The sequence below is a fragment of the Balaenoptera borealis genome (genome assembly GCF_965194805.1).
Source record: "Balaenoptera borealis genome assembly, contig: HAP1_SCAFFOLD_663, whole genome shotgun sequence".
In the NCBI taxonomy this organism is placed as follows: Eukaryota; Metazoa; Chordata; class Mammalia; order Artiodactyla; family Balaenopteridae; genus Balaenoptera; species Balaenoptera borealis.
The window spans coordinates 378254-443222 of record NW_028123536.1 but is presented as its reverse complement, the minus strand read 5'-3'; the positions used below and the strand labels follow the sequence as shown (position 1 = coordinate 443222).

The 64969-nt window shown below is 39.3% G+C and overlaps 2 long non-coding RNA genes across 2 annotated transcripts; both read right to left on the bottom strand.

The window, feature by feature from the left end:
* Positions 1-10078: 10078 nt before the first annotated feature.
* Positions 10079-27034, bottom strand: LOC309621555. Its single transcript, XR_014240085.1, has 3 exons — positions 26561-27034; positions 19855-20119; positions 10079-10203 (listed from the first exon to the last, which is right to left on the bottom strand). It is a non-coding gene; the product is annotated as an uncharacterized lncRNA (long non-coding RNA).
* Positions 20586-25536, bottom strand: LOC309621556. Its single transcript, XR_014240086.1, has 2 exons — positions 24963-25536; positions 20586-21742 (listed from the first exon to the last, which is right to left on the bottom strand). It is a non-coding gene; the product is annotated as an uncharacterized lncRNA (long non-coding RNA).
* Positions 27035-64969: the final 37935 nt, after the last annotated feature.

Genomic DNA, 64969 nt, shown 5'->3' with positions numbered 1-64969 from the left:
TGACACATACTTTAAGAGAACACTTTGAAGAACTAACGGGTAATCACAGCTTGAAAAATAAAAAGGACATGGCTTCAAGCTCAATTTCAACGGATTATGAGGCACGTGCGAATTCAACCACAAAGAGGTTTCAGATCACACTTGTCAGAATAACCATCAGCAAGAAAACTACAAACAATAAATGCTGAAGGTGTTGTAGAGAAATACATACCCTCAACTTCAAGGGGGACGTAAGTTGGAATGGGCCATGAACTAGAGCAGAATGGAGGTGCCTTAGAAAGGTAAACATTGAGCTAACATATGATCCAGCAGGCCCACTCCTCGACCTATAATCTAAGAAGAGAGAATTGGAAAGACACAGACAGGCAAATCTGCATTGCACAGTATTACAATAGCCAAGATATGGAAGGAACCAAAAAGTCCACCAACAGATGGGTGGACACAGAAGAACTCCTCCATGTACAGATGGAATATTCGCTAGTGAAAAAAATGAAACAATGCCATTTGCAGCACCATAGATGAGTCTAGACGTAATCACGCCACCTGTAGTCAGTGAGAAAGCAAAAGACACATATCCTATCATATCACTTTTTGGAGTTACTTAACAATTGATACCAATGAAGATATTTCCACAGAGAAAGGCAATCACAGATTCATTAAAAAAACTTATGGTTCACCAAATAGAAAGGGATGAGGATTGGTTACATTACCATATTGGGGTTAACAAAGATATACAAACCATGTGAAATATATAACCACCAAAGACGTACGGAAGACCAGGAGAGAGACTGCTCAACATTGTGCCATCACCTACATGGGAAAAGGATGCGAGGAAGAATAGATACACGTATATGTGTGAAAGAACCACATCTTGCACACCTAGAGCAAACAAACCATTGTAATCAAATTTGCTGGGATAAAAAATAAAAAGTAAATTACAAATATGAACAAGAAGTAATGAGACATAAACTTAAAGGGCTTTTTCCTGGCATATTCCATTCTAATATACAACCTAGAACACCACTTCCATTAAGGCTCTGTTTCCCTAGTAAACGAAATTGGTAAAGGAGAAATGCTGCCACCTTGTGGCCGTTTCCTGCAAGAGCAGCTTTAAACTCACAGCTAATGGTCACTTAACATTCACAAGGACTCAGGGCTGTAAAGGACACTTGCCCTAAAAATTGGTGCTGAAGTAGGGAATGGACAAACAAATTCAAAACAGGCAAATGTTTCAAGAAGAGATTATGAAGAGTTAAGTTTTACTCACACTCTTTAAAAAAAAAAGGAAAATGGATAAAAGCTCAACCTCAGGGAGTGTTAGACGCATGCAATCTAATCTACAAAAAGTTTCAACTTACACCAGTCGACTGACCATCAGCAAAAAGTCTACAAACAATAAATGCTGAAGGGGTTTTACAGAACTGTGTACCCTCTACCTGCTGGTGAGACGTAAAGGGGTAACAGCCAATAATTAGAACAGAAAGGAGCTGTGTTGAAAAGTAAAAATGGAGGTACCATTCAATCCAGCCGGCGCACCATTGGACGGCTCACCGGAGAAGAAAAGAATCGAGAAGACACAGGCCGCAAAAGCTGCAGTGCAGCCTTATTCACAATAGCCAAGACAGTGAAGCAATCAAAATGTCCAACAACAGGTGAATGGATAAAGAAGAAGTGGTCCATGTACACAATGGAATATTAGCCATGGAAGACAACGAAGCATTGCTCTCTGAGGCACCACAATTGAGTCTGGAAATAATCACGAAACGTGAGGTAAGTCGGAAAGCAAAAGACCTATATTCTATGATATCACTTATAGGCGTTATCTAATAACTGACACAAATGAACATATTTCCTCAGAGAAAGACACTCACAGACTTAGAAAACAAACTATGCTCATCTAAAAGGAAAGGAGGGGGGAATGGATAAATTAAGATTAGTGTTACTATATGTATACAAACACATATTTTATACATATCTCAAAAAGACCGACCATATAGCAAGGGAGGTCTGCGGAACCCTCTGTAACATTTTACATGGGAAGAGGATCTGTACTTGAATAGACATATATAATGTACAAATGAACCAGATTGTGTACACCTAGGACAAACAATATTCTAAGCTTTACCCCAATTAAAAAGTTTTTAAAACCAAGAAGAAGTAATGAGACATAAACTAATGGGGGTTTCTCCATGCATATTCCAGTGTAATTTACAACCTAGGAACACGACTTCCAGAAAGGCTCTGCTGCCCTAGTACCCAGATTTGGGAATGGAGAAATGCTGCCTGCTTGAGGCCACTTCCCACAACATCACCTTTAAACCCATTGCTAAAGGTCACTAAATATTCACCAAACTTGCAGTTCGGGAAATGACACCTGCTCTCTAAAAAACTTCTGGGGTGGAAAATTGACCAAAAAATTAAACAGAGGGCAACCTTCCAAGAAGACAATTTCAAGAGTTATATTGTACTACCAATTGTTTCCTTTTTTTAACAGAAAAGAAAACGGCGGAGAAATATGATGAGTTTTACGAATTTTTAGAGACATGCAAACCGAAATTATAAAAACCTAGCAGCTCACAGCAGCCAGAAGGGCCATTAGCATAAATGCTGCAAACAATAAATGCTGAAGCGATTATGGAGAAATGTGTACCCTCGATTCTAAAGGGGACGTGGTAAGAGTCACTAATGAAAACAAAAAGAAGGTGCTTTGAAAAGGGAAACACGGTGCTACCAGTCAATCAATCACACCCAGTGCTGGGCCTATCACCTGAGAAAATGAGAATCAAAAAGTCACAGGCTGGCAATCCTGCACTCCAACAATATTTACCATAGCCAACACTTGGAAGCATTGAAAATGTCCATCAACTGAGGAATGCACAAAGTAGAAGTGGTCCACGTACACAGTGGAAAATTACTCCAATAAAAATTAAAAATTAAATTTAAAATCCAACAAATGTAAAGAGACATCAGCTTGTGTGGGTTTGTCCAGGCACACTCCACTCTAATTTATAAACGAGAAACACCACAGGCCGCAAGGGCTTTCCCCTAGTTACAAGGGTGGGGAACATAGAAAGGCTGCCACCCTATGGCAGTTACCTGCAAAACCAGCTTTAAAGCCTGTGCTAATGGTCATTTCATAGGAAGAAGTAATGCAGGACTGTAAATGAAACCTGCCCTCAAAATGTCTTGAGGGAGGTCATGGCCAAAACATTTCAAAATGTGACACATACTTTAAGAGAACACTTTGAAGAACTAAGGGGTAATCACAGCTTGAAAAATAAAAAGGACTTGCCTTCAAGCTCAATTTCAATGGATTATGAGGCACGTGCGAATTCAACCACAAAGAGGTATCAGATCACACTTGTCAGAATAACCATCAGCAAGAAAACTACAAACAATAAATGCTGAAGGTGTTGTAGAGAAATGCATACCCTCAACTTCAAGGGGGACGTAACTTGGAAAGGGCCACGAAATAGAACAGAATGGAGGTGCATTAAAAAGGTCAACATTGAGCTACCATATGATCCAGCAGGCCCACTCCTCGACCTATAATCTAAGAAGAGAGAATTGGAAAGACACAGGCAGGCAAATCTGCATTGCACAGTATTACAACAGCCAAGATATGGAGGTAACCAAAAAGTCCACCAACAGATGGGTGGACACAGAAGAACTCCTCCATGTACAGATGGAATATTCGCTAGTGAAAAAAATGAAACAATGCCATTTGCAGCACCATAGATGAGTCTAGACGTAATCACGCCACCTGTAGTCAGTGAGAAAGCAAAAGACACATATCCTATCATATCACTTTTTGGAGTTACTTAAAAATTGATACCAATGAAGATATTTCCACAGAGAAAGGCAATCACAGATTCATTAAAAAAACTTATGGTTCACCAAATAGAAAGGGATGAGGATTGGTTACATTACCATATTGGGGTTAACAAAGATATACAAACCATGTGAAATATATAACCACCAAAGACGTACGGAAGACCAGGAGAGAGACTGCTCAACATTGTGCCATCACCTACATGGGAAAAGGATGCGAGGAAGAATAGATACACGTATATGTGTGAAAGAACCACATCCTGCACACCTAGAGCAAACAAACCATTGTAAACAAATTTGCTGGGATAAAAAATAAAAAGTAAATTACAAATATGAACAAGAAGTAATGAGACATAAAATTAAAGGGCTTTTTCCTGGCATATTCCATTCTAATATACAACCTAGAACACCACTTCCATTAAGGCTCTGCTTCCCTAGTAAACAAAATTGGTAAAGGAGAAATGCTGCCACCTTGTGGCCGTTTCCTGCAAGAGCAGCTTTAAACTCTCAGCTAATGGTCACTTAACATTCACGAGGACTCAGGGCTGTAAAGGACACTTGCCGTAAAAATTGGTGCTGAAGTAGGGAATGGACAAACAAATTCAAAACAGGCAAATGTTTCAAGAAGAGATTATGAAGAGTTAAGTTTTACTCACACTCTTTTTAAAAAAAAGGAAAATGGATAAAAGCTCAACCTCAGGGAGTGTTAGACGCATGCAATCTAATCTACAAAAAGTTTCAACTTACACCAGTCGACTGACCATCAGCAAAAAGTCTACAAACAATAAATGCTGAAGGGGTTTTACAGAACTGTGTACCCTCTACCTGCTGGTGAGACGTAAAGGGGTAACAGCCAATAATTAGAACAGAAAGGAGCTGTGTTGAAAAGTAAAAATGGAGGTACCATTCAATCCAGCCGGCGCACCATTGGACGACTCACCGGAGAAGAAAAGAATCGAGAAGACACAGGCCGCAAAAGCTGCAGTGCAGCCTTATTCACAATAGCCAAGACAGTGAAGCAATCAAAATGTCCAACAACAGGTGAATGGATAAAGAACAAGTGGTCCATGTACACAATGGAATATTAGCCATGGAAGACAATGAAGCATTGCTCTCTGAGGCACCACAAATGAGTCTGGAAATAATCACGAAACATGAGATAAGTCAGAAAGCAAAAGACCTATATTCTATGATATAACTTATAGGCGTTATCTAATAACTGACACAAATGAACATATTTCCTCAGAGAAAGACACTCACAGACTTAGAAAACAAACTATGCTCATCTAAAAGGAAAGGAGGGGGGAATGGATAAATTAAGATTAGTGTTACTATATGTATACAAACACATATTTTATACATATCTCAAAAAGACCGACCATATAGCAAGGGAGGTCTGCGGAACCCTCTGTAACAGTTTACATGGGAAGAGGATCTGTACTTGAATAGACATATATAATGTACAAATGAACCAGATTGTGTACACCTAGGACAAACAATATTCTAAGCTTTACCCCAATTAAAAAGTTTTTAAAACCAAGAAGAAGTAATGAGACATAAACTAATGGGGGTTTCTCCATGCATATTCCAGTGTAATTTACAACCTAGGAACACGACTTCCAGAAAGGCTCTGCTGCCCTAGTACCCAGATTTGGGAATGGAGAAATGCTGCCTGCTTGAGGCCACTTCCCACAACATCACCTTTAAACCCATTGCTAAAGGTCACTAAATATTCACCAAACTTGCAGTTCGGGAAATGACACCTGCTCTCTAAAAAAATTCTGGGGTGGAAAATTGACCAAAAAATTAAAGAGGGCAACCTTCCAAGAAGACAATTTCAACAGTTATACTGTACTACCAATTGTTTCCTTTTTTTAACAGAAAAGAAAACGACGGAGAAATATGATGAGTTTTACGAATTTTTAGAGACATGCAAACCGAAATTATAAAAACATAGCAGCTCACAGCAGCCAGAAGGGCCATTAGCATAAATGCTGCAAACAATAAATGCTGAAGCGATTATGGAGAAATGTGTACCCTCGATTCTAAAGGGGACGTGGTAAGAGCCACTAATGAAAACAAAAAGAAGGCGCTTTGAAAAGGGAAAAACGGTGCTACCAGTCAATCAATCACACCCAGTGCTGGGCCTATCACCTGAGAAAATGAGAATCAAAAAGTCACAGGCTGGCAATCCTGCACTCCAACAATATTTACCATAGCCAACACTTGGAAGCATTGAAAATGTCCATCAACTGAGGAATGCACAAAGTAGAAGTGGTCCACGTACACAGTGGAAAATTACTCCAATAAAAAATAAAAATTAAATTTAAAAATCCAACAAATGTAAAGAGACATCAGCTTGTGTGGGTTTGTCCAGGCACACTCCACTCTAATTTATAAACGAGAAACACCACAGGCCGCAAGGGCTTTCCCCTAGTTACAAGGGTGGGGAACATAGAAAGGCTGCCACCCTATGGCAGTTACCTGCAAAACCAGCTTTAAAGCCTGTGCTAATGGTCATTTCATAGGAAGAAGTAATGCAGGACTGTAAATGAAACCTGCCCTCAAAATGTCTTGAGGGAGGTCATGGCCAAAACATTTCAAAATGTGACACATACTTTAAGAGAACACTTTGAAGAACTAAGGGGTAATCACAGCTTGAAAAATAAAAAGGACTTGCCTTCAAGCTCAATTTCAATGGATTATGAGGCACGTGCGAATTCAACCACAAAGAGGTATCAGATCACACTTGTCAGAATAACCATCAGCAAGAAAACTACAAACAATAAATGCTGAAGGTGTTGTAGAGAAATGCATACCCTCAACTTCAAGGGGGACGTAACTTGGAAAGGGCCACGAAATAGAACAGAATGGAGGTGCATTAAAAAGGTCAACATTGAGCTACCATATGATCCAGCAGGCCCACTCCTCGACCTATAATCTAAGAAGAGAGAATTGGAAAGACACAGGCAGGCAAATCTGCATTGCACAGTATTACAATAGCCAAGATATGGAGGTAACCAAAAAGTCCACCAACAGATGGGTGGACACAGAAGAACTCCTCCATGTACAGATGGAATATTCGCTAGTGAAAAAAATGAAACAATGCCATTTGCAGCACCATAGATGAGTCTAGACGTAATCACGCCACCTGTAGTCAGTGAGAAAGCAAAAGACACATATCCTATCATATCACTTTTTGGAGTTACTTAAAAATTGATACCAATGAAGATATTTCCACAGAGAAAGGCAATCACAGATTCATTAAAAAAACTTATGGTTCACCAAATAGAAAGGGATGAGGATTGGTTACATTACCATATTGGGGTTAACAAAGATATACAAACCATGTGAAATATATAACCACCAAAGACGTACGGAAGACCAGGAGAGAGACTGCTCAACATTGTGCCATCACCTACATGGGAAAAGGATGCGAGGAAGAATAGATACACGTATATGTGTGAAAGAACCACATCCTGCACACCTAGAGCAAACAAACCATTGTAATCAAATTTGCTGGGATAAAAAATAAAAAGTAAATTACAAATATGAACAAGAAATAATGAGACATAAACGTAAAGGGCTTTTTCCTGGCATATTCCATTCTAATATACAACCTAGAACACCACTTCCATTAAGGCTCTGTTTCCCTAGTAAACAAAATTGGTAAAGGAGAAATGCTGCCACCTTGTGGCCGTTTCCTGCAAGAGCAGCTTTAAACTCACAGCTAATGGTCACTTAACATTCACGAGGACTCAGGGCTGTAAAGGACACTTGCCCTAAAAATTGGTGCTGAAGTAGGGAATGGACAAACAAATTCAAAACAGGCAAATGTTTCAAGAAGAGATTATGAAGAGTTAAGTTTTACTCACACTCTTTTTAAAAAAAAGGAAAATGGATAAAAGCTCAACCTCAGGGAGTGTTAGACGCATGCAATCTAATCTACAAAAAGTTTCAACTTACACCAGTCGACTGACCATCAGCAAAAAGTCTACAAACAATAAATGCTGAAGGGGTTTTACAGAACTGTGTACCCTCTACCTGCTGGTGAGACGTAAAGGGGTAACAGCCAATAATTAGAACAGAAAGGAGCTGTGTTGAAAAGTAAAAATGGAGGTACCATTCAATCCAGCCGGCGCACCATTGGACGTCTCACCGGAGAAGAAAAGAATCGAGAAGACACAGGCCGCAAAAGCTGCAGTGCAGCCTTATTCACAATAGCCAAGACAGTGAAGCAATCAAAATGTCCAACAACAGGTGAATGGATAAAGAAGAAGTGGTCCATGTACACAATGGAATATTAGCCATGGAAGACAATGAAGCATTGCTCTCTGAGGCACCACAAATGAGTCTGGAAAAAATCACGAAACATGAGGTAAGTCAGAAAGCAAAAGACCTATATTCTATGATATCACTTATAGGCGTTATCTAATAACTGACACAAATGAACATATTTCCTCAGAGAAAGACACTCACAGACTTAGAAAACAAACTATGCTCATCTAAAAGGAAAGGAGGGGGGAATGGATAAATTAAGATTAGTGTTACTATATGTATACAAACACATATTATATACATATCTCAAAAAGACCGACAATATAGCAAGGGAGGTCTGCGGAACCCTCTGTAACATTTTACATGGGAAGAGGATCTGTACTTGAATAGACATATATAATGTACAAATGAACCAGATTGTGTACACCTAGGACAAACAATATTCTAAGCTTTACCCCAATTAAAAAGTTTTTAAAACCAAGAAGAAGTAATGAGACATAAACTAATGGGGGTTTCTCCATGCATATTCCAGTGTAATTTACAACCTAGGAACACGACTTCCAGAAAGGCTCTGCTGCCCTAGTACCCAGATTTGGGAATGGAGAAATGCTGCCTGCTTGAGGCCACTTCCCACAACATCACCTTTAAACCCATTGCTAAAGGTCACTAAATATTCACCAAACTTGCAGTTCGGGAAATGACACCTGCTCTCTAAAAAACTTCTGGGGTGGAAAATTGATCAAAAAATTAAACAGAGGGCAACCTTCCAAGAAGACAATTTCAAGAGTTATATTGTACTACCAATTGTTTCCTTTTTTTAACAGAAAAGAAAACGGCGGAGAAATATGATGAGTTTTACGAATTTTCAGAGACATGCAAACCCAAATCTTAAAAACCTATCAGCTCACAGCAGCCAGAAGGGCCATTAGCATAAATGCTGCAAACAATAAATGCTGAAGCGATTGTGGAGAAATGTGTACCCTCGATTCTAAAGGGGACGTGGTAAGAGCCACTAATGAAAACAAAAAGAAGGTGCTTTGAAAAGGGAAAAACGGTGCTACCAGTCAGTCAATCACACCCAGTGCTGGGCTTATCACCTGAGAAAATGAGAATCAAAAAGTCACAGGCTGGCAATCATGCACTCCAACAATATTTACCATAGCCAACATTTGGAAGCAATGAAAATGTCCATCAACCGAGGAATGCACAAAGTCGAAGTGGTCCACGTACACAGTGGAAAATTACTCCAATAAAAAATAAAAATTAAATTTAAAAATCCAACAAATGTAAAGAGACATCAGCTTGTGTGGGTTTGTCCAGGCACACTCCACTCTAATTTATAACTGAGAAACACCACAGGCCGCAAGGGCTTTCCCCTAGTTACAAGTGTGGGGAACATAGAAAGGCTGCCACCCTATGGCAGTTACCTGCAAAACCAGCTTTAAAGCCTGTGCTAATGGTCATTTCATAGGAAGAAGTAATGCAGGACTGTAAATGAAACCTGCCCTCAAAATGTCTTGAGGGAGGTAATGGCCAAAACATTTCAAAATGTGACACATACTTTAAGAGAACACTTTAAAGAACTAAGGGGTAATCACAGCTTGAAAAATAAAAAGGACTTGCCTTCAAGCTCAATTACAACGGATAATGAGGCACGTGTGAATTCAACCACAAAGAGGTATCAGATCACACTTGTCAGAATAACCATCAGCAAGAAAACTACAAACAATAAATGCTGAAGGTGTTGTAGAGAAATGCATACCCTCAACTTCAAGGGGGACGTAACTTGGAAAGGGCCACGAAATAGAACAGAATGGAGGTGCATTAAAAAGGTCAACATTGAGCTACCATATGATCCAGCAGGCCCACTCCTCGACCTATAATCTAAGAAGAGAGAATTGGAAAGACACAGGCAGGCAAATCTGCATGGCACAGTATTACAATAGCCAAGATATGGAGGTAACCAAAAAGTCCACCAACAGATGGGTGGACACAGAAGAACTCCTCCATGTACAGATGGAATATTCGCTAGTGAAAAAAATGAAACAATGCCATTTGCAGCACCATAGATGAGTCTAGACGTAATCACGCCACCTGTAGTCAGTGAGAAAGCAAAAGACACATATCCTATCATATCACTTTTTGGAGTTACTTAAAAATTGATACCAATGAAGATATTTCCACAGAGAAAGGCAATCACAGATTCATTAAAAAAACTTATGGTTCACCGAATAGAAAGGGATGAGGATTGGTTACATTACCATATTGGGGTTAACAAAGATATACAAACTATGTGAAATATATAACCACCAAAGACGTACGGAAGACCAGGAGAGAGACTGCTCAACATTGTGCCATAACCTACATGGGAAAAGGATGCGAGGAAGAATAGATACACGTATATGTGTGAAAGAACCACATCTTGCACACCTAGAGCAAACAAACCATTGTAATCAAATTTGCTGGGATAAAAAATAAAAAGTAAATTACAAATATGAACAAGAAGTAATGAGACATAAACTTAAAGGGCTTTTTCCTGGCATATTCCATTCTAATATACAACCTAGAACACCACTTCCATTAAGGCTCTGTTTCCCTAGTAAACAAAATTGGTAAAGGAGAAATGCTGCCACCTTGTGGCCGTTTCCTGCAAGAGCAGCTTTAAACTCACAGCTAATGGTCACTTAACATTCACAAGGACTCAGGGCTGTAAAGGACACTTGCCCTAAAAATTGGTGCTGAAGTAGGGAATGGACAAACAAATTCAAAACAGGCAAATGTTTCAAGAAGAGATTATGAAGAGTTAAGTTTTACTCACACTCTTTAAAAAAAAAAGGAAAATGGATAAAAGCTCAACCTCAGGGAGTGTTAGACGCATGCAATCTAATCTACAAAAAGTTTCAACTTACACCAGTCGACTGACCATCAGCAAAAAGTCTACAAACAATAAATGCTGAAGGGGTTTTACAGAACTGTGTACCCTCTACCTGCTGGTGAGACGTAAAGGGGTAACAGCCAGTAATTAAACAGAAAGGAGCTGTGTTTAAAAGTAAAAATGGAGGTACCATTCAATCCAGCCGGCGCACCATTGGACGTCTCACCTGAGAAGACAAGAATCGAGAAGACACAGGACTCAAAAGCTGCAGTGCAGCCTTATTCACAATAGCCAAGACAGTGAAGCAATCAAAATGTCCAACAACAGGTGAATGGATAAAGAAGAAGTGGTCCATGTACACAATGGAATATTAGCCATGGAAGACAATGAAGCGTTGCTCTCTGGGGCACCACAAATGAGTCTGGAAATAATCACGAAACATGAGGTAAGTCGGAAATCAAAAGACCTATATTCTATGATATCACTTATAGGCGTTATCTAATAACTGACACAAATGAACATATTTCCTCAGAGAAAGACACTCACAGACTTAGAAAATAAACTATGCTCATCTAAAAGGAAAGGAGGGGGGAATGGATAAATTAAGATTAGTGTTACTATATGTATACAAACACATATTTTATACATATCTCCAAAAGACCGACCATATAGCAAGGGAGGTCTGCGGAACCCTCTGTAACATTTTACATGGGAAGAGGATCTGTACTTGAATAGACATATATAATGTACAAATGAACCAGATTGTGTACACCTAGGACAAACAACATTCTAAGCTTTACCCCAATTAAAAAGTTTTTAAAACCAAGAAGAAGTAATGAGACATAAACTAATGGGGGTTTCTCCATGCATATTCCAGTGTAATTTACAACCTAGGAACACGACTTCCAGAAAGGCTCTGCTGCCCTAGTACCCAGATTTGGGAATGGAGAAATGCTGCCTGCTTGAGGCCACTTCCCACAACATCACCTTTAAACCCATTGCTAAAGGTCACTAAATATTCACCAAACTTGCAGTTCGGGAAATGACACCTGCTCTCTAAAAAAATTCTGGGGTGGAAAATTGACCAAAAAATTAAAGAGGGCAACCTTCCAAGAAGACAATTTCAACAGTTATATTGTACTACCAATTGTTTCCTTTTTTTTAACAGAAAAGAAAACGGCGGAGAAATATGATGAGTTTTACGAATTTTTAGAGACATGCAAACCGGAATTATAAAAACCTAGCAGCTCACAGCAGCCAGAAGGGCCATTAGCATAAATGCTGCAAACAATAAATGCTGAAGCGATTGTGGAGAAATGTGTACCCTCGATTCTAAAGGGGACGTGGTAAGTGCCACTAATGAAAACAAAAAGAAGGTGCTTTGAAAAGGGAAAAACGGTGCTACCAGTCAGTCAATCACACCCAGTGCTGGGCCTATCACCTGAGAAAATGAGAATCAAAAAGTCACAGGCTGGCAATCCTGCACTCCAACAATATTTACCATAGCCAACACTTGGAAGCATTGAAAATGTCCATCAACTGAGGAATGCACAAAGTAGAAGTGGTCCACGTACACAGTGGAAAATTACTCCAATAAAAAATAAAAATTACATTTAAAAATCCAAAAAAAGTAAGGAGACATCAGCTTGTGTGGGTTTGTCCAGGCACAGTTCACTCTAATTTATAACTGAGAAACACCACAGACCGCAAGGGCTTTTCCCTAGTTACCAGGGTGGGGAATATACAAAGGCTGCCGCCCTATGGCAGTTACCTGCAAAACCAGCTTTAAAGCCTGTGCTAATGGTCATTTCATAGGAACACGTACTGCAGAACTGTAAATGAAACCTGCCCTCAAAATGTCTTGAGGGAGGTAATGGCCAAAACATTTCAAAATGTGACACATACTTTAAGAGAACACTTTGAAGAACTAAGGGGTAATCACAGCTTGAAAAATAAAAAGGACATGGCTTCAAGCTCAATTTCAACGGATTATGAGGCACGTGCGAATTCAACCACAAAGAGGTTTCAGATCACACTTGTCAGAATAACCATCAGCAAGAAAACTACAAACAATAAATGCTGAAGGTGTTGTAGAGAAATACATACCCTCAACTTCAAGGGGGACGTAAGTTGGAATGGGCCATGAACTAGAGCAGAATGGAGGTGCCTTAGAAAGGTTAACATTGAGCTAAAATATGATCCAGCAGGCCCACTCCTCGACCTATAATCTAAGAAGAGAGAATTGGAAAGACACAGGCAGGCAAATCTGCATGGCACAGTATTACAATAGCCAAGATATGGAGGTAACCAAAAAGTCCACCAACAGATGGGTGGACACAGAAGAACTCCTCCATGTACAGATGGAATATTCGCTAGTGAAAAAAATGAAACAATGCCATTTGCAGCACCATAGATGAGTCTAGACGTAATCACACCACCTGTAGTAAGTGAGAAAGCAAAAGACATATATCCTATCATATCACTTTTTGGAGTTACTTAAAAATTGATACCAATGAAGATATTTCCACAGAGAAAGGCAATCACAGATTCATTAAAAAACTTATGGTTCACCAAATAGAAAGGGATGAGGATTGGATACATTACCAAATTGGGGTTAAGAGAGATATACAAACCATGTGAAATATATAATCACCAAAGACATACGGAAGACCAGGAGAAGACTACTCAACATTGTGCCATAACCTACATGGGAAAAGAATGTGAGGAAGAATAGATACACGTATATGTGTGAATGAACCACATTTGCACACCAAAACAAACAAACCATTGTAATGAAATTTGCTTGGATAAAAAATAAAAAGTAAATTATAAATATGAACAAGAAGTAATGAGACATAAACTTAAAGGGCTTTTTCCTGGCATATTCCATTCTAATATACAACCTAGAACACCACTTCCATTAAGGCTCTGTTTCCCTAGTAAACAAAATTGGTAAAGGAGAAATGCTGCAACCTTGTGGCCGTTTCCTGCAAGAGCAGCTTTAAACTCACAGCTAATGGTCACTTAACATTCACAAGGACTCAGGGCTGTAAAGGACACTTGCCCTAAAAATTGGTGCTGAAGCAGGGAATGGACAAAAAAATTCAAAACAGGCAAATGTTTCAAGAAGAGATTATGAAGAGTTAAGTTTTACTCACACTCTTTTGTAAAAAAGGAAAATGGATAAAAGCTCAACCTCAGGGAGTGTTAGACGCATGCAATCTAATCTACAAAAAGTTTCAACTTACACCAGTCGACTGACCATCAGCAAAAAGTCTACAAACAATAAATGCTGAAGGGGTTTTACAGAACTGTGTACCCTCTACCTGCTGGTGAGACGTAAAGGGGTAACAGCCAGTAATTAAACAGAAAGGAGCTGTGTTTAAAAGTAAAAATGGAGGTACCATTCAATCCAGCCGGCGCACCATTGGACGTCTCACCTGAGAAGACAAGAATCGAGAAGACACAGGACCCAAAAGCTGCAGTGCAGCCTTATTCACAATAGCCAAGACAGTGAAGCAATCAAAATGTCCAACAACAGGTGAATGGATAAAGAAGAAGTGGTCCATGTACACAATGGAATATTAGCCATGGAAGACAATGAAGCGTTGCTCTCTGGGGCACCACAAATGAGTCTGGAAATAATCACGAAACATGAGGTAAGTCGGAAATCAAAAGACCTATATTCTATGATATCACTTATAGGCGTTATCTAATAACTGACACAAATGAACATATTTCCTCAGAGAAAGACACTCACAGACTTAGAAAACAAACTATGCTCATCTAAAAGGAAAGGAGGGGGGAATGGATAAATTAAGATTAGTGTTACTATATGTATACAAACACATATTTTATACATATCTCCAAAAGACCGACCATATAGCAAGGGAGGTCTGCGGAACCCTCTGTAACATTTTACATGGGAAGAGGATCTGTACTCGAATAGACATATATAATGTACAAATGAACCAGATTGTGTACACCTAGGACAAACAACATTCTAAGCTTTACCCCAATTAAAAAGTTTTTAAAACCAAGAAGAAGTAATGAGACATAAACTAATGGGGGTTTCTCCATGCATATTCCAGTGTAATTTACAACCTAGGAACACGACTTCCAGAAAGGCTCTGCTGCCCTAGTACCCAGATTTGGGAATGGAGAAATGCTGCCTGCTTGAGGCCACTTCCCACAACATCACCTTTAAACCCATTGCTAAAGGTCACTAAATATTCACCAAACTTGCAGTTCGGGAAATGACACCTGCTCTCTAAAAAAATTCTGGGGTGGAAAATTGACCAAAAAATTAAAGAGGGCAACCTTCCAAGAAGACAATTTCAACAGTTATATTGTACTACCAATTGTTTCCTTTTTTTTAACAGAAAAGAAAACGGCGGAGAAATATGATGAGTTTTACGAATTTTTAGAGACATGCAAACCGGAATTATAAAAACCTAGCAGCTCACAGCAGCCAGAAGGGCCATTAGCATAAATGCTGCAAACAATAAATGCTGAAGCGATTGTGGAGAAATGTGTACCCTCGATTCTAAAGGGGACGTGGTAAGTGCCACTAATGAAAACAAAAAGAAGGTGCTTTGAAAAGGGAAAAACGGTGCTACCAGTCAGTCAATCACACCCAGTGCTGGGCCTATCACCTGAGAAAATGAGAATCAAAAAGTCACAGGCTGGCAATCCTGCACTCCAACAATATTTACCATAGCCAACACTTGGAAGCATTGAAAACGTCCATCAACTGAGGAATGCACAAAGTAGAAGTCGTCCACGTACACAGTGGAAAATTACTCCAATAAAAAATAAAAATTACATTTAAAAATCCAAAAAAAGTAAGGAGACATCAGCTTGTGTGGGTTTGTCCAGGCACAGTCCACTCTAATTTATAACTGAGAAACACCACAGACCGCAAGGGCTTTTCCCTAGTTACCAGGGTGGGGAATATAGAAAGGCTGCCGCCCTCTGGCAGTTACCTGCAAAAGCAGCTTTAAAGCCTGTGCTAATGGTCATTTCATAGGAACACGTACTGCAGAACTGTAAATGAAACCTGCCCTCAAAATGTCTTGAGGGAGGTAATGGCCAAAACATTTCAAAATGTGACACATACTTTAAGAGAACACTTTGAAGAACTAAGGGGTAATCACAGCTTGAAAAATAAAAAGGACATGGCTTCAAGCTCAATTTCAACGGATTATGAGGCACGTGCGAATTCAACCACAAAGAGGTTTCAGATCACACTTGTCAGAATAACCATCAGCAAGAAAACTACAAACAATAAATGCTGAAGGTGTTGTAGAGAAATACATACCCTCAACTTCAAGGGGGATGTAAGTTGGAATGGGCCATGAACTAGAGCAGAATGGAGGTGCCTTAGAAAGGTTAACATTGAGCTAACATATGATCCAGCAGGCCCACTCCTCGACCTATAATCTAAGAAGAGAGAATTGGAAAGACACAGGCAGGCAAATCTGCATGGCACAGTATTACAATAGCCAAGATATGGAGGTAACCAAAAAGTCCACCAACAGATGGGTGGACACAGAAGAACTCCTCCATGTACAGATGGAATATTCGCTAGTGAAAAAAATGAAACAATGCCATTTGCAGCACCATAGATGAGTCTAGACGTAATCACACCACCTGTAGTAAGTGAGAAAGCAAAAGACATATATCCTATCATATCACTTTTTGGAGTTACTTAAAAATTGATACCAATGAAGATATTTCCACAGAGAAAGGCAATCACAGATTCATTAAAAAACTTATGGTTCACCAAATAGAAAGGGATGAGGATTGGATACATTACCAAATTGGGGTTAAGAGAGATATACAAACCATGTGAAATATATAATCACCAAAGACATACGGAAGACCAGGAGAAGACTACTCAACATTGTGCCATAACCTACATGGGAAAAGAATGTGAGGAAGAATAGATACACGTATATGTGTGAATGAACCACATTTGCACACCAAAACAAACAAACCATTGTAATGAAATTTGCTTGGATAAAAAATAAAAAGTAAATTATAAATATGAACAAGAAGTAATGAGACATAAACTTAAAGGGCTTTTTCCTGGCATATTCCATTCTAATATACAACCTAGAACACCACTTCCATTAAGGCTCTGTTTCCCTAGTAAACAAAATTGGTAAAGGAGAAATGCTGCCACCTTGTGGCCGTTTCCTGCAAGAGCGGCTTTAAACTCACAGCTAATGGTCACTTAACATTCAAAAGGACTCAGGGCTGTAAAGGACACTTGCCCTAAAAATTGGTGCTGAAGTAGGGAATGGACAAAAAATTTCAAAACAGGCAAATGTTTCAAGAAGAGATTATGAGGAGTTAAGTTTTACTCACACTCTTTTTAAAAAAAAGGAAAATGGCTAAAAGCTCAACCCCAGGGAGTGTTAGACGCATGCAATCTAATCTACAAAAAGTTTCAACTTACACCAGTCGACTGACCATCAGCAAAAAGTCTACAAACAATAAATGCTGAAGGGGTTTTACAGAACCTTGTACCCTCTACCTGCTGGTGAGACTTAAAGGGGTAACAGCCAATAATTAGAACAGAAAGGAGCTGTGTTTAAAAGTAAAAATGGATGTACCATTCAATCCAGCCGGTGCACCATTGGACGTCTCACCTGAGAAGAAAAGAATCGAGAAGACACAGGCCGCAAAAGCTGCAGTGCAGCCTTATTCACAATAGCCAAGACAGTGAAGCAATCAAAATGTCCAACAACAGGTGAATGGATAAAGAAGAAGTGGTCCATGTACACAATGGAATATTAGCCATGGAAGACAATGAAGCATTGCTCTCTGAGGCACCACAAATGAGTCTGGAAATAATCACGAAACATGAGGTAAGTCAGAAAGCAAAATACCTATATTCTATGATATCACTTATAGGCGTTATCTAATAACTGACACAAATGAACATATTTCCTCAGAGAAAGACACTCACAGACTTAGAAAACAAACTATGCTCATCTAAAAGGAAAGGTGGGGGGAATGGATAAATTAAGATTAGTGTTACTATATGTATACAAACACATATTTTATACATATCTCAAAAAGACCGACCATATAGCAAGGGAGGTCTGCGGAACCTTCTGTAACATTTTTCATGGGAAGAGGATCTGTACTCGAATAGACATATATAATGTACAAATGAACCAGATTGTGTACACCTAGGACAAACAATATTCTAAGCTTTACACCAATTAAAAAGTTTTTAAAACCAAGAAGAAATAATGAGACATAAACTAATGGGGGTTTCTCCATGCATATTCCAGTGTAACTTACAACCTAGGAACACGACTTCCAGAAAGGCTCTGCTGCCCTAGTACCCAGATTTGGGAATGGAGAAATGCTGCCTGCTTGAGGCCACTTCCCACAACATCACCTTTAAACCCAATGCTAAAGGTCACTAAATATTCACCAAACTTGCAGTTCGGGAAATGACACCTGCTCTCTAAAAAACTTCTGGGGTGGAAAATTGACCAAAAAATTAAACAGAGGGCAACCTTCCAAGAAGACAATTTCAACAGTTATATTGTACTACCAATTGTTTCCTTTTTTTAACAGAAAAGAAAACGGCGGAGAAATATGATGAGTTTTACGAATTTTCAGAGACATGCAAACCCAAATTATAAAAACCTATCAGCTCACAGCAGCCAGAAGGGCCATTAGCATAAATGCTGCAAACAATAAATGCTGAAGCGATTGTCGAGAAATGTGTACACTCGATTCTAAAGGGGACGTGGTAAGTGCCACTAATGAAAACAAAAAGAAGGTGCTTTGAAAAGGGAAAAACGGTGCTACCAGTCAGTCAATCACACCCAGTGCTGGGCCTATCACCTGAGAAAATGAGAATCAAAAAGTCACAGGCTGGCAATCCTGCACTCCAACAATATTTACCATAGCCAACACTTGGAAGCATTGAAAATGTCCATCAACTGAGGAATGCACAAAGTAGAAGTGGTCCACGTACACAGTGGAAAATTACTCCAATAAAAAATAAAAATTAAATTTAAAAATCCAACAAATGTAAAGAGACATCAGCTTGTGTGGGTTTGTCCAGGCACGCTCCAATCTAATTTATAACCGAGAAACACCACAGGCGGCAAGGGCTTTCCCCTAGTTAAAAACGGTGGGGAACATAGAAAGGCTGCTACCCTATGGCAGTTACCTGCAAAACCAGCTTTAAAGCCTGTGCTAATGGTCATTTCATAGGAACAAGTACTGGAGAACTGTAAATGAAACCTGCCCTCAAAATGTCTTGAGGGAGGTAATGGCCAAAACATATCAACATGTGACACATACTTTAAGAGAACACTTTGAAGAATTAAGGGGTAATCACAGCTTGAAAAATAAAAAGGACATGGCTTCAAGCTCAATTTCAACGGATTATGAGGCACGTGCGAATTCAACCACAAAGAGGTTTCAGATCACACTTGTCAGAATAACCATCAGCAAGAAAACTACAAACAATAAATGCTGAAGGTGTTGTAGAGAAATGCATACCCTCAACTTCAAGGGGGACGTAAGTTGGAATGGGCCACGAACTAGAGCAGAATGGAGGTGCCTTAAAAAGGTAAACATTGAGCTACCATATGTTCCAGCAGGCCCACTCCTCGACCTATAATCTAAGAAGAGAGAATTGGAAAGACACAGGCAGGCAAATCTGCATGGCACAGTATTACAATAGCCAAGATATGGAGGTAACCAAAAAGTCCACCAAAAGATGGGTGGACACAGAAGAACTCCTCCATGTACAGATGGAATATTCGCTAGTGAAAAAAATGAAACAGTGCCATTTGCAGCACCATAGATGAGTCTAGACGTAATCACACCACCTGTAGTAAGTGAGAAAGCAAAAGACACATATCCTATCATATCACTTTTTGGAGTTACTTAAAAATGGATACCAATGAAGATATTTCCACAGGGAAAGGCAATCACAGATTCATTAAAAAACTTATGGTTCACCAAATAGAAAGGGATGAGGATTGGATACATTACCATATTGGGGTTAACAGAGATATACAAACCATGTGAAATATATAATCACCAAAGACATAAGGAAGACCAGGAGAAGACTACTCAACATCGTGCCATAACCTACATGGGAAAAGAATGCGAGGAAGAATAGATACACGTATATGTGTGAAAGAACCACATTTGCACACCAGAACAAACAAACCATTGTAATCAAATTTGCTTGGATAAAAAATAAAAAGTAAATTATAAATATGAACAAGAAGTAATGAGACATAAACATAAAGGGCTTTTTCCTGGCACATTCCATTCTAATTTACAACCTAGAACACCACCTCCATTAAGGCTCTGTTTCCCCAGTTACCAAATTTGGTAAAGGAGAAATGATGCCACCTTGTGGCCGTTTCCTGCAAGAGCAGCTTTAAAATCACAGCTAATGGTCACTTAACATTCACAAGGACTCAGGGCTGTAAAGGACACCTGCCCTAAAAAATTGTGCTGAAGTAGGGAATGGACAAAAAAATTCAAAACAGGCAAATGTTTCAAGAAGAGCGTATGAAGAGTTACGTTTTACTCACGCTCTTTTGAAAAAAAAAGGAAAATGGATAAAAGCTCAAACTCAGGGAGTGTTAGACCCATGCAATCTAATCTACAAAAAGTTTCAACTTACACCAGTCGACTGACCATCAGCAAAAAGTCTACAAACAATAAATGCTGAAGGGGTTTTACAGAACTGTGTACCCTCTACCTGCTGGTGAGACGTAAAGGGGTAACAGCCAATAATTAGAACAGAAAGGAGCTGTGTTGAAAAGTAAAAATGGAGGTACCATTCAATCCAGCCGGCGCACCATTGGACGTCTCACCTGAGACGACAAGAATCGAGAAGACACAGGCCGCAAAAGCTGCAGTGCAGCCTTATTCACAATAGCCAAGACAGTGAAGCAATCAAAATGTCCAACAACAGGTGAATGGATAAAGAAGAAGTGGTCCATGTACACAATGGAATATTAGCCATGGAAAACAATGAAGCGTTGCTCTCTGAGGCACCACAAATGAGTCTGGAAATAATCACGAAACATGAGGTAAGTCGGAAAGCAAAAGACCTATATTCTATCATATCACTTATAGGCGTTATCTAATAACTGACACAAATGAACATATTTCCACAGAGAAAGACACTCACAGACTTAGAAAACAAACTATGCTCATCTAAAAGGAAAGGTGGGGGGAATGGATGAATTAAGATTAGTGTTACTATATGTATACAAACACATATTTTATACATATCTCAAAAAGACCGACCATATAGCAAGGGAGGTCTACGGAACCCTCTGTAACATTTTACATAGGAAGAGGATCTGTACTTGAATAGACATATATAATGTACAAATGAACCTGATTGTGTACACCTAGGACAAACAATATTCTAAGATTTACCTCTATTAAAAAAAATTTTAAAACCAAGAAGAAATAATAAGACATAATCTTATGGGGGTTTCTCCATGCACATTCCAATGTAATTTACAACCTAGGAACACGACTTCCAGAAAGGCTCTGCTGCCCTAGTACCCAGATTTGGGAATGGAGAAATGCTGCCTGCTTGAGGCCACTTCACACAACATCACCTTTAAACCCATTGCTAAAGGTCACTAAATATTCACCAAACTTGCAGTTCGGGAAATGACACCTGCTCTCTAAAAAAAGTCTGAGGTGGAAAATCGACCAAAAAATTCAAAAGAGGGCAACCTTCCAAGAAGACAATAGCAAGAGTTATATTATACTCCCATTTGTTTCCTTTTTTTAACAGAAAAGAAAACGGCGGAGAAAAATGATGAGTTTTACGAATTTTCAAAGACATGCAAACCCAAATTACAAAACCCTATCAGCTCACAGCAGCCAGAAGGGCCATTAGCATAAATGCTGCAAACAATAAATGCTGAAGCGATTGTGGAGAAATGTGTACCCTCAATTCTAAAGGGGACGTGGTAAGTGCCACTAATGAAAACAAAAAGAAGGTGCTTTGAAAAGGGAAAAACGGTGCTACCAGTCAGTCAATCACACCCAGTGCTGGGCCTATCACCTGAGAAAATGAGAATCAAAAAGTCACAGGCTGGCAATCCTGCACTCCAACAATATTTACCATAGCCAACACTTGGAAGCAATGAAAATGTCCATCAACTGAGGAATGCACAAAGTAGAAGTGGTCCACGTACACAGTGGAAAATTACTCCAATAAAAAATAAAAATTACATTTAAAAATCCAAAAAAAGTAAGGAGACATCAGCTTGTGTGGGTTTGTCCAGGCACAGTCCACTCTAATTTATAACCAAGAAACACCACAGGCCGCAAGGGCTTGTCCCTAGTTACCAGGGTGGGGAACATAGAAAGGATGCTGCCCTCTGGCAGTTACCTGCAAAAGCAGCTTTAAAGCCTGTGGTAATGGTCATTTCATAGGAAGAAGTAATGCAAGACTGTAAATGAAACCTGCCCTCAAAATGTCTTGAGGGAGGTAATGGCCAAAACATATCAAAATGTGACACATACTTTAAGAGAACACTTTGAAGAACTAAGGGGTAATCACAGCTTGAAAAATAAAAGGGACATGGCTTCAAGCTCAATTTCAACGGATTATGAGGCACGTGCGAATTCAACCACAAAGAGGTTTCAGATCACACTTGTCAGAATAACCATCAGCAAGAAAACTACAAACAATAAATGCTGAAGGTGTTGTAGAGAAATACATACCCTCAACTTCAAGGGGGACGTAAGTTGGAATGGGCCATGAACTAGAGCAGAATGGAGGTGCCTTAGAAAGGTAAACATTGAGCTAACATATGATCCAGCAGGCCAACTCCTCGACCTATAATCTAAGAAGAGAGAATTGGAAAGACACAGGCAGGCAAATCTGCATTGCACAGTATTACAATAGCCAAGATATGGAAGGAACCAAAAAGTCCACCAACAGATGGGTGGACACAGAAGAACTCCTCCATGTACAGATGGAATATTCGCTAGTGAAAAAAATGAAACAATGCCATTTGCAGCACCATAGATGAGTCTAGACGTAATCACGCCACCTGTAGTCAGTGAGAAAGCAAAAGACACATATCCTATCATATCACTTTTTGGAGTTACTTAAAAATTGATACCAATGAAGATATTTCCACAGAGAAAGGCAATCACAGATTCATTAAAAAAAACTTATGGTTCACCAAATAGAAAGGGATGGGGATTGGTTACATTACCATATTGGGGTTAACAAAGATATACAAACCATGTGAAATATATAACCACCAAAGACGTACGGAAGACCAGGAGAGAGACTACTCAACATTGTGCCATAACCTACATGGGAAAAGGATGCAAGGAAGAATAGATACACGTATATGTGTGAAAGAACCACATCTTGCACACCTAGAGCAAACAAACCATTTTAATCAAATTTGCTTGGATAAAATATAAAAAGTAAATTACAAATATGAACAAGAAGTACTGAGACATAAAATAAAGGGCTTTTTCCTGGCATATTCCATTCTAATATACAACCTAGAACACCACTTCCATTAAGGCTCTGTTTCCCTAGTAAACAAATTTGGTAAAGGAGAAACCTGCCACCTTGTGGCCGTTTCCTGCAAGAGCAGCTTTAAACTCACAGCTAATGGTCACTTAACATTCACAAGGACTCAGGGCTGTAAAGGACACTTGCCCTAAAAATTGGTGCTGAAGTAGGGAATGGACAAACAAATTCAAAACAGGCAAATGTTTCAAGAAGAGATTATGAAGAGTTAAGTTTTACTCACACTCTTTTTTAAAAAAAGGAAAATGGATAAAAGCTCAACCTCAGGGAGTGTTAGACGCATGCAATCTAATCTACAAAAAGTTTCAACTTACACCAGTCGACTGACCATCAGCAAAAAGTCTACAAACAATAAATGCTGAAGGGGTTTCAGAGAACTGTGTACCCTCTACCTGCTGGTGAGACGTAAAGGGGTAACAGCCAATAATGAGAAAAGAGAGAAGCTGTGTTTAAAAGTAAAAATGGAGGCACCATTCAATCCAGCAGGCGCATCATTGGACGTCTCACCTGAGAAGACAAGAATCGAGAAGACACAGGCCGCAAAAGCTGCAGTGCAGCCTTATTCACAATAGCCAAGACAGTGAAGCAATCAAAATGTCCAACAACAGGTGAATGGATAAAGAAGAAGTGGTCCATGTACACAATGGAATATTAGCCATGGAAGACAATGAAGCATTGCTCTCTGAGGCACCACAAATGAGTCTGGAAAAAATCACGAAACATGAGGTAAGTCAGAAAGCAAAAGACCTATATTCTATGATATCACTTATAGGCGTTATCTAATAACTGACACAAATGAACATATTTCCTCAGAGAAAGACACTCACAGACTTAGAAAACAAACTATGCTCATCTAAAAGGAAAGGAGGGGGGAATGGATAAATTAAGATTAGTGTTACTATATGTATACAAACACATATTATATACATATCTCAAAAAGACCGACAATATAGCAAGGGAGGTCTGCGGAACCCTCTGTAACATTTTACATGGGAAGAGGATCTGTACTTGAATAGACATATATAATGTACAAATGAACCAGATTGTGTACACCTAGGACAAACAATATTCTAAGCTTTACCCCAATTAAAAAGTTTTTAAAACCAAGAAGAAGTAATGAGACATAAACTAATGGGGGTTTCTCCATGCATATTCCAGTGTAATTTACAACCTAGGAACACGACTTCCAGAAAGGCTCTGCTGCCCTAGTACCCAGATTTGGGAATGGAGAAATGCTGCCTGCTTGAGGCCACTTCCCACAACATCACCTTTAAACCCATTGCTAAAGGTCACTAAATATTCACCAAACTTGCAGTTCGGGAAATGACACCTGCTCTCTAAAAAACTTCTGGGGTGGAAAATTGATCAAAAAATTAAACAGAGGGCAACCTTCCAAGAAGACAATTTCAAGAGTTATATTGTACTACCAATTGTTTCCTTTTTTTAACAGAAAAGAAAACGGCGGAGAAATATGATGAGTTTTACGAATTTTCAGAGACATGCAAACCCAAATCTTAAAAACCTATCAGCTCACAGCAGCCAGAAGGGCCATTAGCATAAATGCTGCAAACAATAAATGCTGAAGCGATTGTGGAGAAATGTGTACCCTCGATTCTAAAGGGGACGTGGTAAGAGCCACTAATGAAAACAAAAAGAAGGTGCTTTGAAAAGGGAAAAACGGTGCTACCAGTCAGTCAATCACACCCAGTGCTGGGCTTATCACCTGAGAAAATGAGAATCAAAAAGTCACAGGCTGGCAATCATGCACTCCAACAATATTTACCATAGCCAACATTTGGAAGCAATGAAAATGTCCATCAACCGAGGAATGCACAAAGTCGAAGTGGTCCACGTACACAGTGGAAAATTACTCCAATAAAAAATAAAAATTAAATTTAAAAATCCAACAAATGTAAAGAGACATCAGCTTGTGTGGGTTTGTCCAGGCACACTCCACTCTAATTTATAACTGAGAAACACCACAGGCCGCAAGGGCTTTCCCCTAGTTACAAGTGTGGGGAACATAGAAAGGCTGCCACCCTATGGCAGTTACCTGCAAAACCAGCTTTAAAGCCTGTGCTAATGGTCATTTCATAGGAAGAAGTAATGCAGGACTGTAAATGAAACCTGCCCTCAAAATGTCTTGAGGGAGGTAATGGCCAAAACATTTCAAAATGTGACACATACTTTAAGAGAACACTTTAAAGAACTAAGGGGTAATCACAGCTTGAAAAATAAAAAGGACTTGCCTTCAAGCTCAATTACAACGGATAATGAGGCACGTGTGAATTCAACCACAAAGAGGTATCAGATCACACTTGTCAGAATAACCATCAGCAAGAAAACTACAAACAATAAATGCTGAAGGTGTTGTAGAGAAATGCATACCCTCAACTTCAAGGGGGACGTAACTTGGAAAGGGCCACGAAATAGAACAGAATGGAGGTGCATTAAAAAGGTCAACATTGAGCTACCATATGATCCAGCAGGCCCACTCCTCGACCTATAATCTAAGAAGAGAGAATTGGAAAGACACAGGCAGGCAAATCTGCATGGCACAGTATTACAATAGCCAAGATATGGAGGTAACCAAAAAGTCCACCAACAGATGGGTGGACACAGAAGAACTCCTCCATGTACAGATGGAATATTCGCTAGTGAAAAAAATGAAACAATGCCATTTGCAGCACCATAGATGAGTCTAGACGTAATCACGCCACCTGTAGTCAGTGAGAAAGCAAAAGACACATATCCTATCATATCACTTTTTGGAGTTACTTAAAAATTGATACCAATGAAGATATTTCCACAGAGAAAGGCAATCACAGATTCATTAAAAAAACTTATGGTTCACCGAATAGAAAGGGATGAGGATTGGTTACATTACCATATTGGGGTTAACAAAGATATACAAACTATGTGAAATATATAACCACCAAAGACGTACGGAAGACCAGGAGAGAGACTGCTCAACATTGTGCCATAACCTACATGGGAAAAGGATGCGAGGAAGAATAGATACACGTATATGTGTGAAAGAACCACATCTTGCACACCTAGAGCAAACAAACCATTGTAATCAAATTTGCTGGGATAAAAAATAAAAAGTAAATTACAAATATGAACAAGAAGTAATGAGACATAAACTTAAAGGGCTTTTTCCTGGCATATTCCATTCTAATATACAACCTAGAACACCACTTCCATTAAGGCTCTGTTTCCCTAGTAAACAAAATTGGTAAAGGAGAAATGCTGCCACCTTGTGGCCGTTTCCTGCAAGAGCAGCTTTAAACTCACAGCTAATGGTCACTTAACATTCACAAGGACTCAGGGCTGTAAAGGACACTTGCCCTAAAAATTGGTGCTGAAGTAGGGAATGGACAAACAAATTCAAAACAGGCAAATGTTTCAAGAAGAGATTATGAAGAGTTAAGTTTTACTCACACTCTTTAAAAAAAAAAGGAAAATGGATAAAAGCTCAACCTCAGGGAGTGTTAGACGCATGCAATCTAATCTACAAAAAGTTTCAACTTACACCAGTCGACTGACCATCAGCAAAAAGTCTACAAACAATAAATGCTGAAGGGGTTTTACAGAACTGTGTACCCTCTACCTGCTGGTGAGACGTAAAGGGGTAACAGCCAGTAATTAAACAGAAAGGAGCTGTGTTTAAAAGTAAAAATGGAGGTACCATTCAATCCAGCCGGCGCACCATTGGACGTCTCACCTGAGAAGACAAGAATCGAGAAGACACAGGACTCAAAAGCTGCAGTGCAGCCTTATTCACAATAGCCAAGACAGTGAAGCAATCAAAATGTCCAACAACAGGTGAATGGATAAAGAAGAAGTGGTCCATGTACACAATGGAATATTAGCCATGGAAGACAATGAAGCGTTGCTCTCTGGGGCACCACAAATGAGTCTGGAAATAATCACGAAACATGAGGTAAGTCGGAAATCAAAAGACCTATATTCTATGATATCACTTATAGGCGTTATCTAATAACTGACACAAATGAACATATTTCCTCAGAGAAAGACACTCACAGACTTAGAAAATAAACTATGCTCATCTAAAAGGAAAGGAGGGGGGAATGGATAAATTAAGATTAGTGTTACTATATGTATACAAACACATATTTTATACATATCTCCAAAAGACCGACCATATAGCAAGGGAGGTCTGCGGAACCCTCTGTAACATTTTACATGGGAAGAGGATCTGTACTTGAATAGACATATATAATGTACAAATGAACCAGATTGTGTACACCTAGGACAAACAACATTCTAAGCTTTACCCCAATTAAAAAGTTTTTAAAACCAAGAAGAAGTAATGAGACATAAACTAATGGGGGTTTCTCCATGCATATTCCAGTGTAATTTACAACCTAGGAACACGACTTCCAGAAAGGCTCTGCTGCCCTAGTACCCAGATTTGGGAATGGAGAAATGCTGCCTGCTTGAGGCCACTTCCCACAACATCACCTTTAAACCCATTGCTAAAGGTCACTAAATATTCACCAAACTTGCAGTTCGGGAAATGACACCTGCTCTCTAAAAAAATTCTGGGGTGGAAAATTGACCAAAAAATTAAAGAGGGCAACCTTCCAAGAAGACAATTTCAACAGTTATATTGTACTACCAATTGTTTCCTTTTTTTTAACAGAAAAGAAAACGGCGGAGAAATATGATGAGTTTTACGAATTTTTAGAGACATGCAAACCGGAATTATAAAAACCTAGCAGCTCACAGCAGCCAGAAGGGCCATTAGCATAAATGCTGCAAACAATAAATGCTGAAGCGATTGTGGAGAAATGTGTACCCTCGATTCTAAAGGGGACGTGGTAAGTGCCACTAATGAAAACAAAAAGAAGGTGCTTTGAAAAGGGAAAAACGGTGCTACCAGTCAGTCAATCACACCCAGTGCTGGGCCTATCACCTGAGAAAATGAGAATCAAAAAGTCACAGGCTGGCAATCCTGCACTCCAACAATATTTACCATAGCCAACACTTGGAAGCATTGAAAATGTCCATCAACTGAGGAATGCACAAAGTAGAAGTGGTCCACGTACACAGTGGAAAATTACTCCAATAAAAAATAAAAATTACATTTAAAAATCCAAAAAAAGTAAGGAGACATCAGCTTGTGTGGGTTTGTCCAGGCACAGTTCACTCTAATTTATAACTGAGAAACACCACAGACCGCAAGGGCTTTTCCCTAGTTACCAGGGTGGGGAATATACAAAGGCTGCCGCCCTATGGCAGTTACCTGCAAAACCAGCTTTAAAGCCTGTGCTAATGGTCATTTCATAGGAACACGTACTGCAGAACTGTAAATGAAACCTGCCCTCAAAATGTCTTGAGGGAGGTAATGGCCAAAACATTTCAAAATGTGACACATACTTTAAGAGAACACTTTGAAGAACTAAGGGGTAATCACAGCTTGAAAAATAAAAAGGACATGGCTTCAAGCTCAATTTCAACGGATTATGAGGCACGTGCGAATTCAACCACAAAGAGGTTTCAGATCACACTTGTCAGAATAACCATCAGCAAGAAAACTACAAACAATAAATGCTGAAGGTGTTGTAGAGAAATACATACCCTCAACTTCAAGGGGGACGTAAGTTGGAATGGGCCATGAACTAGAGCAGAATGGAGGTGCCTTAGAAAGGTTAACATTGAGCTAAAATATGATCCAGCAGGCCCACTCCTCGACCTATAATCTAAGAAGAGAGAATTGGAAAGACACAGGCAGGCAAATCTGCATGGCACAGTATTACAATAGCCAAGATATGGAGGTAACCAAAAAGTCCACCAACAGATGGGTGGACACAGAAGAACTCCTCCATGTACAGATGGAATATTCGCTAGTGAAAAAAATGAAACAATGCCATTTGCAGCACCATAGATGAGTCTAGACGTAATCACACCACCTGTAGTAAGTGAGAAAGCAAAAGACATATATCCTATCATATCACTTTTTGGAGTTACTTAAAAATTGATACCAATGAAGATATTTCCACAGAGAAAGGCAATCACAGATTCATTAAAAAACTTATGGTTCACCAAATAGAAAGGGATGAGGATTGGATACATTACCAAATTGGGGTTAAGAGAGATATACAAACCATGTGAAATATATAATCACCAAAGACATACGGAAGACCAGGAGAAGACTACTCAACATTGTGCCATAACCTACATGGGAAAAGAATGTGAGGAAGAATAGATACACGTATATGTGTGAATGAACCACATTTGCACACCAAAACAAACAAACCATTGTAATGAAATTTGCTTGGATAAAAAATAAAAAGTAAATTATAAATATGAACAAGAAGTAATGAGACATAAACTTAAAGGGCTTTTTCCTGGCATATTCCATTCTAATATACAACCTAGAACACCACTTCCATTAAGGCTCTGTTTCCCTAGTAAACAAAATTGGTAAAGGAGAAATGCTGCAACCTTGTGGCCGTTTCCTGCAAGAGCAGCTTTAAACTCACAGCTAATGGTCACTTAACATTCACAAGGACTCAGGGCTGTAAAGGACACTTGCCCTAAAAATTGGTGCTGAAGCAGGGAATGGACAAAAAAATTCAAAACAGGCAAATGTTTCAAGAAGAGATTATGAAGAGTTAAGTTTTACTCACACTCTTTTGTAAAAAAGGAAAATGGATAAAAGCTCAACCTCAGGGAGTGTTAGACGCATGCAATCTAATCTACAAAAAGTTTCAACTTACACCAGTCGACTGACCATCAGCAAAAAGTCTACAAACAATAAATGCTGAAGGGGTTTTACAGAACTGTGTACCCTCTACCTGCTGGTGAGACGTAAAGGGGTAACAGCCAGTAATTAAACAGAAAGGAGCTGTGTTTAAAAGTAAAAATGGAGGTACCATTCAATCCAGCCGGCGCACCATTGGACGTCTCACCTGAGAAGACAAGAATCGAGAAGACACAGGACCCAAAAGCTGCAGTGCAGCCTTATTCACAATAGCCAAGACAGTGAAGCAATCAAAATGTCCAACAACAGGTGAATGGATAAAGAAGAAGTGGTCCATGTACACAATGGAATATTAGCCATGGAAGACAATGAAGCGTTGCTCTCTGGGGCACCACAAATGAGTCTGGAAATAATCACGAAACATGAGGTAAGTCGGAAATCAAAAGACCTATATTCTATGATATCACTTATAGGCGTTATCTAATAACTGACACAAATGAACATATTTCCTCAGAGAAAGACACTCACAGACTTAGAAAACAAACTATGCTCATCTAAAAGGAAAGGAGGGGGGAATGGATAAATTAAGATTAGTGTTACTATATGTATACAAACACATATTTTATACATATCTCCAAAAGACCGACCATATAGCAAGGGAGGTCTGCGGAACCCTCTGTAACATTTTACATGGGAAGAGGATCTGTACTCGAATAGACATATATAATGTACAAATGAACCAGATTGTGTACACCTAGGACAAACAACATTCTAAGCTTTACCCCAATTAAAAAGTTTTTAAAACCAAGAAGAAGTAATGAGACATAAACTAATGGGGGTTTCTCCATGCATATTCCAGTGTAATTTACAACCTAGGAACACGACTTCCAGAAAGGCTCTGCTGCCCTAGTACCCAGATTTGGGAATGGAGAAATGCTGCCTGCTTGAGGCCACTTCCCACAACATCACCTTTAAACCCATTGCTAAAGGTCACTAAATATTCACCAAACTTGCAGTTCGGGAAATGACACCTGCTCTCTAAAAAAATTCTGGGGTGGAAAATTGACCAAAAAATTAAAGAGGGCAACCTTCCAAGAAGACAATTTCAACAGTTATATTGTACTACCAATTGTTTCCTTTTTTTTAACAGAAAAGAAAACGGCGGAGAAATATGATGAGTTTTACGAATTTTTAGAGACATGCAAACCGGAATTATAAAAACCTAGCAGCTCACAGCAGCCAGAAGGGCCATTAGCATAAATGCTGCAAACAATAAATGCTGAAGCGATTGTGGAGAAATGTGTACCCTCGATTCTAAAGGGGACGTGGTAAGTGCCACTAATGAAAACAAAAAGAAGGTGCTTTGAAAAGGGAAAAACGGTGCTACCAGTCAGTCAATCACACCCAGTGCTGGGCCTATCACCTGAGAAAATGAGAATCAAAAAGTCACAGGCTGGCAATCCTGCACTCCAACAATATTTACCATAGCCAACACTTGGAAGCATTGAAAACGTCCATCAACTGAGGAATGCACAAAGTAGAAGTCGTCCACGTACACAGTGGAAAATTACTCCAATAAAAAATAAAAATTACATTTAAAAATCCAAAAAAAGTAAGGAGACATCAGCTTGTGTGGGTTTGTCCAGGCACAGTCCACTCTAATTTATAACTGAGAAACACCACAGACCGCAAGGGCTTTTCCCTAGTTACCAGGGTGGGGAATATAGAAAGGCTGCCGCCCTCTGGCAGTTACCTGCAAAAGCAGCTTTAAAGCCTGTGCTAATGGTCATTTCATAGGAACACGTACTGCAGAACTGTAAATGAAACCTGCCCTCAAAATGTCTTGAGGGAGGTAATGGCCAAAACATTTCAAAATGTGACACATACTTTAAGAGAACACTTTGAAGAACTAAGGGGTAATCACAGCTTGAAAAATAAAAAGGACATGGCTTCAAGCTCAATTTCAACGGATTATGAGGCACGTGCGAATTCAACCACAAAGAGGTTTCAGATCACACTTGTCAGAATAACCATCAGCAAGAAAACTACAAACAATAAATGCTGAAGGTGTTGTAGAGAAATACATACCCTCAACTTCAAGGGGGATGTAAGTTGGAATGGGCCATGAACTAGAGCAGAATGGAGGTGCCTTAGAAAGGTTAACATTGAGCTAACATATGATCCAGCAGGCCCACTCCTCGACCTATAATCTAAGAAGAGAGAATTGGAAAGACACAGGCAGGCAAATCTGCATGGCACAGTATTACAATAGCCAAGATATGGAGGTAACCAAAAAGTCCACCAACAGATGGGTGGACACAGAAGAACTCCTCCATGTACAGATGGAATATTCGCTAGTGAAAAAAATGAAACAATGCCATTTGCAGCACCATAGATGAGTCTAGACGTAATCACACCACCTGTAGTAAGTGAGAAAGCAAAAGACATATATCCTATCATATCACTTTTTGGAGTTACTTAAAAATTGATACCAATGAAGATATTTCCACAGAGAAAGGCAATCACAGATTCATTAAAAAACTTATGGTTCACCAAATAGAAAGGGATGAGGATTGGATACATTACCAAATTGGGGTTAAGAGAGATATACAAACCATGTGAAATATATAATCACCAAAGACATACGGAAGACCAGGAGAAGACTACTCAACATTGTGCCATAACCTACATGGGAAAAGAATGTGAGGAAGAATAGATACACGTATATGTGTGAATGAACCACATTTGCACACCAAAACAAACAAACCATTGTAATGAAATTTGCTTGGATAAAAAATAAAAAGTAAATTATAAATATGAACAAGAAGTAATGAGACATAAACTTAAAGGGCTTTTTCCTGGCATATTCCATTCTAATATACAACCTAGAACACCACTTCCATTAAGGCTCTGTTTCCCTAGTAAACAAAATTGGTAAAGGAGAAATGCTGCCACCTTGTGGCCGTTTCCTGCAAGAGCGGCTTTAAACTCACAGCTAATGGTCACTTAACATTCAAAAGGACTCAGGGCTGTAAAGGACACTTGCCCTAAAAATTGGTGCTGAAGTAGGGAATGGACAAAAAATTTCAAAACAGGCAAATGTTTCAAGAAGAGATTATGAGGAGTTAAGTTTTACTCACACTCTTTTTAAAAAAAAGGAAAATGGCTAAAAGCTCAACCCCAGGGAGTGTTAGACGCATGCAATCTAATCTACAAAAAGTTTCAACTTACACCAGTCGACTGACCATCAGCAAAAAGTCTACAAACAATAAATGCTGAAGGGGTTTTACAGAACCTTGTACCCTCTACCTGCTGGTGAGACTTAAAGGGGTAACAGCCAATAATTAGAACAGAAAGGAGCTGTGTTTAAAAGTAAAAATGGATGTACCATTCAATCCAGCCGGTGCACCATTGGACGTCTCACCTGAGAAGAAAAGAATCGAGAAGACACAGGCCGCAAAAGCTGCAGTGCAGCCTTATTCACAATAGCCAAGACAGTGAAGCAATCAAAATGTCCAACAACAGGTGAATGGATAAAGAAGAAGTGGTCCATGTACACAATGGAATATTAGCCATGGAAGACAATGAAGCATTGCTCTCTGAGGCACCACAAATGAGTCTGGAAATAATCACGAAACATGAGGTAAGTCAGAAAGCAAAATACCTATATTCTATGATATCACTTATAGGCGTTATCTAATAACTGACACAAATGAACATATTTCCTCAGAGAAAGACACTCACAGACTTAGAAAACAAACTATGCTCATCTAAAAGGAAAGGTGGGGGGAATGGATAAATTAAGATTAGTGTTACTATATGTATACAAACACATATTTTATACATATCTCAAAAAGACCGACCATATAGCAAGGGAGGTCTGCGGAACCTTCTGTAACATTTTTCATGGGAAGAGGATCTGTACTCGAATAGACATATATAATGTACAAATGAACCAGATTGTGTACACCTAGGACAAACAATATTCTAAGCTTTACACCAATTAAAAAGTTTTTAAAACCAAGAAGAAATAATGAGACATAAACTAATGGGGGTTTCTCCATGCATATTCCAGTGTAACTTACAACCTAGGAACACGACTTCCAGAAAGGCTCTGCTGCCCTAGTACCCAGATTTGGGAATGGAGAAATGCTGCCTGCTTGAGGCCACTTCCCACAACATCACCTTTAAACCCAATGCTAAAGGTCACTAAATATTCACCAAACTTGCAGTTCGGGAAATGACACCTGCTCTCTAAAAAACTTCTGGGGTGGAAAATTGACCAAAAAATTAAACAGAGGGCAACCTTCCAAGAAGACAATTTCAACAGTTATATTGTACTACCAATTGTTTCCTTTTTTTAACAGAAAAGAAAACGGCGGAGAAATATGATGAGTTTTACGAATTTTCAGAGACATGCAAACCCAAATTATAAAAACCTATCAGCTCACAGCAGCCAGAAGGGCCATTAGCATAAATGCTGCAAACAATAAATGCTGAAGCGATTGTCGAGAAATGTGTACACTCGATTCTAAAGGGGACGTGGTAAGTGCCACTAATGAAAACAAAAAGAAGGTGCTTTGAAAAGGGAAAAACGGTGCTACCAGTCAGTCAATCACACCCAGTGCTGGGCCTATCACCTGAGAAAATGAGAATCAAAAAGTCACAGGCTGGCAATCCTGCACTCCAACAATATTTACCATAGCCAACACTTGGAAGCATTGAAAATGTCCATCAACTGAGGAATGCACAAAGTAGAAGTGGTCCACGTACACAGTGGAAAATTACTCCAATAAAAAATAAAAATTAAATTTAAAAATCCAACAAATGTAAAGAGACATCAGCTTGTGTGGGTTTGTCCAGGCACGCTCCAATCTAATTTATAACCGAGAAACACCACAGGCGGCAAGGGCTTTCCCCTAGTTAAAAACGGTGGGGAACATAGAAAGGCTGCTACCCTATGGCAGTTACCTGCAAAACCAGCTTTAAAGCCTGTGCTAATGGTCATTTCATAGGAACAAGTACTGGAGAACTGTAAATGAAACCTGCCCTCAAAATGTCTTGAGGGAGGTAATGGCCAAAACATATCAACATGTGACACATACTTTAAGAGAACACTTTGAAGAATTAAGGGGTAATCACAGCTTGAAAAATAAAAAGGACATGGCTTCAAGCTCAATTTCAACGGATTATGAGGCACGTGCGAATTCAACCACAAAGAGGTTTCAGATCACACTTGTCAGAATAACCATCAGCAAGAAAACTACAAACAATAAATGCTGAAGGTGTTGTAGAGAAATGCATACCCTCAACTTCAAGGGGGACGTAAGTTGGAATGGGCCACGAACTAGAGCAGAATGGAGGTGCCTTAAAAAGGTAAACATTGAGCTACCATATGTTCCAGCAGGCCCACTCCTCGACCTATAATCTAAGAAGAGAGAATTGGAAAGACACAGGCAGGCAAATCTGCATGGCACAGTATTACAATAGCCAAGATATGGAGGTAACCAAAAAGTCCACCAAAAGATGGGTGGACACAGAAGAACTCCTCCATGTACAGATGGAATATTCGCTAGTGAAAAAAATGAAACAGTGCCATTTGCAGCACCATAGATGAGTCTAGACGTAATCACACCACCTGTAGTAAGTGAGAAAGCAAAAGACACATATCCTATCATATCACTTTTTGGAGTTACTTAAAAATGGATACCAATGAAGATATTTCCACAGGGAAAGGCAATCACAGATTCATTAAAAAACTTATGGTTCACCAAATAGAAAGGGATGAGGATTGGATACATTACCATATTGGGGTTAACAGAGATATACAAACCATGTGAAATATATAATCACCAAAGACATAAGGAAGACCAGGAGAAGACTACTCAACATCGTGCCATAACCTACATGGGAAAAGAATGCGAGGAAGAATAGATACACGTATATGTGTGAAAGAACCACATTTGCACACCAGAACAAACAAACCATTGTAATCAAATTTGCTTGGATAAAAAATAAAAAGTAAATTATAAATATGAACAAGAAGTAATGAGACATAAACATAAAGGGCTTTTTCCTGGCACATTCCATTCTAATTTACAACCTAGAACACCACCTCCATTAAGGCTCTGTTTCCCCAGTTACCAAATTTGGTAAAGGAGAAATGATGCCACCTTGTGGCCGTTTCCTGCAAGAGCAGCTTTAAAATCACAGCTAATGGTCACTTAACATTCACAAGGACTCAGGGCTGTAAAGGACACCTGCCCTAAAAAATTGTGCTGAAGTAGGGAATGGACAAAAAAATTCAAAACAGGCAAATGTTTCAAGAAGAGCGTATGAAGAGTTACGTTTTACTCACGCTCTTTTGAAAAAAAAAGGAAAATGGATAAAAGCTCAAACTCAGGGAGTGTTAGACCCATGCAATCTAATCTACAAAAAGTTTCAACTTACACCAGTCGACTGACCATCAGCAAAAAGTCTACAAACAATAAATGCTGAAGGGGTTTTACAGAACTGTGTACCCTCTACCTGCTGGTGAGACGTAAAGGGGTAACAGCCAATAATTAGAACAGAAAGGAGCTGTGTTGAAAAGTAAAAATGGAGGTACCATTCAATCCAGCCGGCGCACCATTGGACGTCTCACCTGAGACGACAAGAATCGAGAAGACACAGGCCGCAAAAGCTGCAGTGCAGCCTTATTCACAATAGCCAAGACAGTGAAGCAATCAAAATGTCCAACAACAGGTGAATGGATAAAGAAGAAGTGGTCCATGTACACAATGGAATATTAGCCATGGAAAACAATGAAGCGTTGCTCTCTGAGGCACCACAAATGAGTCTGGAAATAATCACGAAACATGAGGTAAGTCGGAAAGCAAAAGACCTATATTCTATCATATCACTTATAGGCGTTATCTAATAACTGACACAAATGAACATATTTCCACAGAGAAAGACACTCACAGACTTAGAAAACAAACTATGCTCATCTAAAAGGAAAGGTGGGGGGAATGGATGAATTAAGATTAGTGTTACTATATGTATACAAACACATATTTTATACATATCTCAAAAAGACCGACCATATAGCAAGGGAGGTCTACGGAACCCTCTGTAACATTTTACATAGGAAGAGGATCTGTACTTGAATAGACATATATAATGTACAAATGAACCTGATTGTGTACACCTAGGACAAACAATATTCTAAGATTTACCTCTATTAAAAAAAATTTTAAAACCAAGAAGAAATAATAAGACATAATCTTATGGGGGTTTCTCCATGCACATTCCAATGTAATTTACAACCTAGGAACACGACTTCCAGAAAGGCTCTGCTGCCCTAGTACCCAGATTTGGGAATGGAGAAATGCTGCCTGCTTGAGGCCACTTCACACAACATCACCTTTAAACCCATTGCTAAAGGTCACTAAATATTCACCAAACTTGCAGTTCGGGAAATGACACCTGCTCTCTAAAAAAAGTCTGAGGTGGAAAATCGACCAAAAAATTCAAAAGAGGGCAACCTTCCAAGAAGACAATAGCAAGAGTTATATTATACTCCCATTTGTTTCCTTTTTTTAACAGAAAAGAAAACGGCGGAGAAAAATGATGAGTTTTACGAATTTTCAAAGACATGCAAACCCAAATTACAAAACCCTATCAGCTCACAGCAGCCAGAAGGGCCATTAGCATAAATGCTGCAAACAATAAATGCTGAAGCGATTGTGGAGAAATGTGTACCCTCAATTCTAAAGGGGACGTGGTAAGTGCCACTAATGAAAACAAAAAGAAGGTGCTTTGAAAAGGGAAAAACGGTGCTACCAGTCAGTCAATCACACCCAGTGCTGGGCCTATCACCTGAGAAAATGAGAATCAAAAAGTCACAGGCTGGCAATCCTGCACTCCAACAATATTTACCATAGCCAACACTTGGAAGCAATGAAAATGTCCATCAACTGAGGAATGCACAAAGTAGAAGTGGTCCACGTACACAGTGGAAAATTACTCCAATAAAAAATAAAAATTACATTTAAAAATCCAAAAAAAGTAAGGAGACATCAGCTTGTGTGGGTTTGTCCAGGCACAGTCCACTCTAATTTATAACCAAGAAACACCACAGGCCGCAAGGGCTTGTCCCTAGTTACCAGGGTGGGGAACATAGAAAGGATGCTGCCCTCTGGCAGTTACCTGCAAAAGCAGCTTTAAAGCCTGTGGTAATGGTCATTTCATAGGAAGAAGTAATGCAAGACTGTAAATGAAACCTGCCCTCAAAATGTCTTGAGGGAGGTAATGGCCAAAACATATCAAAATGTGACACATACTTTAAGAGAACACTTTGAAGAACTAAGGGGTAATCACAGCTTGAAAAATAAAAGGGACATGGCTTCAAGCTCAATTTCAACGGATTATGAGGCACGTGCGAATTCAACCACAAAGAGGTTTCAGATCACACTTGTCAGAATAACCATCAGCAAGAAAACTACAAACAATAAATGCTGAAGGTGTTGTAGAGAAATACATACCCTCAACTTCAAGGGGGACGTAAGTTGGAATGGGCCATGAACTAGAGCAGAATGGAGGTGCCTTAGAAAGGTAAACATTGAGCTAACATATGATCCAGCAGGCCAACTCCTCGACCTATAATCTAAGAAGAGAGAATTGGAAAGACACAGGCAGGCAAATCTGCATTGCACAGTATTACAATAGCCAAGATATGGAAGGAACCAAAAAGTCCACCAACAGATGGGTGGACACAGAAGAACTCCTCCATGTACAGATGGAATATTCGCTAGTGAAAAAAATGAAACAATGCCATTTGCAGCACCATAGATGAGTCTAGACGTAATCACGCCACCTGTAGTCAGTGAGAAAGCAAAAGACACATATCCTATCATATCACTTTTTGGAGTTACTTAAAAATTGATACCAATGAAGATATTTCCACAGAGAAAGGCAATCACAGATTCATTAAAAAAAACTTATGGTTCACCAAATAGAAAGGGATGGGGATTGGTTACATTACCATATTGGGGTTAACAAAGATATACAAACCATGTGAAATATATAACCACCAAAGACGTACGGAAGACCAGGAGAGAGACTACTCAACATTGTGCCATAACCTACATGGGAAAAGGATGCAAGGAAGAATAGATACACGTATATGTGTGAAAGAACCACATCTTGCACACCTAGAGCAAACAAACCATTTTAATCAAATTTGCTTGGATAAAATATAAAAAGTAAATTACAAATATGAACAAGAAGTACTGAGACATAAAATAAAGGGCTTTTTCCTGGCATATTCCATTCTAATATACAACCTAGAACACCACTTCCATTAAGGCTCTGTTTCCCTAGTAAACAAATTTGGTAAAGGAGAAACCTGCCACCTTGTGGCCGTTTCCTGCAAGAGCAGCTTTAAACTCACAGCTAATGGTCACTTAACATTCACAAGGACTCAGGGCTGTAAAGGACACTTGCCCTAAAAATTGGTGCTGAAGTAGGGAATGGACAAACAAATTCAAAACAGGCAAATGTTTCAAGAAGAGATTATGAAGAGTTAAGTTTTACTCACACTCTTTTTTAAAAAAAGGAAAATGGATAAAAGCTCAACCTCAGGGAGTGTTAGACGCATGCAATCTAATCTACAAAAAGTTTCAACTTACACCAGTCGACTGACCATCAGCAAAAAGTCTACAAACAATAAATGCTGAAGGGGTTTCAGAGAACTGTGTACCCTCTACCTGCTGGTGAGACGTAAAGGGGTAACAGCCAATAATGAGAAAAGAGAGAAGCTGTGTTTAAAAGTAAAAATGGAGGCACCATTCAATCCAGCAGGCGCATCATTGGACGTCTCACCTGAGAAGACAAGAATCGAGAAGACACAGGCCGCAAAAGCTGCAGTGCAGCCTTATTCACAATAGCCAAGACAGTGAAGCAATCAAAATGTCCAACAACAGGTGAATGGATAAAGAAGAAGTGGTCCATGTACACAATGGAATATTAGCCATGGAAGACAATGAAGCATTGCTCTCTGAGGCACCACAAATGAGTCTGGAAATAATCACGAAACATGAGGTAAGTCAGAAAGCAAAAGACCTATATTCTATGATATCACTTATAGGCGTTATCTAATAACTGACACAAATGAACATATTTCCACAGAGAAAGACACTCACAGACTTAGAAAACAAACAATGCTCATCTAAAAGGAAAGGTGGGGGGAATGGATAAATTAAGATTAGTGTTACTATATGTATACAAACACATAGTTTATACATATCTCAAAAAGACCGACCGTATAGCAAGGGAGGTGTGCGGAACCCTCTGTAACATTTTACATGGGAAGAGGATCTGTACTTGAATAGACATATATAATGTACAAATGAACCAGATTGTGTACACCTAGGAGAAACAATATTCTAAGCTTTACCCCAATTAAAAAAATTTTTAAAACCAAGAAGAAATAATGAGACATAAACTTATGGGGGTTTCTCCATGCACATTCCAATGTAATTTACAACCTAGGAACACGACTTCCAGAAAGGCTCTGCTGACCTAGTACCCAGATTTGGGTATGGAGAAATGCTGCCTGCTTGAGGCCACCTCCCACAACATCACCTTTAAACCCATTGCTAAAGGTCACTGAATATTCACCAAACTTGCAGTTCGGTAAATGACACCTGCTCTCTAAAAAAATTCTGGGGTGGAAAATTGACCAAAAAATTAAACAGAGGGCAACCTTCCAAGAAGACAATTGCAAGAGTTATATTGTGTTCCCAATTGTTTCCTTTTTTTAACAGAAAGGAAAACGGCGGAGAAAAATGATGAGTTTTACGAAATTTCAGAGACATGCAAACCCAAATTACAAAAACCTATCAGCTCACAGCAGCCAGAAGGGCCATTAGCATAAATGCTGCAAACAATAAATGCTGAAGCGATTGTGGAGAATTGCGTACCCTCGATTCTAAGGGGGACGTGGTAAGAGCCACTAATGAAAACACAAAGTAGGTGCTTGGAAAAGGGAAACACGGTGCTACCAGTCAATGAATCACACCCACTGCTGGGCCTATCACCTGAGAAAATGAGAATCAAAAAGTCACAGGCTTGCAATCATGCACTCCAACAATATTTACCATAGCCAACACTTGGAAGCAATGAAAATGTCCATCAACTGAGGAATGCACAAAGTAGAAGTGATCAACGTACACAGTGGAAAATGACTCCAATAAAAAATAAAAATTACATTTAAAAATCCAAAAAAAGTAAGGAGACATCAGCTTGTGGGGGTTTGTCCAGGCACACTCCACTCTAATTTAAAACCGAGAAACACCACAGACCGGCAGGGCTTTTCCCTAGTTACCAGGGTGGGGAACATAGAAAGGCTGCCACCCTATGGCAGTTACCTGCAAAACCAGCTTTAAAGCCTGTGCTAATGGTCATTTCATAGGAAGAAGTAATGCAGGACTGTAAATGAAACCTGCCTTCAAAATGTCTTGAGGGAGGTCATGGCCAAAACATTTCAAAATGTGACACATACTTTAAGAGAACACTTTGAAGAACTAAGGGGTAATCACAGCTTGAAAAATAAAAAGGACATGCCTTCAAGCTCAATTTCAACGGATTATGAGGCACGTGCGAATTCAACCACAAAGAGGTATCAGATCACACTTGTCAGAATAACCATCAGCAAGAAAACTACAAACAATAAATGCTGAAGGTGTTGTAGAGAAATGCATACCCTCAACTTCAAGGGGGACGTAAGTTGGAATGGGCCACGAACTAGAGCAGAATGGAGGTGCCTTAAAAAGGTAAACATTGAGCTACCATATGTTCCAGCAGGCCCACTCCTCGACCTATAATCTAAGAAGAGAGAATTGGAAAGACACAGGCAGGCAAATCTGCATGGCACAGTATTACAATAGCCAAGATATGGAGGTAACCAAAAAGTCCACCAACAGATGGGTGGACACAGAAGAACTCCTCCATGTACAGATGGAATATTCGCTAGTGAAAAAAATGAAACAATGCCATTTGCAGCACCATAGATGAGTCTAGACGTAATCACACCACCTGTACTAAGTGAGAAAGCAAAAGAGACATATCCTATCATATCACTTTTTGGAGTTACTTAAAAATGGATACCAATGAAGATATTTCCACAGGGAAAGGCAATCACAGATTCATTAAAAAACTTATGGTTCACCAAATAGAAAGGGATGAGGATTGGATACATTACCATATTGGGGTTAACAGAGATATACAAACCATGTGAAATATATAATCACCAAAGACATAAGGAAGACCAGGAGAAGACTACTCAACATCGTGCCATAACCTACATGGGAAAAGAATGCGAGGAAGAATAGATACACGTATATGTGTGAAAGAACCACATTTGCACACCAGAACAAACAAACCATTGTAATCAAATTTGCTTGGATAAAAAATAAAAAGTAAATTATAAATATGAACAAGAAGTAATGAGACATAAACATAAAGGGCTTTTTCCTGGCACATTCCATTCTAATTTACAACCTAGAACACCACCTCCATTAAGGCTCTGTTTCCCCAGTTACCAAATTTGGTAAAGGAGAAATGATGCCACCTTGTGGCCGTTTCCTGCAAGAGCAGCTTTAAAATCACAGCTAATGGTCACTTAACATTCACAAGGACTCAGGGCTGTAAAGGACACCTGCCCTAAAAAATTGTGCTGAAGTAGGGAATGGACAAAAAAATTCAAAACAGGCAAATGTTTCAAGAAGAGCGTATGAAGAGTTACGTTTTACTCACGCTCTTTTGAAAAAAAAAGGAAAATGGATAAAAGCTCAAACTCAGGGAGTGTTAGACCCATGCAATCTAATCTACAAAAAGTTTCAACTTACACCAGTCGACTGACCATCAGCAAAAAGTCTACAAACAATAAATGCTGAAGGGGTTTTACAGAACTGTGTACCCTCTACCTGCTGGTGAGACGTAAAGGGGTAACAGCCAATAATTAGAACAGAAAGGAGCTGTGTTGAAAAGTAAAAATGGAGGTACCATTCAATCCAGCCGGTGCACCATTGGACGTCTCACCTGAGACGACAAGAATCGAGAAGACACAGGCCGCAAAAGCTGCAGTGCAGCCTTATTCACAATAGCCAAGACAGTGAAGCAATCAAAATGTCCAACAACAGGTGAATGGATAAAGAAGAAGTGGTCCATGTACACAATGGAATATTAGCCATGGAAGACAATGAAGCGTTGCTCTCTGAGGCACCACAAATGAGTCTGGAAATAATCACGAAACATGAGGTAAGTCGGAAAGCAAAAGACCTATATTCTATGATATCACTTATAGGCGTTATCTAATAACTGACACAAATGAACATATTTCCACAGAGAAAGACACTCACAGACTTAGAAAACAAACTATGCTCATCTAAAAGGAAAGGTGGGGGGAATGGATGAATTAAGATTAGTGTTACTATATGTATACAAACACATATTTTATACATATCTCAAAAAGACCGACCATATAGCAAGGGAGGTCTGCGGAACCCTCTGTAACATTTTACATGGGAAGAGGATCTGTACTTGAATAGACATATATAATGTACAAATGAACCAGATTGTGTACACCTAGGACAAACAATATTCTAAGCTTTACCCCAATTAAAAAGTTTTTAAAACCAAGAAGAAGTAATGAGACATAAACTAATGGGGGTTTCTCCATGCATATTCCAGTGTAATTTACAACCTAGGAACACGACTTCCAGAAAGGCTCTGCTGCCCTAGTACCCAGATTTGGGAATGGAGAAATGCTGCCTGCTTGAGGCCACTTCCCACAACATCACCTTTAAACCCATTGCTAAAGGTCACTAAATATTCACCAAACTTGCAGTTCGGGAAATGACACCTGCTCTCTAAAAAAATTCTGGGGTGGAAAATTGACCAAAAAATTAAACAGAGGGCAACCTTCCAAGAAGACAATTTCAAGAGTTATATTGTATTCCCAATTGTTTCCTTTTTTTAACAGAAAAGAAAACGGCGGAGAAATATGATGAGTTTTACGAATTTTCAGAGACATGCAAACCGAAATTATAAAAACCTAGCAGCTCACAGCAGCCAGAAGGGCCATTAGCATAAATGCTGCAAACAATAAATGCTGAAGCGATTGTGGAGAAATGTGTACCCTCGATTCTAAAGGGGACGTGGTAAGTGCCACTAATGAAAACAAAAAGAAGGTGCTTTGAAAAGGGAAAAACGGTGCTACCAGTCAGTCAATCACACCCAGTGCTGGGCCTATCACCTGAGAAAATGAGAATCAAAAAGTCACAGGCTGGCAATCCTGCACTCCAACAATATTTACCATAGCCAACATTTGGAAGCAATGAAAATGTCCATCAACCGAGGAATGCACAAAGTCGAAGTGGTCCACGTACACAGTGGAAAATTACTCCAATAAAAAATAAAAATTAAATTTAAAAATCCAACAAATGTAAAGAGACATCAGCTTGTGTGGGTTTGTCCAGGCACACTCCACTCTAATTTATAACCGAGAAACACCACAGGCCGCAAGGGCTTTCCCCTAGTTACAAGGGTGGAGAACATAGAAAGGCTGCCACCCTATGGCAGTTACCTGCAAAACCAGCTTTAAAGCCTGTGCTAATGGTCATTTCATAGGAACACGTACTGCAGAACTGTAAATGAAACCTGCCCTCAAAATGTCTTGAGGGAGGTAATGGCCAAAACATTTCAAAATGTGACACATACTTTAAGAGAACACTTTGAAGAACTAAGGGGTAATCACAGCTTGAAAAATAAAAAGGACTTGCCTTCAAGCTCAATTTCAACGGATTAAGAGGCACGTGCGAATTCAACCACAAAGAGGTATCAGATCACACTTGTCAGAGTAACCATCAGCAAGAAAACTACAAACAATAAATGCTGAAGGTGTTGTAGAGAAATGCATACCCTCAACTTCAAGGGGGACGTAACTTGGAAAGGGCCACGAAATAGAACAGAATGGAGGAGCATTGAAAAGGTCAACATTGAGCTACCATATGATCCAGCAGGCCCACTCCTCGACCTATAATCTAAGAAGAGAGAATTGGAAAGACACAGGCAGGCAAATCGGCATTGCACAGTATTACAATAGCCAAGATATGGAAGGAACCAAAAAGTCCACCAACAAATGGGTGGACACAGAAGAACTCCTCCATGTACAGATGGAATATTCGCTAGTGAAAAAAATGAAACAATGCCATTTGCAGCACCATAGAAGAGTCTAGACGGAATCACGCCACCTGTAGTCAGTGAGAAAGCAAAAGACACATATCCTATCATATCACTTTTTGGAGTTACTTAAAAATTGATACCAATGAAGATATTTCCACAGAGAAAGGCAATCACAGATTCATTAAAAAAACTTATGGTTCACCAAATAGAAAGGGATGAGGATTGGTTACATTACCATATTGGGGTTAACAAAGATATACAAAACATGTGAAATATATAACCACCAAAGACGTACGGAAGACCAGGAGAGAGACTGCTCAACATTGTGCCATCACCTACATGGGAAAAGGATGCGAGGAAGAATAGATACACGTATATGTGTGAAAGAACCACATCTTGCACACCTAGAGCAAACAAACCATTGTAATCAAATTTGCTGGGATAAAAAATAAAAAGTAAATTACAAATATGAACAAGAAGTAATGAGACATAAACTTAAAGGGCTTTTTCCTGGCATATTCCATTCTAATATACAACCGAGAACACCACTTCCATTAAGGCTCTGTTTCCCTAGTAAACAAATTTGGTAAAGGAGAAATGCTGCCACCTTGTGGCCGTTTCCTGCAAGAGCAGCTTTAAACTCACAGCTAATGGTCACTTAACATTCACAAGGACTCAGGGCTGTAAAGGACACTTGCCCTAAAATTTGGTGCTGAAGTAGGGAATGGACAAACAAATTCAAAACAGGCAAATGTTTCAAGAAGAGATTATGAAGAGTTAAGTTTTACTCACACTCTTTTTAAAAAAAAGGAAAATGGATAAAAGCTCAACCTCAGGGAGAGTTAGACGCATGCAATCAAATCTACAAATAGTTTCAACTTACAGCAGTCGACTGACCATCAGCAAAAAGTCTACAAACAATAAATGCTGAAGGGGTTTCCGAGAACTGTGTATCCTCTACATGCTGGTGAGACGTAAAGGGGTAACAGCCAATAATGAGAAAAGAAAGGAGCTGTGTTTAAAAGTAAAACTGGAGGCACCATTCAATCCAGCAGGCGCATCATTGGACGTCTCACCTGAGAAGACAAGAATCGAGAAGACACAGGCCGCAAAAGCTGCAGTGCAGCCTTATTCACAATAGCCAAGACAGTGAAGCAATCAAAATGTCCAACTACAGGTGAATGGATAAAGAAGAAGTCGCCCATGTACACAGTGGAATATTAGCCATCGAAGACAATGAAGCATTGCTCTCTGAGGCACCACAAATGAGTCTGGAAATAATCACGAAACATGAGGTAAGTCGGAAAGCAAAAGACCTATATTCTATGATATCACTTATAGGCGTTATCTAATAACTGACACAAATGAACATATTTCCTCAGAGAAAGACACTCACAGACTTAGAAAACAAACAATGCTCATCTAAAAGGAAAGGTGGGGGGAATGGATAAATTAAGATTAGTGTTACTATATGTATACAAACACATATTTTATACATATCTCAAAAAGACCGACCATATCGCAAGGGAGGTCTGCGGAACCTTCTGTAACATTTTACATGGGAAGAGGATCTGTACTTGAATAGACATATATAATGTACAAATGAACCAGATTGTGTACACCTAGGACAAACAATATTCTAAGCTTTACACCAATTAAAAAGTTTTTAAAACCAAGAAGAAATAATGAGACATAAACTAATGGGGGTTTCTCCATGCATATTCCAGTGTAATTTACAACCTAGGAACACGACTTCCAGAAAGGCTCTGCTGCCCTAGTACCCAGATTTGGGAATGGAGAAAGGCTGCCTGCTTGAGGCCACTTCCCACAACATCACCTTTAAACCCATTGCTAAAGGTCACTAAATATTCACCAAACTTGCAGTTCGGGAAATGACACCTGCTCTCTAAAAAAATTCTGGGGTGGAAAATTGACCAAAAAATTAAACAGAGGGCAACCTTCCAAGAAGACAATTTCAAGACTTATATTGTACTACCAATTGTTTCCTTTTTTTAACAGAAAAGAAAACGGCGGAGAAATATGATGAGTTTTACGAATTTTCAGAGACATGCAAACCGAAATTATAAAAACCTAGCAGCTCACAGCAGCCAGAAGGGCCATTAGCATAAATGCTGCAAACAATAAATGCTGAAGCGATTGTGGAGAAATGTGTACCCTCGATTCTAAATGGGACTTGGTAAGACCCACTAATGAAAACAAAAAGAAGGTGCTTTGAAAAGGGAAAAACGGTGCTACCAGTCAGTCAATCACACCCAGTGCTGGGCCTATCACCTGAGAAAACGAGAATCAAAAAGTCACAGGCTGGCAATCATGCACTCCAACAATATTTACCATAGCCAACATTTGGAAGCAATGAAAATGTCCATCAACCGAGGAATGCACAAAGTCGAAGTGGTCCACGTACACAGTGGAAAATTACTCCAATAAAAAATAAAAATTAAATTTAAAAATCCAACAAATGTAAAGAGACATCAGCTTGTGTGGGTTTGTCCAGGCACACTCCACTCTAATTTATAACCGAGAAACACCACAGGCTGCAAGGGCTTTCCCCTAGTTACAAGGGTGGGGAACATAGAAAGGCTGCCACCCTATTACCCTGTTACCTGCAAAAGCAGCTTTAAAGCCTGTGCTAATGGTCATTTCATAGGAAGAAGTAATGCAGGACTGTAAATGAAACCTGCCCTCAAAATGTCTTGAGGGAGGTAATGGCCAAAACATTTCAAAATGTGACTCATACTTTAAGAGAACACTTTGAAGAACTAAGGGCTAATCACAGCTTGAAAAATAAAAAGGACTTGCCTTCAAGCTCAATTTCAATGGATTATGAGGCACGTGCGAATTCAACCACAAAGAGGTATCAGATCACACTTGTCAGAATAACCATCAGCAAGAAACCTACAAAAAATAAATGCTGAAGGTGTTGTAGAGAAATGCATACCCTCAACTTCAAGGGGGACGTCACTTGGAAAGGGCCACGAAATAGAACAGAATGGAGGTGCATTAAAAAGGTCAACATTGAGCTACCATATGATCCAGCAGGCCCACTCCTCGACCTATAATCTAAGAAGAGAGAATTGGAAAGACACAGGCAGGCAAATCTGCATGGCACAGTATTACAATAGCCAAGATGTGGAAGTAACCAAAAAGTCCACCAACAGATGGGTGGACACAGAAGAACTCCTCCATGTACAGATGGAATATTCGCTAGTGAAAAAAATGAAACAATGCCATTTGCAGCACCACAGATGAGTCTAGATGTAATCACGCCACCTGTAGTCAGTGAGAAAGCAAAAGACACATATCCTATCATATCACTTTTTGGAGTTACTTAAAAATTGATACCAATGAAGATATTTCCACAGAGAAAGGCAATCACAGATTCATTAAAAAAACTTATGGTTCACCAAACAGAAAGGGATGAGGATTGGTTACATTACCATATTGGGGTTAACAAAGATATACAAACCATGTGAAATATATAACCACCAAAGACGTACGGAAGACCAGGAGAGAGACTACTCAACATTGTGCCATAACCTACATGGGAAAAGGATGCGAGGAAAAATAGATACACGTATATGTGTGAAAGAACCACATCTTGCACACCTAGAGCAAACAAACCATTGTAATCAAATTTGCTGGGATAAAAAATAAAAAGTAAATTACAAATATGAACAAGAAGTAATGAGATATAAACTTAAAGGGCTTTTTCCTGGCATATTCCATTCTAATATACAACCGAGAACACCACTTCCATTAAGGCTCTGTTTCCCTAGTAAACAAAATTGGTAAAGGAGAAATGCTGCCACCTTGTGGCCGTTTCCTGCAAGAGCAGCTTTAAACTCACAGCTAATGGTCACTTAACATTCACAAGGACTCAGGGCTGTAAAGGACACTTGCCCTAAAAATTGGTGCTGAAGTAGGGAATGGACAAACAAATTCAAAACAGGCAAATGTTTCAAGAAGAGATTATGAAGAGTTAAGTTTTACTCACACTCTTTTTTAAAAAAAGGGAAATGGATAAAAGCTCAACCTCAGGGAGTGTTAGATGCATGCAATCTAATCTACAAAAAGTTTCAACATACACCAGTCGACTGACCATCAGCAAAAAGTCTACAAACAGTAAATGCTGAAGGGGTTTTACAGAACTGTGTACCCTCTACCTGCTGGTGAGACGTAAAGGGGTAACAGCCAATAATTAGAACAGAAAGGAGCTGTGTTGAAAAGTAAAAATGGAGGTACCATTCAATCCAGCCGGCGCACCATTGGACGTCTCACCTGAGAAGAAAAGAATCGAGAAGACACAGGCCGCAAAAGCTGCAGTGCAGCCTTATTCACAATAGCCAAGACAGTGAAGCAATCAAAATGTCCAACAACAGGTGAATGGATAAAGAAGAAGTGGTCCATGTACACAATGGAATATTAGCCATGGAAGACAATGAAACGTTGCTCTCTGAGGCACCACAAATGAGTATGGAAATAATCACGAAACATGAGGTAAGTCAGAAAGCAAAAGACCTATATTCTATCATATCACTTATAGGCGTTATCTAATAACTGACACAAATGAACATATTTCCACAGAGAAAGACACTCACAGACTTAGAAAACAAACAATGCTCATCTAAATGGAAAGGTGGGGGGAATGGATAAATTAAGATTAGTGTTACTATATGTATACAAACACATATTTTATACATATCTCAAAAAGACCGACCATATAGCAAGGGAGGTCTGCGGAACCCTCTGTAACATTTTACATGGGAAGAGGATCTGTACTTGAATAGACATATATAATGTACAAATGAACCAGATTGTGTACACCTAGGACAAACAATATTCTAAGCTTTACCCCAATTAAAAAGTTTTTAAAACCAAGAAGAAGTAATGAGACATAAACTAATGGGGGTTTCTCCATGCATATTCCAGTGTAATTTACAACCTAGGAACACGACTTCCAGAAAGGCTCTGCTGCCCTAGTACCCAGATTTGGGAATGGAGAAATGCTGCCTGCTTGAGGCCACTTCCCACAACATCACCTTTAAACCCATTGCTAAAGGTCACTAAATATTCACCAAACTTGCAGTTCGGGAAATGACACCTGCTCTCTAAAAAAATTCTGGGGTGGAAAATTGACCAAAAAATTAAACAGAGGGCAACCTTCCAAGAAGACAATTTCAAGAGTTATATTGTATTCCCAATTGTTTCCTTTTTTTAACAGAAAAGAAAACGGCGGAGAAATATGATGAGTTTCACGAATTTTCAGAGACATGCAAACCGAAATTATAAAAACCTAGCAGCTCACAGCAGCCAGAAGGGCCATTAGCATAAATGCTGCAAACAATAAATGCTGAAGCGATTGTGGAGAAATGTGTACCCTCGATTCTAAAGGGGACGTGGTAAGTGCCACTAATGAAAACAAAAAGAAGGTGCTTTGAAAAGGGAAAAACGGTGCTACCAGTCAGTCAATCACACCCAGTGCTGGGCCTATCACCTGAGAAAATGAGAATCAAAAAGTCACAGGCTGGCAATCATGCACTCCAACAATATTTACCATAGCCAACATTTGGAAGCAATGAAAATGTCCATCAACCGAGGAATGCACAAAGTCGAAGTGGTCCACGTACACAGTGGAAAATTACTCCAATAAAAAATAAAAATTAAATTTAAAAATCCAACAAATGTAAAGAGACATCAGCTTGTGTGGGTTTGTCCAGGCACACTCCACTCTAATTTATAACCGAGAAACACCACAGGCCGCAAGGGCTTTCCCCTAGTTACAAGGGTGGAGAACATAGAAAGGCTGCCACCCTATGGCAGTTACCTGCAAAACCAGCTTTAAAGCCTGTGCTAATGGTCATTTCATAGGAACACGTACTGCAGAACTGTAAATGAAACCTGCCCTCAAAATGTCTTGAGGGAGGTAATGGCCAAAACATTTCAAAATGTGACACATACTTTAAGAGAACACTTTGAAGAACTAAGGGGTAATCACAGCTTGAAAAATAAAAAGGACTTGCCTTCAAGCTCAATTTCAACGGATTAAGAGGCACGTGCGAATTCAACCACAAAGAGGTATCAGATCACACTTGTCAGAGTAACCATCAGCAAGAAAACTACAAACAATAAATGCTGAAGGTGTTGTAGAGAAATGCATACCCTCAACTTCAAGGGGGACGTAACTTGGAAAGGGCCACGAAATAGAACAGAATGGAGGAGCATTGAAAAGGTCAACATTGAGCTACCATATGATCCAGCAGGCCCACTCCTCGACCTATAATCTAAGAAGAGAGAATTGGAAAGACACAGGCAGGCAAATCGGCATTGCACAGTATTACAATAGCCAAGATATGGAAGGAACCAAAAAGTCCACCAACAGATGGGTGGACACAGAAGAACTCCTCCATGTACAGATGGAATATTCGCTAGTGAAAAAAATGAAACAATGCCATTTGCAGCACCATAGAAGAGTCTAGACGTAATCACGCCACCTGTAGTCAGTGAGAAAGCAAAAGACACATATCCTATCATATCACTTTTTGGAGTTACTTAAAAATTGATACCAATGAAGATATTTCCACAGAGAAAGGCAATCACAGATTCATTAAAAAAACTTATGGTTCACCAAATAGAAAGGGATGAGGATTGGTTACATTACCATATTGGGGTTAACAAAGATATACAAAACATGTGAAATATATAACCACCAAAGACGTACGGAAGACCAGGAGAGAGACTGCTCAACATTGTGCCATCACCTACATGGGAAAAGGATGCGAGGAAGAATAGATACACGTATATGTGTGAAAGAACCACATCTTGCACACCTAGAGCAAACAAACCATTGTAATCAAATTTGCTGGGATAAAAAATAAAAAGTAAATTACAAATATGAACAAGAAGTAATGAGACATAAACTTAAAGGGCTTTTTCCTGGCATATTCCATTCTAATATACAACCGAGAACACCACTTCCATTAAGGCTCTGTTTCCCTAGTAAACAAATTTGGTAAAGGAGAAATGCTGCCACCTTGTGGCCGTTTCCTGCAAGAGCAGCTTTAAACTCACAGCTAATGGTCACTTAACATTCACAAGGACTCAGGGCTGTAAAGGACACTTGCCCTAAAATTTGGTGCTGAAGTAGGGAATGGACAAATAAATTCAAAACAGGCAAATGTTTCAAGAAGAGATTATGAAGAGTTAAGTTTTACTCACACTCTTTTTAAAAAAAAGGAAAATGGATAAAAGCTCAACCTCAGGGAGTGTTAGATGCATGCAATCTAATCTACAAAAAGTTTCAACATACACCAGTCGACTGACCATCAGCAAAAAGTCTACAAACAATAAATGCTGAAGGGGTTTTACAGAACTGTGTACCCTCTACCTGCTGGTGAGACGTAAAGGGGTAACAGCCAATAATTAGAACAGAAAGGAGCTGTGTTGAAAAGTAAAAATGGAGGTACCATTCAATCCAGCCGGCGCACCATTGGACGTCTCACCTGAGAAGAAAAGAATCGAGAAGACACAGGCCGCAAAAGCTGCAGTGCAGCCTTATTCACAATAGCCAAGACAGTGAAGCAATCAAAATGTCCAACAACAGGTGAATGGATAAAGAAGAAGTGGTCCATGTACACAATGGAATATTAGCCATGGAAGACAATGAAACGTTGCTCTCTGAGGCACCACAAATGAGTATGGAAATAATCACGAAACATGAGGTAAGTCAGAAAGCAAAAGACCTATATTCTATGATATCACTTATAGGCGTTATCTAATAACTGACACAAATGAACATATTTCCTCAGAGAAAGACACTCACAGACTTAGAAAACAAACTATGCCCATCTAAAAGGAAAGGTGGGGGGAATGGATAAATTAAGATTAGTGTTACTATATGTATACAAACACATATTTTATACATATCTCAAAAAGACCGACCATATAGCAAGGGAGGTCTGCGGAACCCTCTGTAACATTTTACATGGGAAGAGGATCTGTACTTGAATAGACATATATAATGTACAAATGAAACAGATTGTGTACACCTAGGACAAACAATATTCTAAGCTTTACCCCAATTAAAAAGTTTTTAAAACCAAGAAGAAGTAATGAGACATAAACTAATGGGGGTTTCTCCATGCATATTCCAGTGTAATTTACAACCTAGGAACACGACTTCCAGAAAGGCTCTGCTGCCCTAGTACCCAGATTTGGGAATGGAGAAATGCTGCCTGCGTGAGGCCACTTCCCACAATATCACCTTTAAACCCATTGCTAAAGGTCACTAAATATTCACCAAACTTGCAGTTCGGGAAATGACACCTGCTCTCTAAAAAAATTCTGGGGTGGAAAATTGACCAAAAAATTAAACAGAGGGCAACCTTCCAAGAAGACAATTTCAAGAGTTATATTGTACTACCAATTGTTTCCTTTTTTTAACAGAAAAGAAAACGGCGGAGAAATATGATGAGTTTTACGAATTTTCAGAGACATGCAAACCGAAATTATAAAAACCTAGCAGCTCACAGCAGCCAGAAGGGCCATTAGCATAAATGCTGCAAACAATAAATGCTGAAGCGATTGTGGAGAAATGCGTACCCTCGATTCTAAGGGGGACGTGGTAAGAGCCACTAATGAAAACACAAAGTAAGTGCTTTGAAAAGGGAAACACGGTGCTACCAGTCAATGAATCACACCCACTGCTGGGCCTATCACCTGAGAAAATGAGAATCAAAAAGTCACAGGCTGGCAAACCTGCACTCCAACAATATTTACCATAGCCAACAATTGGAAGCAATGAAAATGTCCATCAACCGAGGAATGCACAAAGTCGAAGTGGTCCACGTACACAGTGGAAAATTACTCCAATAAAAAATAAAAATTACATTTAAAAATCCAAAAAAAGTAAGGAGACATCAGCTTGTGTGAGTTTGTCCAGGCACACTCCACTCTAATTTAAAACCGAGAAACACCACAGACCGCAAGGGCTTTTCCCTAGTTACCAGGGTGGGGAACATAGAAAGGCTGCCGCCCTCTGGCAGTTACATGCAAAAGCAGATTTAAAGCCTGTGCTAATGGTCATTTCATAGGAAGAAGTAATGCAGAACTGTAAATGAAACCTGCCCTCAAAATATCTTGAGGGAGGTAATGGCCAAAACATTTCAAAATGTGACACATACTTTAAGAGAACACTTTGAAGAACTAAGGGGTAATCACAGCTTGAAAAATAAAAAGGACTTGCCTTCAAGCTCAATTTCAACGGATTATGAGGCACGTGCGAATTCAACCACAAAGAGGTATCAGATCACACTTGTCAGAGTAACCATCAGCAAGAAAACTACAAACAATAAATGCTGAAGGTGTTGTAGAGAAATGCATACCCTCAACTTCAAGGGGGACGTAACTTGGAAAGGGCCACGAAATAGAGCAGAATGGAGGAGCATTGAAAAGGTCAACATTGAGCTACCATATGATCCAGCAGGCCCACTCCTCGACCTATAATCTAAGAAGAGAGAATTGGAAAGACACAGGCAGGCAAATCGGCATTGCACAGTATTACAATAGCCAAGATATGGAAGGAACCAAAAAGTCCACCAACAGATGGGTGGACACAGAAGAACTCCTCCATGTACAGATGGAATATTCGCTAGTGAAAAAAATGAAACAATGCCATTTGCAGCACCATAGATGAGTCTAGACGTAATCACGCCACCTGTAGTCAGTGAGAAAGCAAAAGACACATATCCTATCATATCACTTTTTGGAGTTACTTAAAAATTGATACCAATGAAGATATTTCCACAGAGAAAGGCAATCACAGATTCATTAAAAAAACTTATGGTTCACCAAATAGAAAGGGATGAGGATTGGTTACATTACCGTATTGGGGTTAACAAAGATATACAAACCATGTGAAATATATAACCACCAAAGACGTACGGAAGACCAGGAGAGAGACTACTCAACATTGTGCCATAACCTACATGGGAAAAGGATGCGAGGAAGAATAGATACACGTATATGTGTGAAAGAACCACATCTTGCACACCTAGAGCAAACAAACCATTGTAATCAAATTTGCTTGGATAAAAAATAAAAAGTAAATTACAAATATGAACAAGAAGTAATGAGACATAAAATAAAGGGCTTTTTCCTGGCATATTCCATTCTAATATACAACCTAGAACACCACTTCCATTAAGGCTCTGTTTCCCTAGTAAACAAATTTGGTAAAGGAGAAAGGCTGCCACCTTGTGGCCGTTTCCTGCAAGAGCAGCTTTAAACTCACAGCTAATGGTCACTTAACATTCACAAGGACTCAGGGCTGTAAAGGACACTTGCCCTAAAAATTGGTGCTGAAGTAGGGAATGGACAAACAAATTCAAAACAGGCAAATGTTTCAAGAAGAGATTATGAAGAGTTAAGTTTTACTCACACTCTTTTTTAAAAAAAGGAAAATGGATAAAAGCTCAACCTCAGGGAGTGTTAGACGCATGCAATCTAATCTACAAAAAGTTTCAACTTACACCAGTCGACTGACCATCAGCAAAAAGTCTACAAACAATAAATGCTGAAGGGGTTTCAGAGAACTGTGTACCCTCTACCTGCTGGTGAGACGTAAAGGGGTAACAACCAATAATGAGAAAAGAGAGAAGCTGTGTTTAAAAGTAAAAATGGAGGCACCATTCAATCCAGCAGGCGCATCATTGGACGTCTCACCTAAGAAGACAAGAATCGAGAAGACACAGGCCTCAAAAGCTGCAGTGCAGCCTTATTCACAATAGCCAAGACAGTGAAGCAATCAAAATGTCCAACAACAGGTGAATGGATAAAGAAGAAGTGGTCCATGTACACAATGGAATATTAGCCATGGAAGACAATGAAGCATTGCTCTCTGAGGCACCACAAATGAGTCTGGAAATAATCACGAAACATGAGGTAAGTCGGAAAGCAAAAGACCTATATTCTATGATATCACTTATAGGCGTTATCTAATAACTGACACAAATGAACATATTTCCACAGAGAAAGACACTCACAGACTTAGAAAACATACAATGCTCATCTAAAAGGAAAGGTGGGGGGAATGGATAAATTAAGATTAGTGTTACTATATGTATACAAACACACAGTTTATACATATCTCAAAAAGACCGACCATATAGCAAGGGAGGTCTGCGGAACCCTCTGTAACATTTTACATGGGAAGAGGATCTGTACTTGAATAGACATATATAATGTACAAATGAAACAGATTGTGTACACCTAGGACAAACAATATTCTAAGCTTTACCCCAATTAAAAAGTTTTTAAAACCAAGAAGAAGTAATGAGACATAAACTAATGGGGGTTTCTCCATGCATATTCCAGTGTAATTTACAACCTAGGAACACGACTTCCAGAAAGGCTCTGCTGCCCTAGTACCCAGATTTGGGAATGGAGAAATGCTGCCTGCGTGAGGCCACTTCCCACAACATCACCTTTAAACCCATTGCTAAAGGTCACTAAATATTCACCAAACTTGCAGTTCGGGAAATGACACCTGCTCTCTAAAAAAATTCTGGGGTGGAAAATTGACCAAAAAATTAAACAGAGGGCAACCTTCCAAGAAGACAATTTCAAGAGTTATATTGTACTACCAATTGTTTCCTTTTTTTAACAGAAAAGAAAACGGCGGAGAAATATGATGAGTTTTACGAATTTTCAGAGACATGCAAACCGAAATTATAAAAACCTAGCAGCTCACAGCAGCCAGAAGGGCCATTAGCATAAATGCTGCAAACAATAAATGCTGAAGCGATTGTGGAGAAATGCGTACCCTCGATTCTAAGGGGGACGTGGTAAGAGCCACTAATGAAAACACAAAGTAAGTGCTTTGAAAAGGGAAACACGGTGCTACCAGTCAATGAATCACACCCACTGCTGGGCCTATCACCTGAGAAAATGAGAATCAAAAAGTCACAGGCTGGCAAACCTGCACTCCAACAATATTTACCATAGCCAACAATTGGAAGCAATGAAAATGTCCATCAACCGAGGAATGCACAAAGTCGAAGTGGTCCACGTACACAGTGGAAAATTACTCCAATAAAAAATAAAAATTACATTTAAAAATCCAAAAAAAGTAAGGAGACATCAGCTTGTGTGAGTTTGTCCAGGCACACTCCACTCTAATTTAAAACCGAGAAACACCACAGACCGCAAGGGCTTTTCCCTAGTTACCAGGGTGGGGAACATAGAAAGGCTGCCGCCCTCTGGCAGTTACATGCAAAAGCAGATTTAAAGCCTGTGCTAATGGTCATTTCATAGGAAGAAGTAATGCAGAACTGTAAATGAAACCTGCCCTCAAAATATCTTGAGGGAGGTAATGGCCAAAACATTTCAAAATGTGACACATACTTTAAGAGAACACTTTGAAGAACTAAGGGGTAATCACAGCTTGAAAAATAAAAAGGACTTGCCTTCAAGCTCAATTTCAAAGGATTATGAGGCACGTGCGAATTCAACCACAAAGAGGTATCAGATCACACTTGTCAGAATAACCATCAGCAAGAAAACTACAAACAATAAATGCTGAAGGTGTTGTAGAGAAATGCATACCCTCAACTTCAAGGGGGACGTAACTTGGAAAGGGCCACGAAATAGAGCAGAATGGAGGAGCATTGAAAAGGTCAACATTGAGCTACCATATGATCCAGCAGGCCCACTCCTCGACCTATAATCTAAGAAGAGAGAATTGGAAAGACACAGGCAGGCAAATCGGCATTGCACAGTATTACAATAGCCAAGATATGGAAGGAACCAAAAAGTCCACCAACAGATGGGTGGACACAGAAGAACTCCTCCATGTACAGATGGAATATTCGCTAGTGAAAAAAATGAAACAATGCCATTTGCAGCACCATAGATGAGTCTAGACGTAATCACGCCACCTGTAGTCAGTGAGAAAGCAAAAGACACATATCCTATCATATCACTTTTTGGAGTTACTTAAAAATTGATACCAATGAAGATATTTCCACAGAGAAAGGCAATCACAGATTCATTAAAAAAACTTATGGTTCACCAAATAGAAAGGGATGAGGATTGGTTACATTACCGTATTGGGGTTAACAAAGATATACAAACCATGTGAAATATATAACCACCAAAGACGTACGGAAGACCAGGAGAGAGACTACTCAACATTGTGCCATAACCTACATGGGAAAAGGATGCGAGGAAGAATAGATACACGTATATGTGTGAAAGAACCACATCTTGCACACCTAGAGCAAACAAACCATTGTAATCAAATTTGCTTGGATAAAAAATAAAAAGTAAATTACAAATATGAACAAGAAGTAATGAGACATAAAATAAAGGGCTTTTTCCTGGCATATTCCATTCTAATATACAACCTAGAACACCACTTCCATTAAGGCTCTGTTTCCCTAGTAAACAAATTTGGTAAAGGAGAAAGGCTGCCACCTTGTGGCCGTTTCCTGCAAGAGCAGCTTTAAACTCACAGCTAATGGTCACTTAACATTCACAAGGACTCAGGGCTGTAAAGGACACTTGCCCTAAAAATTGGTGCTGAAGTAGGGAATGGACAAACAAATTCAAAACAGGCAAATGTTTCAAGAAGAGATTATGAAGAGTTAAGTTTTACTCACACTCTTTTTTAAAAAAAGGAAAATGGATAAAAGCTCAACCTCAGGGAGTGTTAGACGCATGCAATCTAATCTACAAAAAGTTTCAACTTACACCAGTCGACTGACCATCAGCAAAAAGTCTACAAACAATAAATGCTGAAGGGGTTTCAGAGAACTGTGTACCCTCTACCTGCTGGTGAGACGTAAAGGGGTAACAACCAATAATGAGAAAAGAGAGAAGCTGTGTTTAAAAGTAAAAATGGAGGCACCATTCAATCCAGCAGGCGCATCATTGGACGTCTCACCTAAGAAGACAAGAATCGAGAAGACACAGGCCTCAAAAGCTGCAGTGCAGCCTTATTCACAATAGCCAAGACAGTGAAGCAATCAAAATGTCCAACAACAGGTGAATGGATAAAGAAGAAGTGGTCCATGTACACAATGGAATATTAGCCATGGAAGACAATGAAGCATTGCTCTCTGAGGCACCACAAATGAGTCTGGAAATAATCACGAAACATGAGGTAAGTCGGAAAGCAAAAGACCTATATTCTATGATATCACTTATAGGCGTTATCTAATAACTGACACAAATGAACATACTTCCACAGAGAAAGACACTCACAGACTTAGAAAACATACAATGCTCATCTAAAAGGAAAGGTGGGGGGAATGGATAAATTAAGATTAGTGTTACTATATGTATACAAACACACAGTTTATACATATCTCAAAAAGACCGACCGTATAGCAAGGGAGGTGTGCGGAACCCTCTGTAACATTTTACATGGGAAGAGGATCTGTACTTGAATAGACATATATAATGTACAAATGAACCAGATTGTGTACACCTAGGAGAAACAATATTCTAAGCTTTACCCCAATTAAAAAAAAATTTAAAACCAAGAAGAAATAATGAGACATAAACTTATGCGGGTTTCTCCATGCACATTCCAATGTAATTTACAACCTAGGAACACGACTTCCAGAAAGGCTCTGCTGACCTAGTACCCAGATTTGGAAAGGGAGAAATGCTGCCTGCTTGAGGCCACCTCCCACAACATCACCTTTAAACCCATTGCTAAAGGTCACTAAATATTCACCAAACTTGCAGTTCGGTAAATGACACCTGCTCTCTAAAAAAATTCTGGGGTGGAAAATTGACCAAAAAATTAAACAGAGGGCAACCTTCCAAGAAGACAATTGCAAGAGTTATATTGTGTTCCCAATTGTTTGCTTTTTTTAACAGAAAGAAAAACGGCGAAGAAAAATGATGAGTTTTACGAATTTTCAGAGACATGCAAACCCAAAGTACAAAAACCTATCAGCTCACAACAGCCAGAAGGGCCATTAGCATAAATGCTGAAACAATAAATGCTGAAGCGATTGTGGAGAATTGCGTACCCTCGATTCTAAGGGGGACGTGGTAAGAGCCACTAATGAAAACACAAAGTAGGTGCTTGGAAAAGGGAAACACGGTGCTACCAGTCAATGAGTCACACCCACTGCTGGGCCTATCACCTGAGAAAATGAGAATCAAAAAGTCACAGGCTTGCAATCATGCACTCCAACAATATTTACCATAGCCAACACTTGGAAGCAATGAAAATGTACATCAACTGAGGAATGCACAAAGTAGAAGTGATCAACATACACAGTGGAAAATGACTCCAATAAAAAATAAAAATTACATTTAAAAATCCAAAAAAAGTAAGGAGACATCAGCTTGTGGGGGTTTGTCCAGGCACACTCCACTCTAATTTAAAACCGAGAAACACCACAGACCGCCAGGGCTTTTCCCTAGTTACCAGGGTGGGGAACATAGAAAGGCTGCCGCCCTCTGGCAGTTACCTGCAAAAGCAGCTTTAAAGCCTGTGCTAATGGTCATTTCATAGGAACAAGTACTGCAGAACTGTAAATGAAACATGCCTTCAAAATGTCTTGAGGGAGGTCATGGCCAAAACATTTCAAAATGTGACACATACTTTAAGAGAACACTTTGAAGAACTAAGGGGTAATCACAGCTTGAAAAATAAAAAGGACATGCCTTCAAGCTCAATTTCAACGGATTATGAGGCACGTGCGAATTCAACCACAAAGAGGTTTCAGATCACACTTGTCAGAATAACCATCAGCAAGAAAACTACAAACAGTAAATGCTGAAGGTGTTGTAGAGAAATGCATACCCTCAAATTCAAGGGGGACGTAAGTTGGAATGGGCCACGAACTAAAGCAGAATGGAGGTGCATTAAAAAGGTCAACATTGAGCTACCATATGATCCAGCAGGCCCACTCCTCGACCTATAATCTAAGAAGAGAGAATTGGAAAGACACAGGCAGGCAAATCTGCATGGCACAGTATTACAATAGCCAAGATATGGAAGGAACCAAAAAGTCCACCAACAGATGGGTGGACACAGAAGAACTCCTCCATGTACAGTTGGAATATTCGCTAGTGAAAAAAATGAAACAATGCCATTTGCAGCACCATAGATGAGTCTAGACGTACTCACTCCACCTGTAGTAAGTGAGAAAGCAAAAGACATATATCCTATCATATCACTTTTTGGAGTTACTTAAAAATTGGTACCAATGAAGATATTTCCACAGGGAAAGGCAATCACAGATTCATTAAAGAACTTATGGTTCACCAAATAGAAAGGGATGAGGATTGGATACATTATCATATTAGGGTTAACAGAGATATACAAACCATGTGAAATATATAATCACCAAAGACATAAGGAAGACCAGGAGAAGACTACTCAATATTGTGCCATAACCTACATGGGAAAAGAATGCGAGGAAGAATAGATACACGTATATGTGTGAAAGAACCACATTTGCACATCGAACAAACAAACCATTGTAATCAAATTGGCTTGGATAAAAAACAAAAAGTAAATTATAAATATGAACAAGAAGTAATGAGACATAAACATAAAGGGCTTTTTCCTGCCACATTGCATTCTAATTTACAACCTAGAACACCACCTCCATTAAGGCTCTGTTTCCCCAGTTACCAAATTTGGTAAAGGGGAAATGATGCCACCTTGTGGCCGTTTCCTGCAAGAGCAGCTTTAAAATCACAGCTAATGGTCACTTAACATTCACAAGGACTCAGGGCTGTAAAGGACACCTGCCCTAAAAAATTGTGCTGAAGTAGGGAATGGACAAAAAAATTCAAAACAGGCAAATGTTTCAAGAAGAGATTATGAAGAGTTACGTTTTACTCACGCTCTTTTGAAAAAAAAAGGAAAATGGATAAAAGCTCAACCTCAGGGAGTGTTAGACCCATGCAATGTAATCTACAAAAAGTTTCAACTTACACCAGTCGACTGACCATCAGCAAAAAGTCTACAAACAATAAATGCTGAAGGGGTTTCAGAGAACTGTGTACCCTCTACCTGCTGGTGAGACGTAAAGGGGTAACAGCCAATAATGAGAAAAGAAAGGAGCTGTGTTTAAAAGTAAAAATGGAGGCACCATTCAATCCAGCAGGCGCGTCATTGGACGTCTCACCTGAGAAGACAAGAATCGAGGAGACACAGGCCGCAAAAGCTGCAGTGCAGCCTTATTCACAATAGCCAAGACAGTGAAGCAATCAAAATGTCCAACAACAGGTGAATGGATAAAGAAGAAGTGGTCCATGTACACAATGGAATATTAGCCATGGAAAACAATGAACCATTGCTCTTTGAGGCACCACAAATGAATCTGGAGATAATCACGAAACATGAGGTAAGTCCGAAAACAAAAGAACTATATTCTATGATATCACTTATAGGCGTTATCTAATAACTGACACAAATGAACATATTTCCACAGAGAAAGGCAATCACAGATTCATTAAAAAAACTTATGGTTCACCAAATAGAAAGGGATGAGGATTGGTTACATTACCATATTGGGGTTAACAAAGATATACAAACCATGTGAAATATATAACCACCAAAGACGTACGGAAGACCAGGAGAGAGACTGCTCAACATTGTGCCATCACCTACATGGGAAAAGGATGCGAGGAAGAATAGATACACGTATATGTGTGAAAGAACCACATCTTGCACACCTAGAGCAAACAAACCATTGTAATCAAATTTGCTGGGATAAAAAATAAAAAGTAAATTACAAATATGAACAAGAAGTAATGAGATATAAACTTAAAGGGCTTTTTCCTGGCATATTCCATTCTAATATACAACCGAGAACACCACTTCCATTAAGGCTCTGTTTCCCTAGTAAACAAATTTGGTAAAGGAGAAATGCTGCCACCTTGTGGCCGTTTCCTGCAAGAGCAGCTTTAAACTCACAGCTAATGGTCACTTAACATTCACAAGGACTCAGGGCTGTAAAGGACACTTGCCCTAAAAATTGGTGCTGAAGTAGGGAATGGACAAACAAATTCAAAACAGGCAAATGTTTCAAGAAGAGATTATGAAGAGTTAAGTTTTACTCACACTCTTTTTTAAAAAAAGGAAAATGGATAAAAGCTCAACCTCAGAGAGTGTTAGACGCATGCAATCTAATCTACAAAAACTTTCAACTTACACCAGTCGACTGACCATCAGCAAAAAGTCTACAAACAATAAATGCTGAAGGGGTTTTACAGAACTGTGTACCCTCTACCTGCTGGTGAGACGTAAAGGGGTAACAGCCAATAATTAGAACAGAAAGGAGCTGTGTTGAAAAGTAAAAATAGAGGTACCATTCATTGCAGCCGGCGCACCATTGGACGTCTCACCTGAGAAGAAAAGAATCGAGAAGACACAGGCCACAAAAGCTGCAGTGCAGCCTTATTCACAATAGCCAAGACAGTGAAGCAATCAAAATGTCCAACAACAGGTGAATGGATAAAGAAGAAGTGGTCCATGTACACAATGGAATATTAGCCATGGAAGACAATGAAGCATTGCTCTCTGAGGCACCACAAATGAGTCTGGAAATAATCACGAAACATGAGGTAAGTCGGAAAGCAAAAGACCTATATTCTATGATATCACTTATAGGCGTTATCTAATAACTGACACAAATGAACATATTTCCACAGAGAAAGACACTCACAGACTTAGAAAACAAACTATGCTCATCTAAAAGGAAAGGTTGGGGGAATGGATAAATTAAGATTAGTGTTAGTATATGTATACAAACACATATTATATATATATCACAAAAAGACCGACCATATAGCAAGGGAGGAGTGCGGAACCCTCTGTAACATTTTACATGGGAAGAGGATCTGTACTTGAATAGACATATATAATGTACAAATGAACCAGATTGTGTACACCTAGGAGAAACAATATTCTAAGCTTTACCCCAATTAAAAAAAAATTTAAAACCAAGAAGAAATAATGAGACATAAACTTATGCGGGTTTCTCCATGCACATTCCAATGTAATTTACAACCTAGGAACACGACTTCCAGAAAGGCTCTGCTGCCCTAGTACCCAGATTTGGAAAGGGAGAAATGCTGCCTGCTTGAGGCCACCTCCCACAACATCACCTTTAAACCCATTGCTAAAGGTCACTAAATATTCACCAAACTTGCAGTTCGGGAAATGACACCTGCTCTCTAAAAAAATTCTGGGGTGGAAAATTGACCAAAAAATTAAACAGAGGGCAACCTTCCAAGAAGACAATTTCAAGAGATATATTGTATTCCCAATTGTTTCCTTTTTTGAACAGAAAAGAAAACGGCGGAGAAAAATGATGAGTTTTACGAATTTTCAGAGACATGCAAACCCAAATTACAAAAACCTATCAGCTCACAGCAGCCA